The following is a 72,089-nucleotide window of genomic DNA, read 5'->3' on the forward strand; positions in this document are numbered from 1 at the left end:
GTCCCGAGGGATGCATATTCTACATGAACTGACCCACTCGGTCCACTCCGCAACGCATCAAGTACGTAAAAGGCTACCCTAACATAACCTTGGTCACTCTCGACGCGTGCGTGTTCTACATAAACTGATACACTCTGCAACATGTGAAGTACATAGCAGGCTCTCCTGACTTAACCTTGGTCAATCCCGAGGGATGCATATTCTACATGAACTGACCCACTCGGTCCACTCCGCAACGCATCAAGTACGTAAAAGGCTACCCTAACATAACCTTGGTCACTCTCGACGCGTGCGTGTTCTACATAAACTGATACACTCTGCAACATGTGAAGTACATAGCAGGCTCTCCTGACTTAACCTTGGTCAATCCCGAGGGATGCATATTCTACATGAACTGACCCACTCGGTCCACTCCGCAACGCATCAAGTACGTAAAAGGCTACCCTAACATAATCTTGGTCACTCTCGACGCGTGCGTGTTCTACACAAACTGATACACTCTGCAGCATGTGAAATACATAGCAGGCTCTCCTGACTTAACCTTGGTCAATCCCGAGGGATGCATATTCTACATGAACTGACCCACTCGGTCCACTCCGCAACGCATCAAGTACGTAAAAGGCTACCCTAACATAACCTTGGTCACTCTCGACGCGTGCGTGTTCTACATAAACTGATACACTCTGCAGCATGTGAAATACATAGCAGGCTCTCCTGACTTAACCTTGGTCAATCCCGAGGGATGCATATTCTACATGAACTGACCCGCTCCGCAACGCATCAAATACGTAAAAGGCTCCCGTAACATAGCCTTGGTCAATCTCCGGGCGTGCATATTCTGCATGAACTAATCCACTCCCCAACGTGTCAAATATGTAAGAGGCTTTGATTGACCTGTCTTAACTATTTTTATTAGTGGCCAATGTATAAATAAAGCAGCAGGAAAACAAGAAGCAAGTTAAACGGTGACCTTATGTTCGCCTTCAAAGTTACGAGCGTAAGCGTTTTTCCGGTGAGCTTTTGTCTGCGCCCAGGGAGATACACCGTATGAGCGCTGCAGTCCCTTGAGAAAGTTGTCTGATTTCAGGGAAAGAATCTGACCAAAACGCATTGTGTCGCCAAAGTAGTTGTTCTTAGGCCAAACACCACAGCACGTTGTCCTCTCCTCTAGCATTACATGATAACTCATTGCAGCTATGCTCCCACATTTTACCTGAACCTGAAAACCATAAACTCCGAATTTAAAATTATCCCAGCATTTTCTTCCACGTTGATATGTTATCTCTCGTTGCACCACAAAGGAGACCGTTAAGTTGTCTCCCTACACTCTTAGAAAAATGGGTGGAGCAGCTACACCTGTTAGAAGGTAATAGTTTTCACTATATGTTGTGCCTAAAAGGTTGCAAAGTTCTATCTGCTATATGACTCTCAAAACAGAACTTCCACGCGTAGCAGGTTTTCCCGCTTCTGATTCGGTCAGCCACGGAGGCGTACGCCTTCCGGTAGTAATTTGGATAAATGATTATTTCATTTACCACCACTTCTTAAACCTTTGTTAGACGCCATGTTGACGTCGGTGTCAACTATTTTCACACCCTTTTTTCTTTCTTCCCCCTGATTTCAATGGGGAATGCATCGGAAAGTAAAACAACAGGAAACGAGAAACCTCAGTTATGAGGTTATCGCATAGTTTTGCACGGCGTCGCTTCGTATTTTACACTTTGCCATCCTGGTTTCTTTCTACTTTTTCTTCTCCTCCTTGGAATACGTGGTAAGGAACACGCGTTTTCTTTCTTTCTTTTTCTGTCTAATGTAACATGTTGTGTTCACGTGGCTGTGTGTCATCCCTCCTTTTTTTTGTTCGTGTACGTGTTAATTGCGTATTCTGCGAATCCATGCACCACACAACAGTTTCCACGCTCTGTATAATCTGAATCCCTATCTCGGTCATGGCCATAATCTTAATTACGGTTGGCGTCGAATTTTGTTTATATCCCACGTGCACATGTGGCTGCGAACGCGTGCTTGCAAAGGAAATGCCATGTACAAGGTACTTACTGGAAAGTCAATTCTCGTCGAGGACTTTTCAGAAATCTCATTAAAAACCTACTGGAACGGTCCACGTACAGATATTTATGAAGGACAACGGAATCACGTACGCCTGTATGGAGTGTCCTATAAAAGCCAGGCAGTTTCTGTAGTCTACACACATCTGCAGTATCCTCTCTATACAGGTAAGCACTTCTTTGAGAGATAACCGCTCTTTATTACTTCCTGTACTACATAGCATGGTTTGCTGTTTGCACTGCTTTGCGTTGATTATTATGTGGTGTAATGCAATTGAATACATCTAATCACTTCATAACCACGGCTCCTTTGGCACAGTTTTAACCCTACCACGTTTGTGATATGATAAGACGTCGGTCTGTTCCTCCCTCAAAATATCTCGACTCAAAGATGACGCTGAAAAACGAGGGCGTTGGAAAAAAGACTCCTGTAATAGTGTCCATTTATCATCAGAAAAGCACAACAGGCGAAAAGCGTATTTTCAACGTCAACGTCAAAGTTTTAGAACCCTAACTTCAGATGCGAAACTCGCAAGTCATGTTCTGAGGCTGGAACACATATATAGAAGAACAAACACATACGTGTTTAATATTTCTTTAATCATTTTTCACTTTCGTTGAAACTACACATGGCTGTATCGGAGGAAGTGAGGTTTCTACCAAAACTCTTTCTGAGGACTTCAAACAAACAAGTTCTTTTATTCTCTTTCTCCAGGAAAGTTTCAACGATCTCTTCGTGGACACAATGACGCCTCTACGTTTCGCTGTTGTCTTCGTCCTCCTCTTTGGTAACACTAATATGGGATCTAATATAAGATGTTGTGAAAGTTTGATCAAACCCAAAGCTTCATTATGAGAGCTGCGGTTGTTTTCAACTGACAATTATTCTACTATAGCCGGAGGAGATGTCCTAGGATAGCACAAGAACCGGTAATATATCAAGTCCCCCTGCAACCCCCTAACACCCCCCAAATGTTCAGTGACACCCCCTAACTTTTTGACCTGTGTATCCCCTACAGGGGGTGCCTTTACGATTTCTGGTTTAGATACATGTCAGTGATGATATGTTATGATAACGTAACTATGATAATGACCCACCCCCACCCAGTTTTTCCAACACCCATCCACGCTTAGAATTCTGGGTAAACCATTGAAAAGAACACACGGTGTTGGAAACATTGGCGGGTTCCAAACTAGGGTTTTTGTCCCCGTCTTTTACCCATAGCGCATCGCTCCAGGATAATTCAGCTTGAGTTAGGTTGACACTTATTGCGAACCCACTGAAAAACGGTGGTATACACCCCCCCCCCCTATCCTTTCCTTTTTCCTTGAACATGTCCTTCGCCCTAAGACAGCAGAAAGTTTTCGACGCGAAGGCTTTCCTCGTCATTCGGTAACACGTTTAGAGAGATGAGGTAGTCACGTGAACAGGTGCGCAGGACGCGTAACAAGCTGTCGAAAGCGCGTGACGCAACAGCTCACCTGGTGGGATCCAAGTTTGGGGGGGAACTTGAGAGTGCGAGAAACTAAAAATTGCCCTTTCTTTTTAAGGTGCATTTGTCGCCAGTGAAGCTGCACCTGAAGGACACGAGCTTGAACGTAAGGACTTTTGGAATTATTAACGATGTCACCGTATAGGCATCATTGTGAGGACTTTTCCCTTTGCAGGTCGTCAACTTGTAGTCGACCTCTGCGCTTGTCTTCCGATTATTTCCGATTGCCCTAGCGGAAGTTGCACAGTGGGGAGCGGGTGCAAGAAATGCGCCGATGCCTCGCTATGCCTTTGTATTGATGTCGCTTGCCCTGGGAACAGTTGCACATCGGCAAGCAAGTGTAAGACATGCTCATTCAAAGGATGAACAACATGGTTGACCGGCAACCCTTAACAACGAAACGATCAATTGCACGTATATGAAATAAGAGACCCTGGTCTTCTCTTTTACTAACATGGTCATGGGTGGCGGGAACTTTTGAGGGCAATAAATTGTACTAAGCAGCAGACATTGCGTTCGTTTATTTCTCTTTCGATTTTCTGTACAACTGCATTTACACCGTGCGCCTGCACAACTGCACGCCGTGCAGCGATAACCACACGTGCAGTCTGAAAACCCAACTTTACTGCGTAACACTCTCGCCATCAACCATTTTTCCGAACGATACATTTATCGGTTCACAGAAGAGTGGAGCTTTATTCTAGGGATTATCGTATACATCCAGATTGTCACGGAAAAGCGCGCGCAAATCTCGAGAAAGAACAAATCTACTGGAAAGAGGACAATATCATATTCTGAACAACGATGATCCTGAGCGTAGTAAGGGTCAGTTCTCACTTGGCGACGCGGCGCACCCCTCGAGACTGACAATGTTACGTAAGGAGTGCCTATTTCACAAATAGGCACTCGGTGTGCGCCTGTTCATGTTGAATATGCGCCCGTCGAGACTGACCAAGGGGAGGCCAGGAGAACCTGTTAGGTATTTCACACGTTGGGGAGTGTTTGAGTTTATGTGGAATATGCATCCGTATATCTCACGTATATACCCGTATATATATATATATATATATGACGTAAGGAGTGCCTTTTATCTATTTAAAAAGTTGGCGTGTGGGCCGGCTGATGTAGAATATGCACCCGTGAAGGCTGACAAAGGTTAGGTCAAGAGAGCCTTCACCTGACCTAACCTTGGTCAGTCTCGACGGGTGCATATTCTGCATGAAGTCACCCAATCCCCATCGTGTGAAATACATAAAAGGCTCTCCTGACAAAACCTTCGCCACTCTCCACGGGTGCACAGTCTACATGAACTGACCCACTGCCACACGTCCAAATAACGTAAGAGTCTCTCATGACCTAAACCTTGGTCAATCTCGAGGGGTGCATATTCTACATGAACTGACCCACTCCGCAACGTGTCAAATATGTAAAATATTTTTATTTGTGGCCAGTGCAATAAATAAAGCAGGTGGAAAACAAGAAGCGGGTAAAACGGTGACCTTATGTTCGCCTTCAAAGTTACGAGCGTAAACGTTTGTCCGGTGAGCTTTTGTCTGCGCCCAGGGAGATACACCGTACGAGCGCTGCAGACCCTTGAGAAAGTTGTCAGGAAAGGAGCGGGTCCAAAAACGCATTCTGTCGCCAAAATAATTGTTCTTAGGCCAAACACCACAGCGCGTTGTCCTCTGCTCTAGCATTACATGATAACTCATTGTAGTTATGCTCCCACATTTGACCCGAACCTGAAAACCATAAACTCCCAATTTAAAATTATCCCAGCATTTTGTTCCACGTTGATATGTTATCTCTCGTTGCACCACAAGGGAGACCGTCAATTTTTCTCCCTACACTCTTAGAAAAATGGGTGAAGAGAATAGTTGTCACTATATGTTGTGACTAAAAGGTTGCAAAGTTCTATCTGCTACCTCACTCTCAAAACAGAACTTCAACGCATAGCAAGTTTTCCCGCTTCTGGTTCGGTGAGCCACAGGGGTGTACACTTTTCTGTGGCAATCTGGATAAGTGATAATTTCATTTACCACCCCTTTTTACACCCTTTATCAGATGCTATTTTGACCTAGGTTGCAGCCATAGAAGTTACTCCTTTCCATACCCTTCTTTCTTTCTTCCTATTTTGAATGAGGAAGGTATCGGAAAGTACAACAACAGGAAACGAGAAACCGCAGTTATGAGGTTATCGCATAGTTTTGCACGGCGTCGCTTCGTATTTTACACTTTGCCAGCCTTGTTTCTTTCTACTTCTTCTTCTCCTTGGAATACGTAGTAAGGAACGCGCTTTTTTGTTCTTTTTTTCTTCTGTCTAATATAACATGCTGTGTTTCATCCTCCCCGTTTTTTTTTTCATTCTTCTAATAAATATATCTCCCCGTACGTGTTAATCAACTTTAAAAAGAAGCCTCTAGTAGGACATTCACTGCTTGTACACACACACAAAAAAAGAACTAAGGTAAGCTAAATTACGAAGTATTGCATAAATTGAGGAAGCAATAAGAGGACCGATGAGCATCACCACCGCTAGCTTCCAAATGCGGCGCTGGGAAGCTTGACGGAAAGACAAAAGGCGCAGCGGTGGAGATCGCCTTGCGGGGAGTTCAAGAGTCCACGACCCAGGTTGCAGACGTTGCAAAATATAAGGAGGAGTAATGCTGAGCTGGTTAATCCGTACCCGTTTACCGAGCTTCCCACATTTCATGCGAGTAGTCTCCAGACATCACGAGGAAACTGTAGGAAACGGTGAGTGCACTACATCTCGCCGCGTGGGGCTCGAAGGACGTGTTAGGACGAGTGTCGCAGTTTCCCAACTTGTTGCCGGTCAGTTGTTTGTACTGTGACCAGGGCCGCCGGGGATGGGGCCAGTGGCGTCGCCAGGGCACGCGTCACCCGATGCGGGAGCTCTTTACGTCACCCTCCGCCCCACCCATGTCCCATTAACGGATACCTTTCCGTACCAGGCGATCACCATAAATACACGTATTACACCACACTCAGAAAGAAAAGAAAAAAGCCTCGTAGAAGGCTCCTTATTTTGTTTTTGGCGTCATCGTGCCGCAGAGAACGGGAGGAAGCGGCAGGGTAACATCTCATTACGGCCGAAGTCTCATTACGGCCGAAACTCTTATTACGGCCGAAAATCCTTTAATCCCCAAGTGTCTCGTTACGGCCAAAGTCTCAATATGGCCGAAGGTAATCTCATTACGGCCGAAGATGTCTCATAACGGCCAAAAAGAAAAAAGAAGCATCCACCATATTAGCTCTGTATATATTTCATGCTTCCCAAAATGTGTCCGAGGCGGTGTGCCCCCACGGCTTGTGTCACACACAATGGTTCATGCACACAATATTGCGACAGTGTTTCATGCATCCCTCGTGAAAAATGTTTTTATTCTCATATGTGTCACACGATATTTGTATGTGTTACGCCATTTTCTCTCAGTATTCAAGCAACATCCTACTCGTTGGTTCTGTGTGCAATCTCTGTGTGTTTGTGTTCTGAAAAGTACTCCACAAGGGAGCCCACTGGGAGCTCCAGGAGTCACATGACCTATGACCATGATCTTCTCCCCCACTAGCTGCCTTCTACAATTTACGTCCACCTGAAATTTACAAAAAAGTACATAAGCCACTGAACAAAATGACATATGCTCTTGTTTGATGATGACTATAAGACATATGCTGTCAAGCAGACTTTTTTTTTCATATATTCGAAACATATTCAAGAATTATGGACAACAATGGCAATTACATCATAATAATGCAGCTGCATAGCCAGGAAACTATTTCAGGAGGTGTTTTATGAGGCTTGACATGGGGTGGAGGAGTCCCCCTCGTCAGTGCTTTATCCAGACCCCCCCCCCCCCCAACTTTTTTGCCTGTGCACCCCCTACAGGGGGTGCCCTTGCGATTTCAGCTTCAGATACGTCTGTAATGATATGTTAAGCTGTAATGACGTAACTATTCCAACAATTTTTTCCAACACCCTTCTCGTGCTTGGGATTCTGGATAAACCGCTGCCCCTCGTTCATTTTCGTGGTGCACTACATTAAAGCTTATGCCACTGCACTGATGTCACAATGTTATAAGTGTGTGTCACTCTGGGCATTCGGAATTCCTCTAAGCTACAATATGTAAATTCAGAATATCCGAAGGGTAAGCATCAGATGTTACCTGCAGGCTTCATGCTGAAACGCGTGTACGCAAAACACTTCCGCCGTGGTCGGCAAGGTCGTTAGTGTAATCATACACGCAAGACAATTGCTGGCACATGGAGTAGTGGCAGCAACCTGAAAACGATACATTTTCTTGTTATATATGAGTAATCAAAAATATACATTCCCACATGTTTCGTTTTGTCGTTTGTAGGAAGCGCTAGTAAGGGAACAGCACTTGGTCGGTCACACGCAAGCCACAATGCGGGAGGTGCCGATATTTCGATGACGCGATCGAAAATTAAAAGTCTAGAACCATGCACACTTCCCCATGCAACTATTTCCCCAGCAGCGTGAGACATGACACCCATGACATGACACCATGTATTCACGTATAGTGTAATGTGAAATGATATGCAGGAATGAAAAAGATGCCAACATACCTGTAATCCAGTGTCCCATAAGTTTGATTCGATTTTCTGGCAGCTACCATGAAGAGCAAATGCACGATTCACAAGTTTCGTTTCGCCATTTTCATTGCTGTTAATTTCGCAAGCGTCAAGCAATCCCACGTGACCTCCTTTGGATCAGTGAAAAGTGACAATTACTCGCGTCATGAACATATATGTTCATCTCAGCGCAAATCACGTTTTGCATGCTATAGAAGGAGGGGGATCAATACTCTTCCTTTCGTGTTGTTTTGCTACTCTCACTTTGGAGTTCGGTTCGGGTGGTGTCTAGCAACGTTGGGTACCTCGTTTCTTGTGGAATGGAAAAAAATGAGACGAATACGACGAAGAGGAGACTGGAACTTTGGTGGGACAGAAGCCGACAACTCCGTGACTAGTTATTATCTTCGGCTAGGACGCGCTTAACTAAGCGTTGTCCGCCCGATACAAAGGGCAGAGCCAACAACATCATCATCATCATCATGATGTGTGAGCGAGTGGTTGCTGTTTACGACGTGTTCATATATCGATTTGTAGTGCTGTAATGTGCAAATTAGCGGACTTTATAGCGGCTCTCTATTTTCCGTCGTTGTCTTTCGAGCAGCGCGTGTTGTTCCGGTAAAAATCGAGTGAATGAATCGCCACAGCCCCAACGTATATCGCGCAGTGTTGAGCAAGACCAAGTCTAGCAGGAATTCTGGTGAGTAATGCTTTCGTAGATTCTTTGGATTAGTAGTGTGCTGTCCACACATAGTTGGATTCTCATACGAGTAATTTAAATGAATCAAAACAGCAGAAATGCCTGTAATAGATGTAACTCGGTATGTGTTCGTGGGTTTCCGCCGTTTCTAGTTGGTTGCGCGTTTAGGAACAACAAATTTATTCGAAGACGATAAGATACCGACAATGCATCACCGTACAGCAGCATTTACTCGTATCATTGTGAGCCATATTTAATTTGTTAAGATTTGTCGTCGTATTTCTTCAACAATAAAAGCGCAAGTCGGCGTACTTGAATTGATCTCCTTGAACTGCTTACGTCGAACGTCTGCAAATGTTGTACTTATGTGCCTTCGCGCACCATACTAGGCACAAAAGCATATCTGATTAGAATAAATACTTCAAGAGGAAGTCATTCAAATACATTGTTATTTATAGCTGGTTTTCCATTCCAGGCATGGTATGTGGCTGCACGGAGGATTCCGAAAAAGAAAAACAACAACATGGCTAATAGGATGTTGCTGCCCAGGGAGTCCTGGCCGAAGAGGTGAGCGGTTAAGATCATCATAAGGTTCTGTTGTGAAGTGAGAAATTTTGTAGTAGTGCACGAATGTTAATTCGTGCACTACTTTTATAAAAAACAAACCAGAAATGGAAAGTTATGCATGCATCATTTCATGAATTGTAATGTATCACTATTTGATATTCACATGTTTCCATTAAGGGAATGAACTACTGAACCTATATTCATATCATGGTCATGCTCTGTGTTTACCTGGAAGTCGCATTTTTAAGGCTTGTCATTCTTTTGTCTAGATGAACATTTATGTTAACCTTGTATGAAATAACAGACACGTATCAACACATGTGCAGCTTGTGCACATTAAAACCAGCCATGTAGAGACAAATGCTTGTTGTTGTTGTTTTTTATAAATATTCTAGCCTATTCATGGTTGCTCTTCGCTTCTTGCAGGTTTACTCATTCCAGAAGCAAGAAGCAAGAAGCGAATGGAAATAAACTGACATCGACTGAGATAGGTGTTCCGTCTTGGCCAGTGACTGTAGGATGGCTCCAAAAGCGTCACAACAAAGCCAATATTCATCTAGCTCTCTACAAGTAGCTAACTCCACATAGTTGCCTGCTTCACAGCAACATCAACACTACCTTGTGGGAGTACACATTACACAATATGTTGCATTGTGCTGTGGTATGATAACATACCGTTTGTCTCGCAATATGTGTATATAAATATGATAAGGGCCCTAAGGGCACAGTGCATGGCTTATACCCTGCTGAATATATATCCATACCTGGCTGCGACATTGCATATCAATGCAGGTTACAATACACATTTGGCCGTTATGAGACATCTTCGGCCGTATTGAGACTTTGGCCGTAATGAGACACTTGGGGATTAAAGGATTATCGGCCGTATTGAGACTTTCGGCCGTATTGAGACATCGGCCGTATTGAGACATCGGCCGTAATGAGATACAATCCAGACCGAAAAGGGCCCCCGCCGCGCGACCCGACTCATCACAGCACCTTTCTGACAACGGACCTTCGGACCTTCTGTGCAAAACAGCTAAGACTTTGAAATTCTCTGTCACCCTGTTGAAATTGTGTTAAGGCCATTTCCACGTAGATAATGTCTTCTTAATGAGCATTGCACCTTGTATTATTTAGTTATAATTAATATCTGTGTTGAAGCATTCATCGGATGTTTCTTTTTAATTTTGCAAGATTGAGTAAAACGTTGTGTTGGATTGTTATCGTTGTACCCTGAGTCACTCCTTTGACGATTACACCATCGTGCTCTAACGAATGCTGATCGCCCTGGGTCGAACTAAGTATTGTCGAGGGAATCGTGGGTTGGCTAGAGTGTTGATTTGTCCGTCAGTAACCGCCGAGTATAGACCGGCGAGTGCATAAGCCTCTCAGTCTTCGGGACCGAGCGCTTAACGGAGTAACGTGGTGTACAACCACATCGCAATCAGCATCCCTACCGATTTTGGGAATCATCTCAAAACGCGAATTCAAGTTCATTCCCAATCGACAATATATTCTAACAAAAATGGCGTCCGCGACAGGACTTAGGTGGCGATGCATGGTGTAGTCTGTTGGAGGTGTGGTCTCTGGATATTGAATGATTGAGGTTGTTGTCAGAAGTGCTGTTATCAGGTATGGTCGTGGAGATCGGCAAATTAGTTGAGATAGGCGAGAAGCTTGGATTGCAAGGGCGTGAGCTTCAGGAATGGATAAATCAGGAGAGGACTAGAGATCGCGAGGAGTGGGCTCTAGAACGAGAGCGCATGAGGGAGGCCGAAGCCAAGGCTATAGAAGCACACGAAAGAGAAAAAGAGGCGCACGAAAGAGAGAGTGAAATTTTGGAAATGAAGCTGGCGGCTTTCCGAAAAAGGTTCCCCCCAAGTGAATGGGTCGGACGAAGGACAGACGGTTCCGCCATCGTCTCAGTTTCAGGGAATTAGTCCCCATAAGTTGATGTCAGCGTATGACGAAGAGAAAGATGACTTAGATGCATATTTGATGCGTTTTGAACGAATAGCCGATGGTCAGAAGTGGCCCAAGGAGCAATGGGCAGCGGCATTGAGTATGTGCCTTAGCGGAGAAGCTTTGAGCGTGTTTGGGAGGTTTGGAAAGCTTTTTGCTTCCATCAGAAAACAATTCCAAAGCAAGAACCGGCGTCAGGGCAGCTACCTATTTTTTGAGGAAAACGATTTGCTTCATCGGAAGTATAAATCGTTTAGTGGGGAGACAACAATTCAGCTAATGGTACCTCAAAAATTCATGCTTACGGTCTTGGGCTTGGCACACAATGGAATAATGGCCGGACATCAAGGGGCAAAACGCACGGCCGAGAAAATTATGACAGAATTTTACTGGCCAGGACTGCAGTCAGACGTGAAAAGGTTTGTCCGAACGTGCGACATTTGCAAGAGAACCAGTGACAAGGGCAGGACGCGACCTTTGCCACTAGGGAAAATGCCTATCATCGACACTCCATTCAAAAGAGACCGAAAAGACCGATAAAACCACCGTCGGAAGGGGGCAATCGCTACATACTTACTCTCGTCGACTATGCTACCAGATTTCCGGAAGCCGTCGCTTTGCCAAGCATCGAAACAGAAAGAGTAGCTGAAGCTCTACTGAACATATTTTCCCGGGTTGGATTGCCAGATGAAATACTCAGCGACAGGGGGTCTAACTTCACTTCCGACCTGATGAGGGAGATCAGTCGGCTGCTATCAGTTCGCCAGCTCACCACAACACCATACCACCCGATGGCCAACGGACTCGTAGAGAAGTTCAATGGAACATTGAAGAAGATGCTGAAGCGAATGTGCCATGAGCGCCCACGGGACTGGGATCGCTATTTGTCACCCCTTTTATTTGCATATAGGGAGGTGCCACAGGCAAGCCTGGGATTTTCCCCATTTGAGCTTTTGTACGGCCGAAAGATGAAGGGGCCGTTGGCGATTTTGAAACAGCTGTGGGGCGGAGCACAGATTGATGAAAAGGTGAAGACGACGTATCAGCATGTATTGGATCTGCGTAACAAGCTGGAAGAGACTTGTCAAATCGCCCACGAGGAGCTGGAGAACGCGTCGCAGCGATACAAGAAGTATTATGACACGAGAAGCAGAGACCGACAGCTCCAGGTTGGAGACGAAGCCCTACTGTTACTTCCGCCGGAGGGAAATAAATTAATGATGCAATGGAAAGGACCCTTCAAAATAATTGAAAAGAAGGAAGAAGCTGACTATGTTATCGACCTCGGACACAAAGAGGAGCTGTTTCATGCGAACATTCTGAAGAAGTATGAATAAAGAGAACCAGCGACACAAGTAAACGCCATGTTGGCATCAGTGGCTGCGAGGGATGAGTGCGAAGACCACGTGGATGTAGACGTGGAGGTTCCTACTACGTTAGGAGCAACGAGAGAAGATTGCCGAGATATAATCGTCGGTGAGGAGCTAAGCACACAGCAGAGAAGTGACGTGCGAAACCTAACGACGACGTATCAAGAAATATTTTCCGACTTGCCCGGCTCCACTAATTTGGTGGAATGCAACTTACAGACGGCAACAGACTGTCCGGTGCACGTCAAGCAATATCCCCTTCCGTTCGCTGTACGAGGTGAGGTTGAGAGGGAGTTGGAGGGAATGCTTCAGCTGGGAATTATTGAAAAGTCCAACTCTCCCTACCATTCTCCAGTTTTGATCGTAAAGAAATCCGACGGATCAAACAGGGTGTGCATTGATTTCCGAAGACTCAACGACATCCTCGTTGCAGACGAAGAGCCCATTCCCAGGTCGGATTGCCTAATTGCAGAAGTTGGCTCTCGCGTATATTTCACTAAACTCGACCTTGCCAAGGGATATTGGCAGATACCCCTCAATGAGGAGTCAAAACCAAAAACCGCATTTTCGACACCAAGTGGCCTGTATCAGTTCAGGTACATGCCGTTCGGTTTGAAGACAGCACCAGCGGTATTTGCAAAACTCATGCGAGAAGTGCTGCAGGGAATCCCCAATGTGCAACATTACTACGATGACGTACTCATCGCGACTGATACGTGGGAAGAACACGTTCAGACCCTGAACGAAATTTTCAGGAAGATTAGAGAAGCAGGGCTAACGGTACGACCAACAAAGTGCGAAATTGGGTTCACTGAGTTGTCATTCTTGGGCCACAAGATTGGTCACGGGAAACAAAGCCACATCTCAGCTACATTGGAAAAAATCGAGAATGCACCGAGGCCGAAGACGCAGGTCCGGTCGTTTTTAGGACTGACTGGCTATTATCGACAATTCATCCCTAACTATTCGTCGATTGCTGCGCCACTGTCAGACCTGACAAAGAAACGAGAGAAAACCCACGTAAAATGGGGAGCAGGAACGGTCGTTCTGTACGCATCTTGCTGAGGCACCCATTTCGCAGTTGCCCGATTTCACGAAGCAGTTCATTCTTCGAACAGACACAGGCGCGGTTCTACTTCAACGGGGTTCCGACCCAGTAGGGTATGCCAGTAGAAAGTTATTAGACCGAGAGCGGCCGTACTCAACCATTGAGAAAGAGCTATTGTCTGGGCAATCAGACACATATTTCTGTATGGGACCCAGTTCGTTATTCAAACTGATCATCAGCCACTTAGATACCTTGACAGCGCGAAGTACATGAATACTCGAGTGCTCCGTTGGGCACTAGCTGTGCAAGAGTATGATTTCAAAGTCGAGGGCATCAAAGGCAAAGATAATGTCGGTGCCGACTACTTAAGTAGAACCTAATGAGGGCACTATTCATGATGTCGATAGGCAGGAGTTATGCATGCCTTCTTAACTGTAATCTGTTTACGTACCCATGTAACGTTGTTATTATAATTCATGCCAATTGTATGCATGGGCATATGAGTGGAATAAGTAAAGCGTGCGCTGCATACACAGCCGATCGAAATGTTACTCAATTTTGTTGCTCGATTTGTGCTCATATGTTCATCTGTTGAGTTTTTGATGTTCCAAGTTGTTCAGTCGAACGTTTGGGTTATTATACCGTCGGAATCTCGTCTATTGTAAGGTTTGAAATGTTAACCCGTCAACATTCTTGAAAAGGGGGCAGTGTCACAAATCCGTGATTCCGGCGCATTTCGGGAACTTTTTCGAGCATGGACTATGTAGCCAAAAGTACGGTAGCCGAGATCTGCATTTGTTTTTTTACATCATGTACTTTGTCTAGACGTCGAAATGGCCTTTTTCCTGCGAAAAGCAGTTAGTGTTTATGTCTGGGGACCGAACATTGGGAAGGGCAGCGAACCCCTGGCCGTGTGGTCGCAGGTGTCAAGTGACACCACCGAGTGTGTGTGCGTCTGAAAGTCTGGAATTCCCGGGACTTGAGAAAAAGAACATAACAAGCAAAACGAATGGTGAACCAGACCTGGAGCGAGACCAAGAAACGTCAGTCGTGGTCTGGAAACCAGCTTGTGCGGCAGCGTCAGTCCTCGAGGGGAGACGTCGGCGAGTTCCTTTGTTTGGGTGCGTCGTGCAAGAAACCGCAGAGACCACAGACCGAAAAGGACCCCCGCCGCGCGACCCGACTCATCACAGCACCTTTCTGACAAGGGACATTCGGACCTTCTGTGCAAAACAGCTAAGACTTTGAAATTCTCTGTCACCCTGTTGAAATTGTGTTAAGGCCATTTCCACGTAGATAATGTCTTCTTAATGAGCATTGCACCTTGTATTATTTAGTTATAATTAATATCTGTGTTGAAGCATTCATCGGTTGTTTCTTTTTAATTTTGTAAGATTGAGTAAAGCGTTGTGTTGGATTGTTATCGTTGTACCCTGAGTCACTCCTTTGACGATTACACCATCGTGCTCTAACGAGTGCTGATCGCCCTGGGTCGAACTAAGTATTGTCGAGGGAATCGTGGGTTGGCTAGAGTGTTGATTTGTCCGTCAGTAACCGCCGAGTGTAGACCGGCGAGTGCATAAGCCTCTCAGTCTTCGGGACCGAGCGCTTAACGGAGTAACGTGGTGTACAACCACATCGCAATCAGCATCCCTACCGATTTTGGGAATCATCTCAAAACGCGAATTCAAGTTCATTCCTTTTCGACAATATATCCTAACAGTGATGTGGTGCAAGCACAAGATGCCTTCGAAGACTTAATTTGGTAACTGTAAAGATAACTCTGCAAACAGCACACCATAATTGGTCACGTATCGGTCCAAGATTGGCAGCCAATATAAGTCACGTTGGTCCAGTATATAGGCCGTGCAACAAAGGTCTGGTAATACGCCAATGAAACTGCCAATATTGGTCCAATGTTGCAAGCCCGTGGTGAGCCAATGAAGAATACGAATGCCCTGTAGCTATAGTAACTGCCACTCCGGTCTAGTTTTAATTGGTTTGAATGGCAGCACGACAACGGGAAGGCATCACGGCACTGCAATATTGTTTTCTTTCGGCTTTTTTCTTATATTTATCTGTGTAGATACTGAAACACTGCCATGGGTGGCACGCGGTGGTGAGATAGTAGGATCTCGCTCGGTCTGGGATTCGAGTAGTCCTACAGAACTACCCATCACTGAGAACATATCGACCAAAAAAAGTAAGAAATAGTTGTTGCCAGAATACTTCGCAGGAACGCAAGTTAAATTTTAGCAATAGTATTCTGGTTTTTCTGTTTGCATAACGTGTCTTTGGAAAATTAAATTACAACCAGTGGTTGAAAGCTGGCTACATCGACAATTTCTTTTGATTATAGACCAATGTAAGCCAGCGAAGCGTCATTGTTAACTAAGCAATTCCAGAAAGTAATCTTATGGGCGACATTGCTTCAAACCTCAATAACAATGACATGCTGGTCATTTTCTAACATGTCGTGCGTTATTTGTTCATTTGTGTGAATTTGCTGATGAGCCAAAATAACACCACTTATTGGCTCTTATTGGCTCTTCATTGCCTTGATTGGCCCTCCATAGGCCCAATGAAGCCGGGACATTGCCAATATTGGACCAATATTGTGCGCTGCTCGGGTAGTTTCAGTCCGCAAAAGTACCTGTCATAAAAACTAAGCGCACATCCCAACCTTGCAGAAGCTGACCATAACTATAACTTGTGTCCCCTCGAAACACGTGTCCTTGTCTACTACGAGGCCCTAGGACATGTCCTACGGTGTGTGTGAGCCTAATTCTCCATCTCGCTCATGAAGAATAAGAACAGAAGAACTGCCCAGAAGAAGAAGAGTCTCTGTTCGAAATATGGGCGGCTCTCCTTCTGGGACACTTCGCTTCATATTTCTTTACTGGACTTTCTTCCCTTCTGCATCTCTTGATGACATCTAACTAGACACATTACTTCCAAGGACAGCTGCATGTAATCATTTTAATCACACGAACACAAATCCAATTTCTGGTACTTTTGGATCAGTCGGAGTTCCTTTACACAAAGCTTTATTACGTTAAAGTAAAGTAATATGTTCCATAATCTGTAACTAAACTGTAATCTGTAATCATAACTGCCAAAGCAATTTGCAACCCGTACATTTATTGGATCGTAATAAATGTATGACTGTCTCGCACATGTGTTTCGCTCGACAATAGTTACTTTACACAACTCTGCAGTGAAATGAGTGAAAGTTCCAAACTAATTTCAATTAAGACTTCTCCAATGTGCGAAAAACACTTTATTTCATATACATTTGACATTTGGGTATATACATTTGACACCAAGGGCGGTAAACATAGGACCCCATATATCTCCAGGGTTGAAGCGTACCACCCTGCTAGATGGATTAAACTTCACACATCTTTCGAGCAACGATGACAATCCATTACCAACCTAAAAGGCTATAACACTGACCAACATTGTTTTAAGAACCTGGTGCTCAATCGCTGTCTTAGAGTAATATCCACTAACGGTGAGATGCACCATATAAATATAATCACATGCAGCATGTATTCTAATAGTGTGTTATGTATAACGTAGCTAACCATATCACTAGCACATTAGGTATAAACACAATTTTTTCAAATCACCTTATGAACCTACTACTGAACGGCACTTTGTAACATAAGGAACGAGAAGAAGAAAAAACTCGTTAGCCACGGCCATCACAAAAGCGATTTTTCGTTTCATTTTTGACTCTGGCTAATATTTGTGCTTTATCGGATGAAGGTAAGTACTCAGTATACTGCTGTTGAAAGCTCTATGAAAACTGCGTTATCATCTGCAGAGCTCATGCCCACTGAAAGCTCGGTGCCACTCGGTGCAACGGTACCAACAATTGTCAGCATCATGAATGAATGTCACTCATGCGAGCCATTCCTGAAGCACGCTAATCAATCCGGGATCTTGACTAATTTGGAGGACTTTTTGTAACAGTTTCTTGCCTTCATCCTCCTTAGCAGAAATACTTGCGTGCGGAAGCCAAGAGAGAAATATAATTCAGGAATACTGATCTCTCAGTCTCCTTTGGACGCAGGTTTGGATTACTGTACATAAATCCTTTGAATGCGGTTGGGTGTTTTACGGAAACACGCATGCACTGCCGTGACATCTGAGTGGAGTACCATCAGTTTGAGACAAAGCGTACTTTCCATACTGATATCGTCCCCAGCAAATGACCACAAGGGAGGCGTCAATAAATTATCACCGTCATAATCACAAGAATATGGCAATAATGTCACCAGCTCTTCTCTCATATAATGTTCTGCACACATTCGCGTAGGTGAATCGCCTCCTTTATCAGGACAGTTTATAAGAGAGTGAGGGATGAGGCATTTCAGAACATCCACTTTCCTTTCTTTTGCGGAAATAGCGCAGCACGTGGAACCAAACTTGTCGCGCATATTAGAGAATGAGTGTGGAAGAAGGAAGTTCACGATATCAACGGCACCACTTTCACAGGCCAAGTGAAGAGGTGTCATTCCATACTCGTCACGGGAACTCATTCTAGAGCGGAGTAATAATAACTTCAAAACGTCCAGGTGTCCATTTGAGGCGCACTTATGCATGGGCGTTATTCGATACACATTGATCACGTCCACTGATGTATAAAAAGGAATGAGAACCTTTACCACATTTGTGTGTCCCTTCGACGCGCTCCAGTGCAATGCAGTGTTCTCTTTTTCATCTGTAAAGCACACGGATGAATGTGAGAGGTGAAGTTCCACAGCTTCCACATTACCTTCCTCTGCTTCTATTAGCAACATCGTATTGCCATCGTCGTCGATCATTTCCGCGTTGACATCGTCAATGTGGAGATCATCGGTGTTATTCATGTGCGACCATCTCCGATATAAGGTAACAATGTCATTATTTGCTGCCCTATATTTTACATAATCCTGCTCACTGAGATTTAAATGCGGCAGTAACGTCTTCATGCAATTAGTATAATTAACTACTATTTTACATAGCTTCTCCTTGGCCACATCATGTAGCACTTTACGGCTATAACGATCATCAGCGATGTCATCTAAATGGAGGAAGAGAAGTTTCAGACAATAAATTTCTTTTTGGAAATCCCAATGCACGTCCACATCCACCGAGCTTCTGCTGATCCTCCGTGCATGCCTAGGGTCACTGTGTCGCAAATAAGGCCATAGAGTTTGCATCGCTTTCCTTCTACCATCTATCGCCCAGACGTACAACGGTGATGAGCCGAACGTTTCAGGTGAGTTCACGAGCGAGTGTGGGATGAGACACCTCATAACGTTGCAATCCGAACTCGACAGATATTTCGAACTTGTCCAAGCAACGTCTAAGCCCGTTTCTCCTCTGTAGTTAAGCATATGCACATTTGTGTGAGGTAGAAGAAACGTCACAGCTTTAAGGGAAAGAGAGGCAGAAGCCACATGAAGCGTTGTTTCCGACCTCATAGGATATGCGTCATATGTCCGAGTGCGAAGGAGTAACAACTTCATGGCCTCCAAATCATCTCTCTCTGCACATCTATCCATAGGAGTTCGTTGCTGACAATCCAGAATATTCACTGAGGGATAAAGAGGAAGAAGTAGCTTCACAATCTCTGCATCTTCAGCCAAGTGCAAAGGAGTTTTAAAGTGTCCATTTCTATTGTTAATGGATAAATGTGCGAGGTGAAACTGTGTTGTCTCCAGATTTCCTTCATTCGCACTAATGTGCAACATTGTGTTTCCATACTTATCAAGAATTCCCGTATCGCAGTAAGGAAGGAGCATTTTACAAACAGTCTCAGACTTTGCGTAGAAGAGGACAGTTCTTTTGCTACTGTCTATAAAACTATCAAGGTTTCCAATTACCGAAGACTCTGCAGAACATCTCAAGCTTCGTTCGTTGCGTGATCCTAATTGGTCCATGATACCTCTGTCTAGGATTACGGTACTCTCTCTCGGGGACACATAGCTCAGATACACGTCTAAAACGCCTCGTAGGTCGTGTATCACAGCTGTGAATATTGCTCGTTCAAGAAAATGTTTCATTTGCTCCAAGGTTTCACATGTGCGTATATTTTCGGTAGAACGTTTCACTGCTTCCTCACTGCATCGAGTGCATAACACGTTGAGTCTGTCTCCCGCAGCCAAAGTCTCAGTCCGCAAGGATTTCATCCGCTTCCCAGCGTATTTTGCGTCCCATGGAGACCGCAGTTCTGCGTACCCAAACGGTGAGATTTGGAACAAATCCTTCTTGATTAGCTCATCATCCATCGGAAGCTTCTTTAATGTTGCTTGATCAGAATGCAGGGCTCCTAAGTGCAGTGGCGTCCTTTCGAGCTCATCGACTTTCAACATATCCTCTCTTTGTATAACGCGTTGCTCAAAATATGAAGCGTCATTGTTCATCACAGCAGAGTGAAGGGGAAAGGACTCCGATGCCAGTGCGTCGAACAACATCATTACACCGCTGTATTCTTCTTCACGGTACAGATTGACAATGACATCCCTCAGGTCTAAATTTTCTGTTACTTTCGCTTTTTTCAGTAAGTAATCGGCTGCAAAGAATTCAGCGAATGTCTTATGAACGAACTCTGGAATTCCGTTGTTCAGACCATTCAGAAATCCTTCTTTGAGACAATTATTAGCTGCGTCCTTCATTAAACGTCCTTCGGGCTCTAAATTCTCTAATTCGTCTTTGTTCAATAAGTATTTCAAGGTTTCCTGAGGGAATATACACTTCATAGCGAGGAGTTTATGGTTTTCGTAAAACTGAAGCGCTGCGGAGTCATTCTCCTCTTGTACGGCGTGTAGGCGGAGATTTTCTTTTCTTTTTTCAATTCTGAATACAAGGTGCTTGTACCAGACAAACAACTTGTACATGTGTACAATATATAAGTTCTTATTCTTATCGGCTGCTATGTTTGCACGTTTAAGTAACGAAGAGTAATCGTCAGACTCTGCAATTTCGCCATTCTTCATTTCAAAGATCATACGAAGCAGGAGAGGGGTTTCTAGGATTGTCTCGTTTGTCTCCTTCAAGTTCGTGTGCAGTCGCTGGAACAGCTTGGAGACTCCAGTATTTTCATTGGTTGAATGAGCTGTTCCCTCATATTTTCTAATGAACTCCACCTGATTTTCGTCTGAAAAAGGAAGGAGTTCATATGACACCGTGTGCAAAGCATCTTGTGCATGGGACTTAAATACAGTGCGAGTAAACATATATATCTTGCAAGCTTTCTTTTCAGATAGAGACGATGTAAGCTCCAAGACGCACTTGCGGTATTCCTTGTTCAGTTCATCGAAGGCATCCAAGATGAAGACGATCTCGAAAGGGCTTCCGACGTTGAAACTTTCCTCGAACAAAGCGAACTCTAGACCATCTTTTTGTACTTGGCATAGATCCGCTAGATATCTGCAGATATCCGCTTGACTCGGCGACGCTGTTTTAACAGATGCCATTCTCTGAGGAAGGTCGACGTACATCACCCACCGCTTCGTATCTCGATTTTTTACTTCTGTGCACAAGCGCTTTGCTAGAGTACTCTTTCCCATACCTGGTGCACCAGAGACTATGACGACCTTCTCCTCTACGTTCAACAACGCTTCCTCGGTGTAACTCTCACTTCCCGTCATTGGAAGGTGACTGAGACGACCATTTGATTTGGTCCACAAGAGTCTCTCATGAGGTTCGTCGAACTTTAGCAGGTGCACTACTTTGTTTCGGAAATGACCATCTTCCAGGAGAGCTTCGTAGTCACATGGCTCGTGGACGAGTACAAATTTCTCGAAATTCTTTAAATCCTCCTTGGCCTTTGCCTCACAACCGGGAGGTAGAAGTGTTGCGACCTGATTGTGTGGACAGCCCAGAAGTGCGAATGCCTCACTGTCGTCTTTTAGATTGCATTCCTTCAAATTAATTTCCACGGCTCTTCTACACTCTCTTTTCACGTAATAGTTCTGAACACGTTCTTCTAGTTCATGAAGAGGAGGTCCCAGGTCAATGCTCTCTGACTCGCATAGCTTTAGGAAAACAGCGGTGTCTACGCAGTGTAAGAAGGTGTCCATATTTATGACCTCTGGAAGCCGTGAAACATATTGACCTTGAAGTTTTACGACAGAATTTTTGAAAACTTCTTTTTTGCAGCTATTCGTGACATGCTTAAAGCGTGCTTCGTCGATCCTGTGATCTTCGTGCACCCCGGAAAATAATGCACCTTCTTGCACTTTTTTTATCAAGTTTTTTTTCTCACTGTCTTCCACGAGCAAAATGACTTTAGTTCCAGCCACACGGGACACGTCACTCAGGAATGTAAGAGTTTCTATAAAGTGTGTGACATTACGAACTGTCACGAGCACAAATGCACATTTGTTCTTCACTAACACATCACAGTCCAGCGTGGGGCAGCTCTCGTGTGCTTCAAAAAACAAGTATGGTCGACCAGTAGATTCCACAGCGTTGTGAACCATTATTTCGAGAAGCCTCAGTTCTGGACCCGTAACAATGTGAAGCGACCCCTTCTCCCAGAGACTTCTACTTATTGGTTTCTCGAATTGGACATTGAGTTTGCCAATATCGCAAGCTTTGTTGAGTTTCTCGTTTTCCCTTTTTATCTGTTCTGCTTCTACGGATGGAATGCCATTCTGAATGTATTCCCGCATGTCCGGTATGACATGTTCCTCGAAAAACTTTCGTAGTTTCGGTACTTCCCGTTCCAGAACCCTATTTCTATCGTCGCAACCATATTGGGCCAGTATGTGAGGAATCCGTACAATTAGCTCTTCTTCTTCATCATCGCTGAGAGCTAGTTGGATGAGATCATCGAGTCCGTGTTTCCTTCCTTTTATGTCATTCAGAATGGCTCTATATTGCTGTTCTCTCTCTGTATCCCCGCGGAAATAAGGCAGGCAATCATTATTATATACTAGGCGAAGTGCCATATGACATAACTCGTGAATGACAGTTCCACAGGTTTCTGCTTCTGTAGTGCTGGCCCCGATGAAAACTCTTTGTTTGTTGCAGAAAGTGAGACCGACTTCACCTTTATTGCTCCGTCCCGTAGTCCGCTGAACGCTCTCACTGTTGAAGTCGAATAGTACTTGTAGGTGCGGTGCTGTTGCAGCCACTTTCAGAATATTCCTGTTTAATTCGTCACTGGAGAGGTGCTCGAACATCTTCTCCAATCGCTCATTGAAGTCATCACATCTGGTGACGCTCCGTGATTTGCTTTTCAGATAGTCGATGTAAGAGTCCACGCGTTCTGTGGTGTAATGCCACTCCCGCTGAATTTCAGCTCGGTCAAGAGGTGTGAGACGTTCGTAACACGATAATTCTACGTGGTTCTTCACTCTGCAATCACGCGATACTAGCAGAGCATGAATGCGGAAAGCTTTCTCTTCAACAGCTTTGTAGCGAGCAGATACATTTTCATCGGCATCTAACCACATTTTCAGGGCAGGCACAGCATCCAGGCACTTTAGAACACGTGTCTCATCTCTGTCCACTATGGCTCGATGCATTTCCTTCCTGACCTCCTTCCAGTCTTCTGACGTTTCCATCTTCAGATCAACTACAGACGGTGAAGCCATTCTTCTTGAGAAGAGACGACAAACTCCTGCAATTTTGAGGGGAAATTAGAAACACGAGCACATTGATCGAAATAATTCATCGAACACAGGCTGGCAATGTATGATCGTTACGTAACATGTTAGCTTGCTCCTGCTATGAAAATTCAACAGTGTAAAAATGACTTCTTGGTGTGAATTATGTTGTTTTGTGTTGTTTAAAGGGACTATGAAACGATTTTTTTCTTCGTTTCGTTCGAAAGAAGGCATTTTTCTGAGTCTAGAACCGAAATTTTACTTTCGTCGCGCGAGCGGATTTCTCGGGAGCGAATTTAAACGGAGCGGCGAAGGGAGGACAGCTAGCGCCGCGCCGTGGCGAGCTACCGAGCGGAGACACAACGGGCAACTTGACGCGACCACGGCCGGCTCAGCAACACGTCATCGTGACGTGTTGCCGAGCCGAGGAATCCCGCCAGGAGCATGCGCCGTAGGATCCCGCGTATGCGTTCATCGGGAGTGGAAATCTCCATGACAGCAGCTTTCGCGTGATCGGCAGATTTCGGCAGTGGCGGCCACAGCGCGAGATCGCGGCATTACTTGCCATTGTGCAACACCGGTGACGTAACGGGGAACCGAAGTGCGGTCCGTACAGTTACACCATCGGCAGGGAAATATGCGCGGGAGAGGAGGAACGCGGAAGAGACATTTCCAGCGCGCGCTCCTCGCAGAGTGGAGCGATTTCGTCCGGAAAAATTTGTGGCATATTAGTTTCTCTGCGGGAAGAACAGTTTCCATCGAAAAAAAGTATGGGGGTTCGGGAAATTTCATAGTCCCTTTAAACATAAATCAGATTGTTGTGGGGCTTAACAGCGACATAATGGACGAAAGCCGATTCCACGTTAATGGAGATGTGTCAGTAGGACAAGGGCTGAGTAGTAGGTGAGTCATCTCTGAATAGGAAATTAGCAACAGCACCTCTCAAAAGATCCAGTGGCACCCCCGGGCAAGAATTTCATCGTTTGAACCCTCCCACACTGGAACCAAGAAGCGTGGGATACGTAGCCGAAGGTTAAACTATCTGTTCTCGGGGCTATTCGCGCGGTCACGACCCTCCGTAACATCGACGATTGTGTGGACGTTACATAAAACGATATACTGGCCACAGTAGACGACACGTATCAACGACGACTAAGTGCGCGTGGCCCATTTCTAACGCTAGTGTACGTCACCCTACGTCGCACGGTATATGCTTGGGGTAGTTGGTACCTTGGCGAGGTTGACATAATGCAGTGTTATGGACAAGGGTCGAACACGAAGAAGAAAATACAACCACACACACGTTTTCCGTCGATGTTGATGTTTGCGAAAAAAAAAATAATTGGGAGAGACTTAAGTTGTCACGCGACAAATTCGGCTACTCCCATAAACGGACCCCCACCAAACTGAAGAAGGAATAGAAAAGAAACAACAACGCAATTTTCGCGAAAACTGTCGGCCAAAGGCCAAGCCATCGGTTAACGTTACGCACAATGAGTCACGCTTAGTCGACAGACTCCCACGCGCAGCGCTGAATAAATGTCACAAGCTCTGCCAAGGGAGCATCCCTCTTGTCAGGTGGCTAACGATCCAGCACTTTTAAGCCTTAACCGCATGCGGCGGTTTCTCGACGGAAAAACGGCCAACTTTCCCACCGGCATGACAACTCGACGGAAAAACGGCGGGATGAACCGCATGCACAGATTTCCACTGTGGCGGACGGTGGCGCCCTAGCGGCCGTTTCGTTAGTCCGTGTTAAATTTTGGCTTCAAATTAACCGATAAATATTCTCCTACACACAGAAAAGTTAGAGTGACACACAGAACAAGTTCTTGAAGTCAAAGCATATTCGCGAAGCAAGCGTTAAAGGTACTGTAAAGCAGTAGACAAGCATGATATGCCGGTGATGTGACTAGAGACTTTGTTGCTTCTAAATACCACATGCGGAACCATACGACCGACAACGCGCTATAAATATTTTTAATTTGCCATGAAAGATGCGGCGTAGTGGAGCGGTGCGACGCCTGGTGTCAAACAACCCCCTGTACAGCGGGCAACACTGAAAATTGGTATTACACACTATGACATTGGAACTTCGTCATTTTAGTAACCATGTTATTAGTTTTCCTGTTTACCTATGCATTCTGAAACCCCCGTTAACAGTTTAACCTGTTAACCCCTGTTTTTGCGAACTAACACAATGCTGGCCGCTGTTCGATGGGGGCTCTCCCTACTTCTCTGCTGCGCCTGCGCGCTCCTTTTGTTCGCGGCCTCTTTCGGACGAACAAACTCTCTCTGTGAACCTCTGTGAACAGTCCCGACGCTGTCTGGCTTCTTGAACGTCTGACACATTTTTTTCAACAGCTCAGCATTTCATTTCAGTTCGCTTATCCGTTTATCCTCAGATGTGGATCGTTGTGTGGATTGCAGGGGCGGATTTTATGGTGGATTGTGGTGGATTGTTATGTCGGACCCAGTGTTATACGCATGCAATGTGGTTGTCGCCGTATGTGTCAGATGTACGGATTCATTTCGAATACCTAGAACAGTGTTGCCCGTAATCTTTAATTGTAATTTTCTAATTAACTGCACCGTCGATTGGAATGAAACTTGCACAGTTTTTGTCCTGGTGGCTTGGACTATCGAATAGCCACACTAAATGACATTTGATCGGTGCTGCATTACAGTACCTTTAAAAAATGCGCCCTCAGACAGCAGCGGGCGGGCGACACCGTGCCTCCCCACTTCCAAGGTTAGCCATACGAGCATCCGAAATGGCCGCCACTGGTACGGCATGTCCGCTCATGGAACGATAGCGCGTGAAGCAGTGCTATTGGCAGCCGTCGAGCGGCCGCTTCCGCTCCTCGCCGAATTTTTCTGTTACCAGTGGGCGCGTTAGGTTCGTGCTCCGGGAACATTCCCTCTTTCAGGGGATCACTTAACACCTCCGAAGTGACTTCCGGTGCACGTTCCCGGGTGCACCCTGCGCACCCCTTCTTCGGAGCCGGGGAGCCTGGGAACGCTGGGGAAGAGCGAGGCCAGTTCCGGAGCGTGACGCATGTTCCGGTGTACTGCCTTTCGAAATGGCGCAACCGTTGGAACCACTGATCTCGATTGTAAAAGGCTGGATCGCGGATAGGGAGCGCGAGCGTGAAGGAACCGGCCGCCATCTTACGGTGCTCACAACAGTCGCCGCAGCGATCATGGCAACTTCTTGCAATTACGGTCGTACCAACCGTACTGGCAAGGTTACAGGGCCTAAATTTATACAGGTGAGTCACTCTTTATCGAGGAATAAATAGGCGTTCATTCTGTATATTTAGTTGACCATTATGAAGTGTTTTTTTGTCCAAAACGAGCACTGGATGCAGGTTGCTTAATCGCTCTTCCGACGTTCAATCGAGCACACTTGCATTTTACCCGGCGGCAAATACAGTTTGAGTGCATAATATGCTTGAAAGAACACGTTACACTACACAGGTAGTGTTGTCATCAATATATGTGCGAGCACTCGAGCGCTTTTTTGCATGCATTGCTAGCATGGTACACGGTGTTCTCTGCGGAAGCAAGTGCCACATTCATTTCTTTGAATTACCTTCACGCTTAAGTTCGGTATTACGTCATAATGAGACCACGATTGTCACCTTTTTTCATGTATTGGTATTGTTTTGTGCCTTGGTTTGATTTGTGACAAAGAATCCTACGTAACGGTGGTGTGGCGCGACTTGAATAACGCCTTTGTCTGAGCTGTATCGTCAGCTTGTTACGATAGTAATAATTTGTAGCGTGTCGCGCTATTTGAAGCAGTTTTTAAGGCAAAAGTGGTCTCTCAATACAGGTTTCGTCATGAGGGCTACCCAGTGAATAATCTGTGTAGTGTGATACGGCTGGGTGTACAGGTAAGTGTCACGTTCCTCATCCACTGGTTTCTACTTTACAGGAAGGAACAACCTCAGTGCACGCAAGGTGGTTAGCCTCTCTCAGTTTTGCATATTTTCTTACATGTTCACATCAGAAATACACCTTACACTTTAGGCTCCTTCACCCAGCAATATAATAATTAGAGATTATAATTCTTTTTAGAAGAGTTCCCCATATTCTTTCTGAATAGTTTTTCATCTTTTTAATTTTTAGAAGATACACGGATTGTAAACCATGTTTTAAACTGATGTTTTAACATTTGTCCAATGCATTTATTAAACAACATATTCATTTTTAACTGGTTGCACCCAAATCAATGTTCTGATGTATTATTTCCTTTGTTGTCGATGCACCATAAAAATTGGAATAATCATCATCAATGCAGGTTACTTCACAGCTGCCTCGACATACTCAAGAAATGGGTGCAGAACCTGCGTAATGCCCACAAACTTTGACTACCACAGCACCTCCAGAAAGTAAAGGCATATGTGTCACGTGGGATTTTTAAAGGCGTTCACAGTATATAATACCTTGTATTAACTGTTGTAGATGTAAGCCGTCTCTACAGTACACTCTCGGAAATTAAAACCGTGAGAACCGTGATAATTGTTTCAGTTAATAGGGCATGCACATATATGCTATAAGAAAATTATTTCTTGAGAATGCACTTCTCTGGCTACTGGTGTTACATCTACTGTTGATCACATTCATTTATCACGTATTATATTCTTATATATACTATTATGTTAACACATATTTGATCACATTAAATTCAAAATTCATCATATATAAGAAAATACCAGGAGGGAAGTTGCTAATCATTGCTCATTCTAACCTAAAATTGAGTGCTACAAATTTAGAGAGAGTACCTGTCCATTGTCATTCCTAAAATATATATTGTCATTGTAGCAAGGTCATAAAACAATAAATGTAGTCTTTTGTGACCTCCCTGCACGTTCATTGTATCCTGAAACGCATAAGTGCAAGAAATAACTTGAATAAACTTGATGTTGTATATACTTGATATAAAATGTTGAATAATATAATGTATGATATAAAATGTTGAATAAACTTGAACTTGTATATTCTCTTTACTCACCATCAGTGACCTTCTTTACAAAAGCATATCGTGTTAGATTTTTTTTGTTTACGTTTCACAGACTGGGTACACGAGGGCCAAAATGACAAAATCACAACTGTTTCAAGCTCCAAATCGTCCTGCTGCAATTATCCTGTTGCAGACCATACGTGTGTAGTGCAAGAAGGCCCTTGCACATCAAAATCTAAGATGGGAGTTAAACTAAATGCAAAGTGGTTCCTATGAGAGACTTCGATGCTGAACAAAATTGTGCAAACTGCGGAAGGTGCCATAGAAGATATTCAGAAAGCGTGTCTGGTCTCACAACGGTGCTACGACGCTCTCTATTAGATGACGATGATACTCATTGGAGTTTCAGATGTGCAGCTGCATTTTTTCGAACATGCTCGACATAACAAGCATGACAAAGTCAGCACTGGATAGCAGGCCCCCGTTCCTAAGCAGCGTTGCTCACGCTGCAGTTGTATTCAGCAAAAGCATGTGAGTACTCGAGAAGGGCATTCAGTTTGGCACAACCGCGCCTGCAAATAATCAACAAATGAAGGAAGAAACAAACAAACATAGAAGGGCTGTACTTCAAAAAGAGGTAAATCCTGCGTCTCAAGGAGGTGTTACCACTTTTAAGTAACTTAATTGATTAAGCTTACATCACTACCTGATTAACTGTCCTAACGAGCGTGTTCGAATTGCGAGAAGCAATTAGATCACGCTCACAACGTATTTGGGCTGCTTCGGTGTGTCCATATTTGTGAGGCAAAGCACCGCAGTCGTTCACTAAAAGACACTTTCTGCGGCGGTGCTTGATATAAATCATACGAAACCGATACACGGCTAAAACAACGGCTCTGATTCTACAGAACGATCTCTTTCTGCCATGCGAGTATATCCTTTCCCGGACCGTTCTTTATGGAACAATTTTTGTCCAGAACGCAGCACGGGATATTACATACATGGTGGTTGTTAACCTCACATCGTTTCTTGTTGAAATATTGGCTGGGAAACGTACTGTAGTACAATCCCCAGCGCTGCACTGTTGTGACGGTCTAGTTTCGGAATGCAAAACATAACGTAATTAAGAATCGAACGGCAGGACACCTGTGAAACACTGTTAGGATACATCAGTATACTGGCACCTTACAAAAGTGTGTGATGACAAGCAACGATCAACGCCTGCAGCGCTATAAATACTCACAATCTCCGTTGCCTCCCATTGTTTTCTATGGGCGCACACTGCGCTTTAGGGCCTCCCAACATGGCGGCCCGAATGCACGCCTCTCCCCCGCGAGCCCCTCTCCCATGCGCCATCCAGCCTTTATACATAGAGATCTGTGCGCGTGACGTGCATAAGAGCAATGCCGCACGTGACTTGTGCATGCCTGTTTGCGCGATAGTTGATTGTCGCGTGCTAGCATTTGTCCATTATGATGTTTTTGAGTAGCAATCACGCGTTATGTAGACTAAAATGCAGAGTAGCGTCAATGTAAACACAGGTATCACGACGCAGCCTTCTGTTCAGTACACTCATGAACAAAAACACCTCTCTGCATTCCCAGCAACGGCACGGTCCTCCGCTCCACTTTGCCCATTGGGGACGTCATGCTCACGTGACGGCTGACGTACATAGAGGATCCTTGGGGCAAGGAGTATGCGAAGGAGAAAAACGAAACCGGATGTCTTCAGAGGAGTATTTTTTATTCGATATCTCGAAAATCACGCCGTTTTGTGAGCTGACACTTTCCACCCAGCATGTAAGCCTCCGTGGCAGTTGGAAAAAATCAACTTCCGGTTTTCCCGGACTGTCCCTTTAAGGCGGTGTCACACTGGGCCGACAACCGACAGAACCTGTCGACTGACATCCAAAGGCGTCGTGTCCGCGAACCAGTCACACTGCACATACAAAAGACGGTCGACACAGACATTCGTATGTCGGCCGTCGCCGAATGCCGCTATCGACGGACCCTCCTGACAAACAAGCTTGGCACACTGAATGACAGCGACAACCGACAAGTCCCTTCTTTCAACATGGCGTCCCGAATAAGCCTTTTGGGAAAAGTACGGCGAATTCTCGTTGTTTACACTTGGTAGTCATTATCACGAACATACGAGACCAACACAGACGCAGGTGTATCTCATTCCTTGACGCTATGTCTCCCCTGCTTCAGTTCGCCTTGGAAGGCTTTGCAATGCGCTTTCCGTGGCGTATTCGGCCCTTGGTGATTGCGTCAGGTGAAGTGGGATTGTGTGCGCTGACATGTGTGTTGTTTACGTTCATGGACCCCTATTCCGTTTTGGGATTCGTCAACGGTGCTCCGAGTGGTGACCTCATAATTATTCTATGTACGCTTCGATACCCCACCCGACGGGGGACTCCTAGGTTAAACTTCTGGACAATCGGACTCCACAACCGCAAGTTCAATTTCTCCCGTCTTACTGTTCTCCTTCAACCAGCGAGCTTGTCCTCCAAGCTGAGTTTGTTACAATACTTCATGTTCCAGCATAACTAGTAGAGTGTTTGTAATAAATTATGCTACCGATACGAGTGTGTGACTGGATTACTCAATGATCGGGTGACCTGCATGTCCCGTGCTTAGGCTAACGGAAGCTTTTAAAATAGTTGCTGTTGTTAAGTAAATGCAAATACTTCTACCATTTAATACCGTTCGTGAATAGGCCAAGCCACAATCTATGCCTGAAAAAAAAGGAAAAAAAAACCTTTTCGTGCAGTATGTGTCTGTTGTCGGCGGTATACTTTGAGCAACGATCAAACCATTGACATCGTCAGACATTGTCTGTCTTCCGATTTTCTCATCCAAATGTATCATACAGAAGCGACATTTTGTCGAATTGCGTCTGTCGCTGTCGGTCGGCGCAGTGTCACAGCTGTGCTTTGCAATACAAAGTATAGTGACAACGTCTGTCTTCCGTCGGCGCCATGTCAGTGTCAGTGTCGTGTCGGTCCAGTGTGACAGCGCCTTTAGAGTGAGACGGAGCGGAGCGTAACGACACGAATCATCAGCCACCGCCGGTGAGTTCATAGTTCGACGGCACTCGGTGAAACGCGATGCGTCAGCAGCCGTCGGGGGAGCAGAGCAATGCTCTACATCTGGCACCGGCCACCGAGCTGTGCACGGCGTGGGCTCTGGTGGGCTCGCGTTTCTCATGCAGGAAGGAAACACAAGGAGCGGCTCTCCGCGCCAGGCTAGCGTAGCCACCCTCTAGCGGTCGCTCGAGTCAACATCGCCCATTGCTTCCTGTCCACCACGTGATCCCCTCTAAAATTTCGGTTTTGCGATGCTTTGTTTCTCGCGCTGCTCTCCGTATGATTTTGCTTTTTGAAAGTAATTTATTGTGAAAACGTGAGCACCATCGTAGAAACGACCTATGGTAATGTGTTACGGCTACGTGTTGTTCGTAAGTACACGGTCAGTTGTTTTACTTTTAGTCGGCCTTGTGTGTTGGAGTCATCTTGAATTGTTCATTTGGGACCTCAAGCTGTGCCGCAGATTCATTTCATATCTTCTGTTGTTGTACAAATCTGATTAATGGAACGGCATTCTTTTCCACCTAATCAAGGGACGTACATTCGTTAAAAGTAACCGTTACAACACGTGATGTTTCCAGTCCCACGGAATCCTTTTGCGTTCTGCACACTGTGACTGGTCTTCTAATAGAACAGTAAACATTCGAACACACAGAAATAAAGCGCAGGCACGCGTTCAACTTAATACTGCCATATAAGCTGTGACACAACTACAGCTCGCATCGTCTGCTCTGTTGGCGCCATGCTGTCTGGAGGGTCACGTGAGCGGTCACGTGGTAGACAGGAGTATCCCAGAATACAATGCGAAGCCGGATACGCTCGTCCCGTCGGAAGAGCCGCTCCTTGTGTTTCATTCCTCCATGGCATTTTGCATTATGGCGTCGCCCATTCTCATTGTCCTGGACTCTCTGTTAATTTGTTTTGCCCACACCGGCCTTGTGACGTCACCCGCGGAAACTGGTCTATAGAATACACTACCGATGGTCTATAGACGCGCGACTTTCTTCAACTGAATGTGCACATTGGGGGTCCCAACCCTATTACAGCAGTACAAGCAAACACAATGGGAAAACGGATTGTTTTCTGTCGAATTCCAGCACACGTGTACAGTTGCCAGGTATGACCGCTTTCCCTAAGTTACGAAGTGAGAAAACCTTTGATGGCTTTTTCGTTAGACTCTGACCCCGGTAGGATTAAGATGAGGAAGAGTGGCGTAGCGATAGGTTCCTGTAGGCACGGAGTTATGGCTGCGACGGGCGAAGACTACGTCTGACTCTAAACCAGCTTCTAAAGCGCCGGTGCTTCTCAACGCTGGTGCGGGCGCCTAAGAGGTGCGTTCCAAAATGACACACATTTAGCCACCATGAGTTTGTGACATCATGGCATTCTTCCTGACCCACATGAAAATAAAGGGAAGCGAATTCGACCCGCACATTTAGGTATGGGGAAAACAATCACGTAAATGTGCAAAGACTAAATGCCTACGGGAATAATGTAGAGGTATTTTTTTTATTTTTCGCTTTTTCGCGCATTTCTCCACAATCGCGAATTTAAGTTCCCGCGGGTAACTTTGGCCATATCGGGGCAAAAATAGTGCGGCGTTCTATGCTGTACCGTGATTACCTCGACCCTTTCTACTCCATGCAGCATAGAAAGTTGAAGCAAGCCGCAGAAGAATGGTTTCTGCCATCATGCAAGATGTAAAGAAATGAGAATTGGTCACGCTTTCGTTACCCCTACAAACACATTGCACTGTACACGTATATTCCACCATAGGCTTCGTGCGAAGCGTCCACCGCGCCACGGAAAATCGTGGCGGCAGCCATAGGAACTAGTTGTGCGAGTCCGCTCGGTTTTCGATTGCTATTGGTACGCTTTCAATCGTCACCTTGCATCGCTGACGCCGCACCTGAATTGATAACTGCGAAAGGTAATGCCGTAGCGCACAATCTGGTGCGTCCTTGGGTGTACAAAAACGTATGATAATGCCGGGTATGGAAAGAAAAAGGTCCCTGGTTGTGTGGGCAGAAAAATTGTCCCCCAGGCTCCTGCGCGCCCAAAAATACAAGGGTATGGTTGCCGATAACTGATGAAACACGTCACAGCCGACCGAGTTTTACCATTCGCTCTCCCCATTTGTTGAAAAAGGAGGCATAGACCTTTTTGAATATGTTAATAGATAATAATATCTGCACGCGAATGTAATCGCTTTTATTTTCGCCATTGAATGACGTGCTGCTTTTATTCTTCATAAACATCGATGTTAATTAAGAAACCTGTGTCCCCCAATTTTTAAAAATCAGGAGGGTGTATGACAGCATTTGGTCGGCTAGGATCAGTTTCATCGAGTTTCCAGAGTGACTGCTCTATTTTTGTGCACACGGAACCCCGTTGGACCATTATTTCCGCCCACGCAACCAGGGACCATTTTTTTTCGGGACCCGAGAATGCCCCACGGGGTACAAGGTTCTAGAGATTCCCTCCAAATCCACACGAACTGGACTTGAGAAGAAAATTAATGTCAGCCGTCAAACGTACACGTGTCACAAAATAAGCTATTTTTGTGTACACGGAACCCCGTTGGACCATTGTTTCCGCCCACGAAACCAGGGACTATTTTTTTCGGGACCCGAGAACGCCCCACGGGGTACAAGGTTCTACAGTTTCCCGCCAAATCCACACGAAGTGGACATGAGAAGAAAATTAATGTCAGCCGTCAAACGTACACGTGTCACAAAATAAGCTATTTTTGTGTACACGGAACCCCGTTGGACCATTGTTTCCGCCCACGAAACCAGGGACTATTTTTTTCGGGACCCGAGAACGCCCCACGGGGTACAAGGTTCTAAAGTTTCCCGCCAAATCCACACGAAGTGGACATGAGAAGAAAATTAATGTCAGCCGCCAAACGTACACGTGTCACAAAATAAGCTATTTTTGTGTACATGGAACCCCGTTCGACCATTATTTCCGCCCACGAAACCAGGGACTATTTTTTTCGGGATCCGAGAACGCCCCACGGGGTACAAGGTTCTAGAGTTTCCCGCCAAATCCACACGAAGTGGACATGAGAAGAAAATTAATGTCAGCCGTCAAACGTACACGTGTCACAAAATAAGCAATTTTTGTGTACACGGAACCCCGTTGGACCATTGTTTCCGCCACGCAACCAGGGACCATTTTTTACGGGACCCGAGAACGCCCCACGGGGTACAAGGTTCTAGAGATTCCAACCACGTCCACACGAAGTGGACATGAGAAGAAAATTAATGTCAGCCGTCAAACGTACACGTGTCACAAAATAAGCTATTTTTGTGTACACGGAACCCCGTTGGACCATTGTTTCCGCCACGCAACCAGGGACCATTTTTTTCGGGACCCGAGAACGCCCCACGGGGTGCAAGGTTCTAGAGTTTCCCGCCAAATGCACACGAAGTGGACAGGAGACGAAAATTAATGTCAGTCGTCAAATGTACACGTGTCACAAAATAAGCTATTTTTGTGTACATGGAACCCCGTTGGACCATTGTTTCCGCCACGCAACCAGGGACCATTTTTTTCGGGACCCGAGAACGCCCCACGGGGTGCAAGGTTCTAGAGTTTCCCGCCAAATGCACACGAAGTGGACATGAGAAGAAAATTAATGTCAGCCGTCAAATGTACACGTGTCACAAAATAAGCTATTTTTGTGTACATGGAACCCCGTTGGACCATTGTTTCCGCCACGCAACCAGGGACCATTTTTTTCGGGACCCGAGAACGCCCCACGGGGTGCAAGGTTCTAGAGTTTCCCGCCAAATGCACACGAAGTGGACATGAGAAGAAAATTAATCTCAGCCGTCAAACGTACACGTGTCACAAAATAAAGCTATTTTTGTGTACACGGAACCCCGTTGGACCATTGTTTCCGCCCACGAAACCAGCGAATATTTTTTTCGAGACCCGAGAACGCCCCACGGGGTACAAGGTTCTAGAGTTTCCAGCCAAGTCCACACGAAGTGGACATGAGAAGAAAATTAATGTCAGCCGTCAAACGTACACCTGTCACAAAATAAGCTATTTTTGTGTACACGGAACCCCGTTGGACCATTATTTCCGCCCACGAAACCAGGGACTATTTTTTTCGGGACCCGAGAACGCCCCACGGGGTACAAGGTTCTAGAGTTTCCCGCCAAATCCACACGAAGTGTACATGAGAAGAAAATTAATGTCAGCCGTCAAACGCACACGTGTCACAAAATAAGCTATTTTTGTGTACACGGAACCCCGTTGGACCATTGTTTCCGCCCACGAAACCAGGGACTATTTTTTTCGGGACCCGAGAACGCCCCACGGGGTACAAGGTTCTAGAGTTTCCCGCCAAATCCACACGAAGTGGACATGAGAAGAAAATTAATGTCAGCCGTCAAACGTAAACGTGTCACAAAATAAGCTATTTTTGTGTACACGGAACCCCGTTGGACCATTGTTTCCGCCCACGAAACCAGCGAATATTTTTTTCGAGACCCGAGAACGCCCCACGGGGTACAAGGTTCTAGAGTTTCCAGCCAAGTCCACACGAAGTGGACATGAGAAGAAAATTAATGTCAGCCGTCAAACGTACACCTGTCACAAAATAAGCTATTTTTGTGTACACGGAACCCCGTTGGACCATTATTTCCGCCCACGAAACCAGGGACTATTTTTTTCGGGACCCGAGAACGCCCCACGGGGTACAAGGTTCTAGAGTTTCCCGCCAAATCCACACGAAGTGTACATGAGAAGAAAATTAATGTCAGCCGTCAAACGCACACGTGTCACAAAATAAGCTATTTTTGTGTACACGGAACCCCGTTGGACCATTGTTTCCGCCCACGAAACCAGGGACTATTTTTTTCGGGACCCGAGAACGCCCCACGGGGTACAAGGTTCTAGAGTTTCCCACCAAATCCACACGAAGTGGACATGAGAAGAAAATTAATGTCAGCCGTCAAACGTACACGTGTCACAAAATAAGCTATTTTTGTGTACACGGAACCTCGTTGGACCATTGTTTCCGCCACGCAACCAGGGACCATTTTTTTCGGGACCCGAGAACGCCCCACGGGGTACAAGGTTCTAGAGTTTCCCGCCAAATCCACACGAAGTGGACATGAGAAGAAAATTAATGTCAGCCGTCAAATGTACACGTGTCACAAAATAAGCTATTTTTGTGTACACGGAACCCCGTTCGACCATATTTCCGCCCACGAAACCAGGGACTATTTTTTTCGGGACCCGAGAACGCCCCACGGGGTACAAGGTTCTAGAGTTTCCCGCCAAATCCACACGAAGTGGACATGAGAAGAAAATTAATGTCAGCCGTCAAACGTACACGTGTCACAAAATAAGCTATTTTTGTGTACACGGAACCCCGTTCGACCATATTTCCGCCCACGAAACCAGGGACTATTTTTTTCGGGACCCGAGAACGCCCCACGGGGTACAAGGTTCTAGAGTTTCCCGCCAAATCCACACGAAGTGGACATGAGAAGAAAATTAATGTCAGCCGTCAAACGTACACGTGCCACAAAATAAGCTATTTTTGTGTACACGGAACCCCGTTGGACCATTGTTTCCGCCACGCAACCAGGGACCATTTTTTTCGGGACCCGAGAACGCCCCACGGGGTACAAGGTTCTAGAGTTTTCCGCCAAATCCACGCGAAGTGGACATGAGAAGAACATTAATGTCAGCCGTCAAACGTAAACGTGTCACAAAATAAGCTATTTTTGAGTACACGGAACCCCGTTGGACCATTGTTTCCGCCCACGAAACCAGGGACTATTTTTTTCGGGACCCGAGAACGCCCCACGGGGTACAAGGTTCTAAAGTTTCCCGCCAAATCCACATGAAGTGGACATGAGAAGAAAATTAATGTCAGCCGTCAAACGTACACGTGTCACAAAATAAGCTATTTTTGTGTACACGGAACCCCGTTGGACCATTGTTTCCGCCACGCAACCAGGGACCATTTTTTTCGGGACCCGAGAACGCCCCACGGGGTACAAGGTTCTAGAGTTTCCCGCCAAATCCACACGAAGTGGACATGAGAAGAAAATTAATGTCAGCCGTCAAACGTACACGTGCCACAAAATAAGCTATTTTTGTGTACACGGAACCCCGTTGGACCATTGTTTCCGCCACGCAACCAGGGACCATTTTTTTCGGGACCCGAGAACGCCCCACGGGGTACAAGGTTCTAGACTTTCCCGCCAAATCCACGCGAAGTGGACATGAGAAGAAAATTATTGTCAGCCGTCAAACGTACACGTGTCACAAACTAAGCTATTTTTGTGTACACGGAACCCCGTTGGACCATTGTTTCCGCCCACGAAACCAGCGACTATTTTTTTCGGGACCCGAGAACGCCCCACGGGGTACAAGGCTCTAGAGTTTCCCGCCAAATCCACACGAAGTGGACATGAGAAGAAAATTAATGTCAGCCGTCAAGCGTAAACGTGTCACAAAATAAGCTATTTTTGACTACACGGAACCCCGTTGGACCATTGTTTCCGCCCACGAAACCAGGGACTATTTTTTTCGGGACCCGAGAACGCCCCACGGGGTACAAGGCTCTAGAGTTTCCCGCCAAATCCACGCGAAGTGGACATGAGAAGAAAATTAATGTCAGCCGTCAAACGTACACGTGCCACAAAATAAGCTATTTTTGTGTACACTGAACCCCGTTGGACCATTGTTTCCGCCACGCAACCAGGGACCATTTTTTTCGGGACCCGAGAACGCCCCACGGGGTACAAGGTTCTAGAGTTTCCCGCCAAATCCACGCGAAGTGGACATGAGAAGAAAATTAATGTCAGCCGTCAAACGTAAACGTGTCACAAAATAAGCTATTTTTGAGTACACGGAACCCCGTTGGACCATTGTTTCCGCCCACGAAACCAGGGACTATTTTTTTCGGGACCCGAGAACGCCCCACGGGGTACAAGGTTCTAAAGTTTCCCGCCAAATGAGAAGAAAATTAATGTCAGCCGTCAAACGTACACGTGTCACAAAATAAGCTATTTTTGTGTACACGGAACCCCGTTGGACCATTGTTTCCGCCCACGAAACCAGCGACTATTTTTTTCGGGACCCGAGAACGCCCCACGGGGTACAAGGTTCTAGAGTTTCCCGCCAAATACAAGAGTATTAATACCGAAACTACCGCAGTGTGTCGCTAAGAGAGCAGTCGTCCACCCCTCTGAGGCAATGAACTGGCCGCATTTCGCCTGTTCCCGCTTTCCGCTAGGGTGTCGTGCAGAGGTGAAAGTACACAGCTCGCGTGTTCCGTAAACTTTTGTCCTGACCTGTACGTGCCGAAATATGCCCGAGTATTTACCGCGGCACGATATGCAAGGGCAAAACACCCCCGGGAACCTGTGTCGCGAATTTACGTTTCACGAATCACTCCTCAAAGCAGCTTTGTTCAAAACCGCAAAAATATTTTCCACGCGAAAAAAAAAAAAAAGAAAAGAAGTCTATAGTAATAATATATGTACAAGTTCCTCGGCCTGATATTTGCCGGAGCGCGTTTTGCCGTCACGCGCCTAACGTATTGGTGTGCACGAGTTCTACGGTTGTGCATTAGAGTGCCACAGTATTTTTATGAAAGTTCCACGTTATGTTCCTTATTTTGTGATCGAGGTATCGTATATCATATTTTATGACCGAGTCAAAAACGGAACATAAACAAGGTCCCATGACTTGAAGATGACTTTTCGTGTGATGTGGAGCCAGGACACGACAGCGATATCGACACGAGCGAACTATTGCTGGTGGTTTAAAAAAAAATTAACATTGTGACAACCTTGCGCGAACCTAGTAGAGCAATGTGGCCAGACGTGTGGCAGACCGCGCAAACTATGACGGCGCACTTCTCAAAACTTAGAAATCAACTTTATGATACTTCACAAGTAGAAGCAACACTTTGAGAGAACACAGTGTGGATACATGGTTTTCAATGACATAAGTGCATTAGAGTCCCCAATACTACAGGCTGAGAAAACTTGAGTGATGGGCGACAAACAAAAACAAACACGACATGGTTGTGTCGCCCATCGCGGAGGCTTGCTCAAGCTGAGGTTACTCCAACAGCTAGTCTGCATCTGCGTCATATTATGTATAGGTCCTGAAGACACGTGATTTATTCCGTTGTTTGGTCTGGCAACCCAGGAGTGTCCGAAGGGGGATTCAGGAGGAATGAAATCGATACTTTGCAGATGCGGACATATAAAGAAGGAATAAGGAACGATTGATTGATTGATCGAATGGTGAAGGCAAAAATGTAGATGCTAGTCCCAAAGTAGTTGAGATTTGCTAGTCCAGAATTATTCGGGACTCGTTTATCAGTAAATAAATTTGTCTTTTAAACTTTATTTTCTGCGAGTTTATTGGCACGTCGTAGATACAGACCATCGACTTTGGAAAATTTACTTTTAAAGTTCGATTTGTGAGATCCATTTTTCAATTCAGTCTATCTTTACATTGTTTACTTCAGCGTCGTCCCATTGTTCCGATTATGGGTTCTGTATCAAGGGCGACTTCCGTATCGCTTTACGAAGGAACCTGTGACGTCAGCAGACATTGATTTTGTTCTCTATCTTGGCAGGGAGGCGCAAGACTCCCATTTTGAACAGATCAGAAGACGAAATAACATTCTGAATGACAGAAGGACAGAACTTACCTTATTCGATGTTATAGAAGTGTACAAGCGTCGCAGTTCCCTTGGGTGCCCTTGGTTGGATGAGAGAGTGTCGTCGAATGGCTCAACGAATACCTGCTATGCCAAAGTAAATAAATAAATAAATAAATAAATGTCGAGGGAATGTGAGCGTGACCAAGGTCACAGGGACCAACTATGCTATGTGATGTGCTCAATGTAACATCGCCACCATGGAGCCTATAGTAGTATTAGAGTCTTACATACCTTTGTTGGACATCACGTGATGTTTTTCCAAGTACCCCCCGCGGATCACGTGTCAGTCTTTGGACCCTGCACTGATGGTTTCCTGGTTCGTCGTCATGGGTTTTCCAAGGTCAGACCAATGTCCCTCCTGTAACGTGCCACGTGACTTACAAACTGCTCTGATGATCTGCCATCGTTAGAGATGACACGTGACGTCACAAGCGTTGCGGAAAGCGTGTTGTCTTAAATTCCATATAAGGCCATCTCCATGCTTTGTAATTACATACTTCCCTTGACGTTCCAAGGTGTATGTGGTAGAAAGCATGCTACGAAACGATGATTGGTGGACGGTCGAGGTTTCCTTTATTATAAGGGATACTACCAAAACTAACATAGTGGTTAGCATGATGGCTTCGCCACGCCGAGACCGGGAGGTGACACGGGTTCGAATCCTGTCACCGGCTGTGCTTTCCGAGGTCTTCCGTGGGTTTTCCGAAGACTCAGACGAATGTTCCCCACAGTTCCCCCTGAAGTCGGCCCAGGACGCACATTAACCCTCCTGTCCCCAACTCCTCCCCGCTGTCCTCTCTCCATTTGTTCACGTCTGTACGTCACTCACAGCCACAGTTGCTTCGCGGCGCTCACACGGAATTCAAATAACACTATATATGAAAGAGATAATAACAGTTGCGCTAAGTATTCGGGCAATAAAAGACGTTTATAAGGTCATGCCCAAAAACTGTGAAAGATAAACATAAACTGTCCATAATCTTTTAAATGCCCCCTCCCATGTCTAATATTATTGAGCTTTAATTCCTCCTAAAACAACCGCTCATAGCCATCTCGTTGATAGACACACCCTTCATGGAGGACATTACGTTTATATTTTTCACGAATGACCGTTAGAATTGTAATGTCATACACTTGACAAACTGCACAAATATAAAAATGTGTATTATAACACGCATTAATTAAGCTAGAAGGGAAAATGATTATATATTACGATATCTTATCCCGTATGTGAGCAACACTTACACACACTCACTGCACGGTGACTAAGGAAAAGACAAGGTTCGAGAGGGTACTTCACGTGATGCCTTCATGGGTTCGTATCGTCTTATCAGTTGTTTTTGCACCTGCAGACCACCCAAGGTGACCTTTCCTAGCGAGGACATCATTAAACTTACACTTTATATAACGAACTATGACAAACAGACGACAACAATTGTTCAGAAAGACACCACCATACACGAGAAGGGATGGCAAGTGAGATTGTTCCCCACTGCGGATGCAACAGATCGTGTTGAGATGATAAGGGGGATACTGATGAGCGAACTACGCAGATATTTAGGGAGTGTAACATTAATGACGAACATTCGAATTAACCGTAACACACCCGCCAAAAAAGGGGGAAAAGGCAGACGGCACAAATAGGTGCGAATTCTGAGCGACCATCGGTGAGAGTGGCGCTTTATATTAATCCAAGGAGAAACAAGGGCACGCTTCGGTGATCCTCGTGAAATTTAGTTAGCCAGACGCAGGGTACGTACAGTTTACAAACACTGTGAGAACAGGAAAAAAAATCGGGACTGCACAGTGAAACGCTACAACGCAGCATAAATAACAGTAAAAGATATACGCATTGGGGATCTCACCTCACTCTTGAGTTTCAGTGATGTTCACGTGAAGAGATGGAGCTCCATCGATCACCTGGCGGGGTCTGGAGGGACGCTTATGGGAAACCTGCTTATGTGGAAGGCAGATAAGGCGTTATCTTTCACCGCGCCTTTGTTTGTCGTGCGAGTAAGTGTCACCTCCTGGTGTGGGAATGTGGGTCTAGAGTAAGATTGAAGGAATAGAGTTACACCGCTATACTGCAAGCAGTATTTAAATGATAAATCGTGGCTTGAGTAGTAAAATAGTATGGTATAGTAGCATAGCATGGTTTGGTACATGATGCCTTTTAAGGAAATATAGTATAGAATGTGGTGAACTCACATTCATAGTCTATGCTTTGATTGATAGAGCAGAGATGACGTCATCGGGCATGATTGCTTTGGAGCGAGTATCTTAGTAAATGAAAGTGGTATAATGCGGAGGAAATTTAATAGAGGAGAGGATATTGTTGGCACTTTCTCCCAGAGTGAGGGCGAGATTCAACACAATCCCTTTTAAACTCTTTTTTTTTAATCTGTGCATTAAATTACGCTCCACTTCAAACCCCGGGAAGTTCAAACACGCCGTTAGGAACCATTTTCTACATATGACATAAACCGTGTTCTCTTTGACAGTTTGTTTCTCGGCTACAAATGCTTTGTTCCTGTTTGTTTGTTTGTTTTCTCACATGTATGAACTTTCTTTTATCATTTGATTTGTTGCATTTGAGATTTTGTGCATTTCATTCTGTGTCACCTTGTTTATTTTCTTTTTTGGCTACAAACAGCTTATTTTATAGGTATTAACTTTGGTATTTCCACAATAACACGTATTTTCATTTTCGTCTGCTGCTTAACCTCCACCTCCATCCTTTTTTTTTTCTGAAAAATCCTCACAAGACTCATGTAACATTGTTATATGCCCATGTTTCTTCCTGGGCTGTTCGACAGGGCTTGCCCTCTCAGCCCAGTTTTCTATGTACTTGTACCGTACCATTTCTAAGCAATAAAAAAAAAGACAGTACGTAATCTCTTTGGTACAATCCCTGCTATCTTCCCAGACTTTATGCACCTCTGTTCTATCCTTTCTGAACTATAGAAGGCAAATAGCTTTGCAGCTGCTCTGACGTTATAGGGAAGATTGGAGTGAGTCGGTGTGCTCTATTTGGCCGATAAAATCTCGAGACCATGCTCGCATAAGGCATAAGTCCGAAATAGACAGTAATGCGAAGGAGATTATAAATTTTAAAGTTAACGCTTCCCACACGTAGGTTATTCCTCTGTAGAATGCTCCAAAGGAGAACGCCCGAAATGGTGACGCCAGATTTGTCTGGTCTCGGTATAATTTGAGACGGAAATGTTCCTGAAATGAGGATGAAGTGATGGTATTCGACATAAATATGTTTGTAGAGTGGATATTAAAATAGAACTGCGTTAAAACCTCATCCGGGTATTTGCTTCTCCCTGCCGATGTCTACTTTAAGAGTGGAATAATACCAAAACCAGCTCCCGTGGCATAGTGGTTAGGATGATCACTTTGCTACGCCGAGACTGGGACGTGACACGGGTTCGAATCTTGTCACCGGCTCTGCTGTCTGATGTTTTCCCTGTGTTTTACGAAGACTTAACAGAAGAATGTCCCCCACAGTTCTCCCTGAAGTTGGCCCAGGATGCACATTAACCCACCTGTCCCCAACTCCTTCCTGCTGTCCTCTCTCCATTTGTTCACGTCTGTACGTCACTCATAGCCACAGTTGCCTCGCGGCGCTCACACGGAATTCAAATAAACACATATAAAAAAGATTATAACAATCGCGCTAAATCTTCCGGCAACAAAAGACGTTCATAAGGTCATCCCCCTAAACTGTAAAAGATCTCCTAAACTGTCCGTAATCTTTTAAGTGCCCCCCTCCCATGTCTGTAATATTCTTGAGCTTGAATTCCACCGCTCATAACAACCGCTTTAAAAACAACCGCTCGTAGACACAACCTTCACGTGGACATTACGTTTATATTCATGAATGACCGTTACAATTGTAGATGGGTAGAAATCCAGCGAACCGGTAGAGATGTAGGAAGGAAGTTGCCTCACGACAGAAGCCGCCGATATTTCGAACAGAGACTGTTCTTCTTCTGGGCACCGTCCTCATCATTGGCATGGTATTTAAAGGGATAGGTGTGACGTGTTTAAAGGTTCATGCGAATTGTGGGTCAACAGCCCGGAGGGAAGAAAGGATCCCTGCGGGCTTCTACGGCCGGAGTGAATGGCTGCTTTGTTAGGGTGTGGAGGGGATTATGTGAACGTAGTGATCTAGGCTACAGACCAGTTACAGAAAATGGAAGGTTCACGAACACGTGGACGAAACGGGACAACAGGCAAGAATTGGCAAGCATAGCGAAAGATAAGGAGGTTAGTGGTTACGTGGGGAAAATTCCAGAACAAGCAAAGTTTTTTTCTTCTTTTTTTAAAATAATATTTGTAATACAAAGTTGTGGCATGCAATAAAGAATGCAGAAAGCAGTGGCCATCCAGAACATAACAGATGATGGGGGTAAATGGGAAAAGCATATTTTATTTGTGAAGTGTTTCTAGGGTGCCTTGTGATTTGTTGATACCGGACGGGTGAAGAGCGTTGAACTTGTATATGAGATAGGACTCCCTATCACGTCTGTCACGTGTGGATCTAAACCCGGTTTCTAGAATATATAGTTTAATGTTGTCAAAATTGTGACCAGGAACGTTAAAGTGTTCGGCGACTGCTTTGGGGAGTTTGTTGGACGTGTCGGTTCTGTGTCCGGTAAGGCGGTTGTTCATTTGTTGGCCGGTTTCACCAATGTATTGCATAGAGCAGTCGCCGCATTCAATGCAGTATATGACATTGGAGCTTGTGCATGTGAATGCGTGGTTAACGGGGTGGGTGTAATTGCTCGCAGTGCTTTTGATGGAGTTAGCGTGTTGAACGTGCTTGCATGTTTTGCAGCGCGGGAGGTTGCAGGGCCGTGTTCCCGTGTACGGGGCGCTCGTTTTGCTGATTTTGGCATTGACCAAGGAGTCTGCTAGGTTTTTTGCGCGTCGGTATGTCACCTGTATGGGATGGGTGAATATATTGCTAAGTCGGTCACTGCTTTGGAGGAGGGGCTCGTGCTCTGTAGAATGGCTTTGATGTTTGGAAGTGCGTTGGAATATCTTGTTATGAAGCTTATTTGGCACGCGTCAGGATTTTTTCGGTTTTCCAGAACCTCGTTTCGATCTAGTGTGAGTGCCTTGCGACGGAATTCGGTTAGGAGGGAGTCTGGATAGTCCCTTTGGGCAAGTATACTGCAGAGTTCGTCAAGCTTCTCAGCGTAATCTGTGTCGTCTGAACAAATTCTGCGTAGTCTTACACTCTGCCCATTAGGAATTCCAACCTTACAGTGGCGCGGGTGGTGACTCTTGAAGTGAAGGTATTGTTGTTTGTCAGTTGGCTTTTTGTACAGGGTTGTGATGAGGTTGCCGTTGTCTAGTGATATTGTGGTGTCGAGGAAGTTAATTAAGTGAGTTGACTGTTGTGATGTGAACTTTATGGTGCTATGCGCGGTGTTCAGTAGATCTACGAACTTTTGAAATTCATGTTCCTCGTGTTCCCATATTATCAGTATATCATCGATGTATCGAAGGTACACAGTGGGTTTTAATGAGAGGGCGCTGAGAAATTCGTTACAATTGTAATATCTTATACATAAAAAAACTGCACAAATATAAAAATGTGTATCATAATTTGCATTAATTAAGCTAGAAGGGAAAAATATTATATATTACAAAGTCTTATACCCTATGTGAGCAACACTTACACACATTCACTGCACGGTGACTAAGAGAGATAAGGTTCGAGAGGGTACTTCACGTGATGCCTTCATGGGTTCTCATCGTCTTATCAGTTGTTTTTGTACCTGCGGACCACCTAAGGTGACTTTTCCTAGCGAGGACATCATTAAACTTACACTTTATTTAACGAACTATGAGAAAAAGCCGACAGCAATTGTTCAGAAAGACACCACCAGACACGAGAAGGAATGGCAAGTCAGATTGTTCCCCACTGCGGATGCTACACATCGCGTGAGACGATAAGAGGGCGGGCAATGCTGGGCAAACTACGCAGATATTTAGGGATAGTAACATCAATAAGGAACATTTGAATTAACCGTAACACGCCCACCGAAAAAGGAAAAAAAAAGTCAGACGACGCAAATAGGTGGGAATTCTGAGCGACCATCGGTGAGAGTGGCGATTTATATTAATCCGAGGAGAAGCAAGGGCACGCTCCGCGGTGATCCCTGGGGGTTTTAAGTAATCACCTTCCGGACGCAGCATACGTTATTTACTGTGACGATACAGATTAATACATTATGAGTCGCAGAGGAGTTGCAGGATCAGGGAAGATAAACGCAAGAAAATTCCGCTTCTAAAAATACGCTATAGAGTTGATAAAAAATAATTTACGAACCCTGTGAGAACATTAAAAAAATCGCAACTACACAGTGAAACGCTACAACGCAGCATAAATAATAGTGAAAAATATACGCATCGGGGACCTCACCTCACTCTGGATTTCTTTTAAGTATAGTAGTGTAGAAAGTGGTGATCTCACATTCATAGTCTATGCTTTATTTGAGAGAGCGGAGATGACGTCATCACATATAGTTGCTTTGGAGCGAGTATATTAGTAAATGAAGGTGGTATAATGCGGGTGAAATTTAATAGAGGAGAGGATATTGTTACCCTTTCCCCCACAGTGAGGGCGAGATTCCCTTTTAAGCCTTTTTCTTTAAATTTCGGGATTGAAGACATTACGTAATCTCTTTGGTACAATCCCTGTTGTCTTTCCAGACCTTATGCAACTCTGTTCTACCCTTCCTGGACTATAGAAGGCAAACAGCTTTGCAGCTCCTTTGGCGTTATAGGGAAGATTGGAATGAGTCGATGTGCTCGATTTGGCCGATGAAATATCGAGACGAATTTCGCATAAGGCACGAGTCCGAAATAGACGGTAATGCGAAGGAAATTATAAATTGTAAAGTTAACGCTACCCACACGAAAGTTATTCGTTTGTAGAATGCTCCAATGGAGAACGTTTCAAATGGTGACGCCATATTTGCCTTGTCTCTGTATTATTGACGACGGAAATGTTCGTGAAATGATGATGAAGTGATTCCATTCGAAGTAAATATGTTTGTAGAGTGGGTATTATAATGGAACCGCTTTAAAACATTCCGGGTATTTGCTTCTCCCTACAATATGTCTTCTGTAGTCCATCATTCGAGACAACTTCGAGAATATGACTGCAGAACAGATGTCTTCCTTCAACTGCACTATGTCACGGTGGAAGACTTTGTCAAAGAATGTTGTCTGTGAATCCAATAGCGCTTTTTTTTTCTTGATCAGGCATGTTATCGTACAACTAGACTTTGTTTACATGCATCCATTTATATCTGTATGCACGCATGTAATGCGCGTGTAAGATGTGTTTCCTTTTGTTTCGTAAATTCATTCCTCCCTGCTCTAAAGTCTTCGACGATGCAGATATATTAATAAACTAAACAGACATTCTAGCCAGTCCTACTGTCCTCTCTCTAGTTAAAACCGGTAAAACTGTGCAATCCTCCTAGTTGTCGCCGTCTGTTCCCCGTAATGGCAGCTGTTGTCTTAAAGAGTTGTCAGGAAATAATAGAAAAAATAACACGGCGGCTTCCAAAGTCTTTGATGCAATGATGGTGCTTATCTATTCTCAGAACCTGTTGGAAACGGCGTGTTTGATGGCCTCTTCGCTAGATAAGGTCTCCTCTTGGGTCCCGCCGGCACGAAAACAACTGATAAGGCGCTAAGAACGCACGAAGCCATGAAGAGCAATTCCACACGAGAGTGGTCTAATCGATGAATGTTTTATAAAAGACACCAACATTCAAAGTTCGCACAACGACGTGAAACAACGACGACAATAACAACAACAAGTAAACTAGAGTGAATGATAATATTGGGCCAAACTTAAGACTCAAAAAGCAAACTAATGGTGAGAAAGGATAAATAGGTAACTATAAACTATTTAGGACTACGCATTCATATTAGAGATGGGATGAACCAAGATGGTTCCCAATTCGAATCCAAAACCACGGAAAGTTCTCCGAATCATACGAAACTCGAATCTTTCCAATAATTTCTTTAAAAAAAGGTTTAAGAAACCAGGAAAAAACAATATACAGCAAATTGTTTCGAATCAGCATATGATACCTTTGTTTAATGAAAAACAAATTAAATGATTTTTGAATTTCAGGAGAAAATATAGCCATATTGTTATTCTTAAACTTAATTGCCCGTATTCACCATTCCAACTTAGCCACTGGATTAGTGACGTCTGATTTAAGTTGATCACGTGAGAACTTCGTCCGCCAATCACGAACAATCCTCCCCTCCAGTTGTTGCGGCCTGTTCGCCGTACAGGGCAACAGTTGTCTTTGGAGATGTCAGGGAATAATACAAACAAACGGCGGCTTCCGAAGTGTTCAATGCAATGCGGGTGGTTATCTATTCTCAGAACCTGTTGTGAACGCTATATTTCACGGCCTCTTGGCTAGATAAGGTCTCTTGTGCGCCGTCGGCACGAAAACGACTGATAAGGCGATAGGAACGCACGGAGCCTTCACTTGGAATTACACACTATGGATCGATATCGTGTGCCCTCAGTATGTGATTACATATGCATTCCGATATATTTGCCACAAAATTCCACCATTTTCTAATTCGCTATTTCACTATCCTCACCTATTTTTGCTGTCACGCAATTAAGAGTCAGAGGTTGCGAACCTACTCAGAAGTGGAACTGTTAGAATTGAAGTTAATGGAACAGAAATGTAACTAATTCATCGGCGATGTTGAAGCCCGTATAGTTATTTCGGCGTGTCGGTGCATTACACATACTACATATCGATAATGCGTAATAGAGACAGTGAACGTTAAGGTCGAGACAGGCACTCTGTTCCAGTAGGCTGATCTGAATAGATGCAACGAACACTTAAAGTGACTTCGACTACAGTCTTGTCTATAGCCGGACCCGTCAGGGTGTCATACTCCCTAGCAGGACGACGCTTTCATAAGACCACCAGCGCCACGGCTCGGCACCAGCGGGCGTAAGCAACCTGCACGAGAGGCACTTCGCTTGGCTCCATGTCCCCAGGATAGAGAACAAGAGCCGAAGCTGTTGCTAGGAAACCATAGTAACATTGCCACGTATCGTCTTTGGGGCGACACACGCAACAACAACAACAGGCACCGAGGCGTCGAACGACGGGCTGGGGCTCGCGACACGTCGCGTTGCATTGCAAGCGGTCCTCCTGGAAGCATCTGCCGCTTCCAGGAGGACTGGCCGGACGACAAGGCTTCCCAAGCACCACATTGTACAAAAAGTTGAGTGCAATAGGGGTGGACGGTACGTGTCTTATCAATGTTCCTTAGTTTCAAGAGTCTGTTCAAGGCCTTCCACCCCTAGGTGGTTCAAGGCCCACCCCTATTGTACTCAACTTTCAGTACATTGTACTGCCTGGGTTCTGTATTTCCTCCTCTCCACCGACGCGCGCTTTCTACAATGTTCACCGCTGTGCATAAAAGTTTGTGAGCTCCCAGTCGGAGCATTATTCTTTTACCTTAGTTCTGTCTAAAAGCTACCGCTCTCGCGTTAGCCAGCTAAGCAGCTAGAATAAAGCGTTCGCCGATTATTCGCCTTCTCGCTCGTCTGCTTTCATCCGTGACAATATATTACTGCGTGTTGGGCTGAAGTAATGAGGTGCTCGCAACGATGTTCCACTATGAGGACCAGCTATTGTGGCAAAGTAATTAGGGTGGCCGCTTTCAATGCCGAGACTGTGAGGTGAAACCGGTTCCAATCCCCGCACCTTCTCTGCTGTCTGATGTTTTCCCCCAAGGACGCATACCAACCACTCTGCCTCTCACTCCTTCCTGCTGTCCTCTCTCCATCTGTCCATGTCTGTACGCTTCTCATAGCCACAGTCGCTTCGCGGCGCAAACGAGGAATTTTCTTTAAAAAATTCCTCCGCGCGAAACGGATAGAAAGCAGCGCTGGACAGCTGACGATATACAAACTACCCCATAGCTTGGTCCGAATGCACGTGGAAACTGCAATACCGGGCACCAACATATATGAAGTGTGCAGTTTGAGGGATGCTAGCAGACGAGGAGAGAAGAAACCACACAGGACTGGCGTAATATACAGACTTAACAGTACTGAGTACTCGAATACCCGAGGCACTCCTACCATCTACGGACGACATTTTTCGTGTGCGCTGTGTACTAGCGAATCTTCAAAGACTGATACCTCGCCATGAGGAAGGAGGAACGTATGATATATCGTACGCGCCAAATCGACATTATCAATGATGAAAATTGGTCAATCGTAAATAAAAATCATTCACCCTGGTAAATGACAAAGTTACAAATCTCGCAACTTTCGAATCCTCTCTTTAAAAGCGTTTAAAAAGCCAGGAATAAAAAAAACTCTTCTACTGAAACCACGAAGGGAGTTCCCTGCCGGTTCGCTGGATTTCTACTAAACGAGGTTTATATTTTTGTAACCCGAAGAAGCGCAGTCTCGTGCACGAAAGTCATGTTTACCGTGCGTAAATAAATAAGTCATTCCTACCATATAAATATCACTTTCTGATTTTCTCGCCACCGGCACCTTGAAATCGTCTATTTTTTCTGCCTTCGTATCGTCTATGTTCTACTGAAAAGTCATTTGAAAGTATTTTGAAGCATTTTGAAGCATAACTTGATAACTTTGTTTAATAAAAAACAATTTAGGGGCAAGATATAGATATATAATTCTTCCTAAGTGTAACTTATCTAACACGTTGTTGATCGACTATGGGAAATACATAAACTTCGCCTTCTGATCCTGAGACCGCGGGTTCGAACCCGCCAACCGAGGCCGCCAGCAACTTGGTGGCAGAGTACATCTTGCTTAAGCACCCGTCTTCTGCTAGGGACGTTAATTAAATTGCAGTTAAATTGCAGTTGCACATGCATTTAAAGCACCTTGTAAAAGGAAAGAAGGTATTTAATTCCAATAAAATAACAGCTTGTACTGAATCGGTATGTGTGAAGGTGGGCGGCAACAGTGAGTAAACAAATGCATGTGAGAGTAACTTAAGGGGAGCATCGCATTCGTCGCGGTGGATTCCAGAACTGTATTGCCATTCTATTCCTCGTTCATCACAGACAATGGCGCCGAAAATCCGACGGGAATTGATGGAGCTCCTTCTCTACAATTTAATGTAATGAAATGGCAACAACAGATGACGGATACTGAGAGCATTCCTGAATACCCTTTCTGTAGACGTCACTTGGGCAAGGCGAATCGGTGAGCGTCCTTTGGCACGGACAAGGCCAATCAAGGAACGGCACAGAGAGCTTAGTAGTAGACGGAGAGGTCCTACAGCCAAGAGTTCTCTCGAATCCAAGAGAAGCCTATTTTAATTCAATTCTAAGCCAAAATCCAGTTCTAGGCCATCTGATTGGTCACTATTAGCTCCGCCCACTTCACGGATTGATTGCAGTCTGTCAACGAACGCAAGGAGCTTTGGACTCTGAGAGACTTCTCAGTTAATACTGTGCACTAAACGTATGTGATTTGTTCAAAACTTGTCTTAGTTGTTTTGAAATGCGGAATAACGAGCGAATAGACATGAAAACGATGAGAAGTCGATGGTAGTCAGGACCGGCCGAAAGGGGAGCCAAACTGACTCCTGATTTGCCGAATGGTACGCATCACCGTGCTTTTTCATTGGTTGCATGCCCAGCGTTGCCTGAATTATATCAAACTATGGGCTCTATGGGAAGCTGTGGGAGCCTGGTCTGGCTGTCGACGCGAGCGGACGCTCCATGGCTGCAGGGCAAAGGATGAGTCATTTAACGTAGTGGTTAAACCTTTTCCCCGACGTGTCCGGTCTTGGCACATTTTTGCCTAGCTGTGAGTTCGTTTTATGCGAACATGACCAGTGTATGCACTGCCCCATGTTTAGAGTTGATTTGCAGTGTCTTCTTGAATTTTTACCCGCACCTAGTACTTTTTCTGTGTTCCAAGCAAACCAGAATGAGCCCAAACACTGTAGTTAGGCCTGAGCGCCCCGATGGCTAGCTTCGCGCTCGTCCTTTTCCCTCGCAATGAGTAATATTTTGTACATGATCTCATACTTGTTCAACAGTGTCTTTCTTGTTGCCATGTTTATTCCCCTCCAGTATTTTGTTGCTCTGTCTCTCTCTTTCATGCGTATCGACATCGGTGGAGCCATCTGGTGTGATGCCTTGCAACTCTTTTGCCACAGGTCTGTCCCTGCAACCCTCGTGCACCGGGGTGATTTCTTCGAGATGGCGTCGTTGATTTTAAAATAAATTATTCCTCTGTGTCTGCTCTCTATCTTTTTAGTTATTATTTTTCTACAACCCGAGTTTTATAAACAAAATCTACGACAAGTGTTGCATTGAGTAAGATTATGCAATATTTAAAAATAAGCAAGTTTCCAGTAATTGGAAAAGTAAAAAGTGCAATACTTGTGGATTTTCTGTGCGAAACTTTGGTTCGATAATAGACCTCTCCTTGTTTGTAAACAAATGACGTCATAATGTTCGACACTGGCACCAATTTGATAGAGTTGAACTACGTTCAAAGATAGTGGCGAACAAGGTCGCGCACTAAAGCTTCGGTCTTGAGGGGATAACGATGGTCTCTGAAAGGGAAGCTACCTTCGGTCCTACTTTTCTTTCCATAAGAGGCAGGGAACATGTGCCCATTCGTGGAACCCAGCTCTCCCTTTCCGATCTGTTTCGGTTTCAGTCTGTCTACCAACGTCATGATGACGTTTATCGGGTAGAGGTTTATTATTACTGTAACTTCAGGGTTGATTTTGCGTTGCATGCTAACTGGTGCTCGCAGACAACGCTCTGACACAATTTCCAACAATAGTCACGACGCGGCCAACATACTCTACTTATCTCAATATGCGCAGTGCTGAGGCATCCGAGGAAACTGAAACGCGAGCACAAGCATAAGCCAGAAGCATGCAATGCGAACGCGTTCAAGGGAGATGTACGAGTAGTAGATGTAGTAGCGGATGCAGCAAAACACTTGAAGTCATGCACAATTTCGCGAAGTGGAACAAAGACAATGGGGGAAAGAGGTGAATCAACTATAACTAAGGCTGTGGTTCTTGTGATTCATACAGGGCAGGTGGTTTCTTTCATTTCACAGTGATGCTCCACTTCTTTCCACAGTAATGCCTTCGTGTTCGTGTCGTGTCCTGCTCTTTCACTCAGGTGGATGTCAAGTCGAGGAAAAGCGGGCACTACCAAGTGAAAGAGGATGGCCCGAGCCATCAGACGAGTGCTCGGTCGTATTTATTGCATCTTACTCAAGGCCCGTTTTGCCGAACGTCTGGGAGGAGGTGCCCGGGTTTACGCCGTGGCCGTACTAAAATTCCTGGTTTCTGAAGTGCTCCAGTAGGCGGGACACGCGGCTGCCTGAAATGAGACGAGGGTCATCCCCCATCACCGCCTCGGGCTCGATGTCCTCTGCTGGCAGTTTTTCGTTAACCTCTCCAGCGTCAACATATAAAGTCGTGGACAAGGTGGCACTACCAAGCGAAAGAGGACGACCCGGGTCATCAGACGAGCGCTCGGTCGTATTTTTCGCTTCATACCCAAGGCTCGTTTGCCGAACGTCTGGGAGGAGGTGCCCGGGTTTACGCCGTGGCCGTACTAAAATTCCTGGTTTCTGAAGTGCTCCAGTAGGCGGGACACGCGGCTGCCTGAAATGAGACGAGGGTCATCCCCCATCACCGCCTCGGGCTCGATGTCCTCTGCTGGCAGTTTTTCGTTAACCTCTCCAGCGTCAACATATAAAGTCGTGGACAAGGTGGCACTACCAAGCGAAAGAGGACGACCCGGGTCATCAGACGAGCGCTCGGTCGTATTTTTCGCTTCATACCCAAGGCTCGTTTGCCAAACGTCTGGGAGGAGGTGCCCGGGTTTACGCCGTGGCCGTACTAAAATTCCTGGTTTCTGAAGTGCTCCAGTAGGCGGGACACGCGGCTGCCTGAAATGAGACGAGGGTCATCCCCCATCACCGCCTCGGGCTCGATGTCCTCTGCTGGCAGTTTTTCGTTAACCTCTCCAGCGTCAACATATAAAGTCGTGGACAAGGTGGCACTACCAAGCGAAAGAGGACGACCCGGGTCATCAGACGAGCGCTCGGTCGTATTTTTCGCTTCATACCCAAGGCTCGTTTGCCGAACGTCTGGGAGGAGGTGCCCGGGTTTACGCCGTGGCCGTACTAAAATTCCTGGTTTCTGAAGTGCTCCAGTAGGCGGGACACGCGGCTGCCTGAAATGAGACGAGGGTCATCCCCCATCACCGCCTCGGGCTCGATGTCCTCTGCTGGCAGTTTTTCGTTAACCTCTCCAGCGTCAACATATAAAGTCGTGGACAAGGTGGCACTACCAAGCGAAAGAGGACGACCCGGGTCATCAGACGAGCGCTCGGTCGTATTTTTCGCTTCATACCCAAGGCTCGTTTGCCGAACGTCTGGGAGGAGGTGCCCGGGTTTACGCCGTGGCCGTACTAAAATTCCTGGTTTCTGAAGTGCTCCAGTAGGCGGGACACGCGGCTGCCTGAAATGAGACGAGGGTCATCCCCCATCACCGCCTCGGGCTCGATGTCTCTGCTGGCAGTTTTTCGTTAACCTCTCCAGCGTCAACATATAAAGTCGTGGACAAGGTGGCACTACCAAGCGAAAGAGGACGACCCGGGTCATCAGACGAGCGCTCGGTCGTATTTTTCGCTTCATACCCAAGGCTCGTTTGCCGAACGTCTGGGAGGAGGTGCCCGGGTTTACGCCGTGGCCGTACTAAAATTCCTGGTTTCTGAAGTGCTCCAGTAGGCGGGACACGTGGCTGCCTGAAATGAGACGAGGGTCATCCCCCATCACCGCCTCAGGCTCGATGTTCTCTGCTGGCAGTTTTTCGTTAACCTCTCCAGCGTCAACATATAAAGTCGTGGACAAGGTGGCACTACCAAGCGAAAGAGGACGACCCGGGTCATCAGACGAGCGCTCGGTCGTATTTTTCGCTTCATACCCAAGGCTCGTTTGCCGAACGTCTGGGAGGAGGTGCCCGGGTTTACGCCGTGGCCGTACTAAAATTCCTGGTTTCTGAAGTGCTCCAGTAGGCGGGACACGCGGCTGCCTGAAATGAGACGAGGGTCATCCCCCATCACCGCCTCAGGCTCGATGTTCTCTGCTGGCAGTTTTTCGTTAACCTCTCCAGCGTCAACATATAAAGTCGTGGACAAGGTGGCACTACCAAGCGAAAGAGGACGACCCGGGTCATCAGACGAGCGCTCGGTCGTATTTTTCGCTTCATACCCAAGGCTCGTTTGCCGAACGTCTGGGAGGAGGTGCCCGGGTTTACACCGTGGCCGTACTAAAATTCCTGGTTTCTGAAGTGCTCCAGTAGGCGGGACACGCGGCTGCCTGAAATGAGACGAGGGTCATCCCCCATCACCGCCTCGGGCTCGATGTTCTCTGCTGGCAGTTTTTCGTTAACCTCTCCAGCGTCAACATATAAAGTCGTGGACAAGGTGGCACTACCAAGCGAAAGAGGACGACCCGGGTCATCAGACGAGCGCTCGGTCGTATTTTTCGCTTCATACCCAAGGCTCGTTTGCCGAACGTCTGGGAGGAGGTGCCCGGGTTTACACCGTGGCCGTACTAAAATTCCTGGTTTCTGAAGTGCTCCAGTAGGCGGGACACGTGGCTGCCTGAAATGAGACGAGGGTCATCCCCCATCACCGCCTCGGGCTCGATGTTCTCTGCTGGCAGTTTTTCGTTAACCTCTCCAGCGTCAACATATAAAGTCGTGGACAAGGTGGCACTACCACGCGAAAGAGGACGACCCGGGTCATCAGACGAGCGCTCGGTCGTATTTTTCGCTTCATACCCAAGGCTCGTTTGCCGAACGTCTGGGAGGAGGTGCCCGGGTTTACACCGTGGCCGTACTAAAATTCCTGGTTTCTGAAGTGCTCCAGTAGGCGGGACACGTGGCTGCCTGAAATGAGACGAGGGTCATCCCCCATCACCGCCTCGGGCTCGATGTTCTCTGCTGGCAGTTTTTCGTTAACCTCTCCAGCGTCAACATATAAAGTCGTGGACAAGGTGGCACTACCACGCGAAAGAGGACGACCCGGGTCATCAGACGAGCGCTCGGTCGTATTTTTCGCTTCATACCCAAGGCTCGTTTGCCGAACGTCTGGGAGGAGGTGCCCGGGTTTACACCGTGGCCGTACTAAAATTCCTGGTTTCTGAAGTGCTCCAGTAGGCGGGACACGTGGCTGCCTGAAATGAGACGAGGGTCATCCCCCATCACCGCCTCGGGCTCGACGTTCTCTGCTGGCAGTTTTTCGTTAACCTCTCCAGCGTCAACATATAAAGTCGTGGACAAGGTGGCACTACCACGCGAAAGAGGACGACCCGGGTCATCAGACGAGCGCTCGGTCGTATTTTTCGCTTCATACCCAAGGCTCGTTTGCCGAACGTCTGGGAGGAGGTGCCCGGGTTTACACCGTGGCCGTACTAAAATTCCTGGTTTCTGAAGTGCTCCAGTAGGCGGGACACGTGGCTGCCTGAAATGAGACGAGGATCATCCCCCATCACCGCCTCGGGCTCGATGTTCTCTGCTGGCAGTTTTTCGTTAACCTCTCCAGCGTCAACATATAAAGTCGTGGACAAGGTGGCACTACCAAGCGAAAGAGGACGACCCGGGTCATCAGACGAGCGCTCGGTCGTATTTTTCGCTTCATACCCAAGGCTCGTTTGCCGAACGTCTGGGAGGAGGTGCCCGGGTTTACACCGTGGCCGTACTAAAATTCCTGGTTTCTGAAGTGCTCCAGTAGGCGGGACACGTGGCTGCCTGAAATGAGACGAGGGTCATCCCCCATCACCGCCTCGGGCTCGATGTTCTCTGCTGGCAGTTTTTCGTTAACCTCTCCAGCGTCAACATATAAAGTCGAGGACAAGGTGGCACTACCAAGCGAAAGAGGACGACCGGGTCATCAGACGAGCGCCCGGTCGTATTTTTCGCTTCATACCCAAGGCTCGTTTGCCGAACGTCTGGGAGGAGGTGCCAGGGTTTACACCGTGGCCGTACTAAAATTCCTGGTTTCTGAAGTGCTCCAGTAGGCGGGCAACGCGGCTGCCTGAAATGAGACGAGGGTCATCCCCCATCACCGCCTCGGGCTCGATGTTCTCTGCTGGCAGTTTTTCGTTAACCTCTCCAGCGTCAACATATAAAGTCGTGGACAAGGTGGCACTACCAAGCGAAAGAGGACGACCCGGGTCATCAGACGAGCGCTCGGTCGTATTTTTCGCTTCATACCCAAGGCTCGTTTGCCGAACGTCTGGGAGGAGGTGCCCGGGTTTACACCGTGGCCGTACTAAAATTCCTGGTTTCTGAAGTGCTCCAGTAGGCGGGACACGTGGCTGCCTGAAATGAGACGAGGGTCATCCCCCATCACCGCCTCGGGCTCGATGTTCTCTGCTGGCAGTTTTTAGTTAACCTCTCCAGCGTCAACATATAAAGTCGTGGACAAGGTGGCACTACCAAGCGAAAGAGGACGACCCGGGTCATCAGACGAGCGCTCGGTCGTATTTTTCGCTTCATACCCAAGGCTCGTTTGCCGAACGTCTGGGAGGAGGTGCCCGGGTTTACACCGTGGCCGTACTAAAATTCCTGGTTTCTGAAGTGCTCCAGTAGGCGGGACACGTGGCTGCCTGAAATGAGACGAGGGTCATCCCCCATCACCGCCTCGGGCTCGATGTTCTCTGCTGGCAGTTTTTAGTTAACCTCTCCAGCGTCAACATATAAAGTCGTGGACAAGGTGGCACTACCAAGCGAAAGAGGACGACCCGGGTCATCAGACGAGCGCTCGGTCGTATTTTTCGCTTCATACCCAAGGCTCGTTTGCCGAACGTCTGGGAGGAGGTGCCCGGGTTTACACCGTGGCCGTACTAAAATTCCTGGTTTCTGAAGTGCTCCAGTAGGCGGGACACGTGGCTGCCTGAAATGAGACGAGGGTCATCCCCCATCACCGCCTCGGGCTCGATGTTCTCTGCTGGCAGTTTTTAGTTAACCTCTCCAGCGTCAACATATAAAGTCGTGGACAAGGTGGCACTACCAAGCGAAAGAGGACGACCCGGGTCATCAGACGAGCGCTCGGTCGTATTTTTCGCTTCATACCCAAGGCTCGTTTGCCGAACGTCTGGGAGGAGGTGCCCGGGTTTACACCGTGGCCGTACTAAAATTCCTGGTTTCTGAAGTGCTCCAGTAGGCGGGACACGTGGCTGCCTGAAATGAGACGAGGGTCATCCCCCATCACCGCCTCGGGCTCGATGTTCTCTGCTGGCAGTTTTTCGTTAACCTCTCCAGCGTCAACATATAAAGTCGTGGACAAGGTGGCACTACCAAGCGAAAGAGGACGACCCGGGTCATCAGACGAGCGCTCGGTCGTATTTTTCGCTTCATACCCAAGGCTCGTTTGCCGAACGTCTGGGAGGAGGTGCCCGGGTTTACACCGTGGCCGTACTAAAATTCCTGGTTTCTGAAGTGCTCCAGTAGGCGGGACACGTGGCTGCCTGAAATGAGACGAGGGTCATCCCCCATCACCGCCTCGGGCTCGATGTTCTCTGCTGGCAGTTTTTCGTTAACCTCTCCAACGTCAACATATAAAGTCGTGGACAAGGTGGCACTACCAAGCGAAAGAGGACGACCCGGGTCATCAGACGAGCGCCCGGTCGTATTTTTCGCTTCATACCCAAGGCTCGTTTGCCGAACGTCTGGGAGGAGGTGCCAGGGTTTACACCGTGGCCGTACTAAAATTCCTGGTTTCTGAAGTGCTCCAGTAGGCGGGCAACGCGGCTGCCTGAAATGAGACGAGGGTCATCCCCCATCACCGCCTCGGGCTCGATGTTCTCTGCTGGCAGTTTTTCGTTAACCTCTCCAGCGTCAACATATAAAGTCGTGGACAAGGTGGCACTACCAAGCGAAAGAGGACGACCCGGGTCATCAGACGAGCGCTCGGTCGTATTTTTCGCTTCATACCCAAGGCTCGTTTGCCGAACGTCTGGGAGGAGGTGCCCGGGTTTACACCGTGGCCGTACTAAAATTCCTGGTTTCTGAAGTGCTCCAGTAGGCGGGACACGTGGCTGCCTGAAATGAGACGAGGGTCATCCCCCATCACCGCCTCGGGCTCGATGTTCTCTGCTGGCAGTTTTTCGTTAACCTCTCCAGCGTCAACATATAAAGTCGTGGACAAGGTGGCACTACCAAGCGAAAGAGGACGACCCGGGTCATCAGACGAGCGCTCGGTCGTATTTTTCGCTTCATACCCAAGGCTCGTTTGCCGAACGTCTGGGAGGAGGTGCCCGGGTTTACACCGTGGCCGTACTAAAATTCCTGGTTTCTGAAGTGCTCCAGTAGGCGGGACACGTGGCTGCCTGAAATGAGACGAGGGTCATCCCCCATCACCGCCTCGGGCTCGATGTTCTCTGCTGGCAGTTTTTAGTTAACCTCTCCAGCGTCAACATATAAAGTCGTGGACAAGGTGGCACTACCAAGCGAAAGAGGACGACCCGGGTCATCAGACGAGCGCTCGGTCGTATTTTTCGCTTCATACCCAAGGCTCGTTTGCCGAACGTCTGGGAGGAGGTGCCCGGGTTTACACCGTGGCCGTACTAAAATTCCTGGTTTCTGAAGTGCTCCAGTAGGCGGGACACGTGGCTGCCTGAAATGAGACGAGGGTCATCCCCCATCACCGCCTCGGGCTCGATGTTCTCTGCTGGCAGTTTTTCGTTAACCTCTCCAGCGTCAACATATAAAGTCGTGGACAAGGTGGCACTACCAAGCGAAAGAGGACGACCCGGGTCATCAAACGAGCGCTCGGTCGTATTTTTCGCTTCATACCCAAGGCTCGTTTGCTGAACGTCTGGGAGGAGGTGCCCGGGTTTACGCCGTGGCCGTACTAAAATTCCTGGTTTCTGAAGTGCTCCAGTAGGCGGGACACGTGGCTGCCTGAAATGAGACGAGGGTCATCCCCCATCACCGCCTCGGGCTCGATGTTCTCTGCTGGCAGTTTTTCGTTAACCTCTCCAACGTCAACATATAAAGTCGTGGACAAGGTGGCACTACCATGCGAAAGAGGACGACCCGGGTCATCAGACGAGCGCTCGGTCGTATTTTTCGCTTCATACCAAAGGCTCGTTTGCCGAACGTCTGGGAGGAGGTGCCCGGGTTTACACCGTGGCCGTACTAAAATTCCTGGTTTCTGAAGAGCTCCAGTAGGCGGGACACGTGGCTGCCTGAAATGAGACGAGGGTCATCCCCCATCACCGCCTCGGGCTCGATGTTCTCTGCTGGCAGTTTTTCGTTAACCTCTCCAGTGTCAACATATAAAGTCGTGGACAAGGTGGCACTACCAAGCGAAAGAGGACGACCCGGGTCATCAGACGAGCGCTCGGTCGTATTTTTCGCTTCATACCCAAGGCTCGTTTGCCGAACGTCTGGGAGGAGGTGCCCGGGTTTACACCGTGGCCGTACTAAAATTCCTGGTTTCTGAAGTGCTCCAGTAGGCGGGACACGTGGCTGCCTGAAATGAGACGAGGGTCATCCCCCATCACCGCCTCGGGCTCGATGTTCTCTGCTGGCAGTTTTTCGTTAACCTCTCCAGTGTCAACATATAAAGTCGTGGACAAGGTGGCACTACCAAGCGAAAGAGGACGACCCGGGTCATCAGACGAGCGCTCGGTCGTATTTTTCACTTCATACCCAAGGCTCGTTTGCCGAACGTCTGGGAGGAGGTGCCCGGGTTTACACCGTGGCCGTACTAAAATTCCTGGTTTCTGAAGTGCTCCAGTAGGCGGGACACGTGGCTGCCTGAAATGAGACGAGGGTCATCCCCCATCACCGCCTCAGGCTCGATGTTCTCTGCTGGCAGTTTTTCGTTAACCTCTCCAGTGTCAACATATAAAGTCGTGGACAAGGTGGCACTACCAAGCGAAAGAGGACGACCCGGGTCATCAGACGAGCGCTCGGTCGTATTTTTCACTTCATACCCAAGGCTCGTTTGCCGAACGTCTGGGAGGAGGTGCCCGGGTTTACACCGTGGCCGTACTAAATTCCTGGTTTCTGAAGTGCTCCAGTAGGCGGGACACGTGGCTGCCTGAAATGAGACGAGGGTCATCCCCCATCACCGCCTCAGGCTCGATGTTCTCTGCTGGCAGTTTTTCGTTAACCTCTCCAGTGTCAACATATAAAGTCGTGGACAAGGTGGCACTACCAAGCGAAAGAGGACGACCCGGGTCATCAGACGAGCGCTCGGTCGTATTTTTCACTTCATACCCAAGGCTCGTTTGCCGAACGTCTGGGAGGAGGTGCCCGGGTTTACACCGTGGCCGTACTAAATTCCTGGTTTCTGAAGTGCTCCAGTAGGCGGGACACGTGGCTGCCTGAAATGAGACGAGGGTCATCCCCCATCACCGCCTCGGGCTCGATGTTCTCTGCTGGCAGTTTTTCGTTAACCTCTCCAGTGTCAACATCTAAAGTCGTGGACAAGGTGGCACTACCAAGCGAAAGAGGACGACCCGGGTCATCAGACGAGCGCTCGGTCGTATTTTTCGCTTCATACCCAAGGCTCGTTTGCCGAACGTCTGGGAGGAGGTGCCCGGGTTTACACCGTGGCCGTACTAAAATTCCTGGTTTCTGAAGTGCTCCAGTAGGCGGGACACGCGGCTGCCTGAAATGAGACGAGGGTCATCCCCCATCACCGCCTCGGGCTCGATGTTCTCTGCTGGCAGTTTTTCGTTAACCTCTCCAGTGTCAACATATAAAGTCGTGGACAAGGTGGCACTACCAAGCGAAAGAGGACGACCCGGGTCATCAGACGAGCGCTCGGTCGTATTTTTCGCTTCATACCCAAGGCTCGTTTGCCGAACGTCTGGGAGGAGGTGCCCGGGTTTACACCGTGGCCGTACTAAAATTCCTGGTTTCTGAAGTGCTCCAGTAGGCGGGACACGTGGCTGCCTGAAATGAGACGAGGGTCATCCCCCATCACCGCCTCGGGCTCGATGTTCTCTGCTGGCAGTTTTTCGTTAACCTCTCCAGTGTCAACATATAAAGTCGTGGACAAGGTGGCACTACCAAGCGAAAGAGGACGACCCGGGTCATCAGACGAGCGCTCGGTCGTATTTTTCGCTTCATACCCAAGGCTCGTTTGCCGAACGTCTGGGAGGAGGTGCCCGGGTTTACACCGTGGCCGTACTAAAATTCCTGGTTTCTGAAGTGCTCCAGTAGGCGGGACACGTGGCTTCCTGAAATGAGACGAGGGTCATCCCCCATCACCGCCTCGGGCTCGATGTTCTCTGCTGGCAGTTTTTCGTTAACCTCTCCAGCGTCAACATACAAAGTCGTGGACAAGCTTGCAAGTCGAACAAAACGACCGATCCGAGTGTCGCTCATGTGCATTACTTGTACGGCGCGTAATTGCGCAGCTACGACCGATTGGTATCGTGAAGCAATACGGCGGTTCTTTGCAGCAGGTGGGGGTGGACCAGTTGACTGCATGTTATAGTGGAATTGCCAGATACGTTAACGGCTTCGAACAATGCATATCCTTTTCGGGAAAATGTTGCATGTAACGACGTACTGAGTAAGGCATTTCTCACGCTTCAACGCGCGATGTCACACCCGCTCTTCACAACGCACTTTCTTTCGCTTTCTTGTCAGACTGCCAACATATAACTATAAATGCAACGCCTGGCAACCACCAGACACTTTCCATTGGTGACGGCAATACAACGTTGCGGCGAATCGCAAGAGGCCCATTTATCTCGTCAGCAAATACGTCATAGCCACGGAGGAGGGTGCTTGCGTTCTGTGTTGTGGAGGGCCGCCGAGCAGAAGACGATTACATTGGACCACAAAGTACGGCTCACATGTCATATCTGCCAGCGCAAGTGTAGGGAACGATATACACATAGAAAGCTGTTCACCATTGCGGGTTCTCCGTAGGCCTGCAATGAAGAGAAACGTAATGCTTCGGCCTTCAGGCACGACCAGACACCTTGTGGCGTTGTGGGTGCGACTGGCAGGCGCCACTGGCAGCACAGCTGGCGATAGTTATAGTGAGCATTGCCTGGCATTGCACAATACCGCTGACGTAGCGGGGGCCAGCAGCAGAGCCCGCATAGTTGCTCCATCCTCTGGAGAATGGGGAGCGCGTGTATGAACGCGCGTTTCTCATATAGAGTGGAGCGATTTGCCTCGCAAACATACTATTTTGTGTGATTTTCAGTATAGTTTCAGCAGCGGCCAGCCCCTGAGGCTGCATTGAGACAGTAGGAAGTCGCTGATGATGACAGTCCGAACAGTACTCTCGTCATACGGACAGTCTTAAATGATAATTGACAACAACCACTGAACATGTGCCCGTATGCCTGCCAGGGAGCATTGGATCTAATGCACTTTAAGGAGTTGACACATCACGCACTGGGTGTCGCTACGTACATTCTCAATTGTCGTTGGTTCCAGTGATCTTGTGATATAGATATCAGCGGAGCAGAGTAAAATAATGCAGCGCAGAAAAAGTAGGCTTACATTTCAGAATGTATCCCATTCCCTGCTTACCGTACGAAGTTCCGGTGGCGCACAAAGATGTGCCGGACGAAAATCGAAAAAAAAATGAGTTAACGAAACTCCGCAGGATGAAAAGTTACCAACGCAAACTTTATTTTCCGTGCATCCCGAATTGCCTACAGAGAAGGCAACATGGTGGCAGGTCACAGTTCCGTCCAGCTACCGCTAGGTGTGCTAAATTTTGTTTCGGTTCCTGCACAGGTGGCACCCCTAACGGTAAAGCGACACAGCCCACACCGCGTATGTTCCGTTCAAAAGGAGCGGAAAGTAACGCTCGGCGTTGCGGAGCGTTTTGTCCCCTCCAGTTTAAATATAACGATTTTTGGTTGATTATTCGTCGAGTGCGTCTCCGAGCGCCACAGGAACACTAAGCAGGGAACGCGCTATTTGGATAAACGTGAGGCTACATTTTCTGCACACACCACGTGTTATTCGGAGTGCATGAAACGGCTAATCAGATATGAAAGTTAAATGGTGGCGTCCCTCGCCCGACATCCTCAAGTTTTCCCCAGTTGAAAGTTCACCACAAGTTGAGAACTCCTGTTCCAGAAACCTGAAAAAGTGGGTGGAGCTTCAGGTACACGCATGATGAATAGCGAGATTCCCTTTTTAATTATACGGCTTTGGATTGCAGGCAGCGCGAGCGCCACCCGGCGAACTCTGATGACCCCAGAGGAAACTTTCGTCTGAGTTGGAGGACGATAATAATAATAATAGAATGGTGCTCTGATGTTACCTAACAATGGTACATACAGAAGAGTATACGAAGAGGGGAGTCAAGTCCTGCAGATCACATAAACAAACAGACACTGAAGATTTTTGTTTAAGTTTAATTTGTACAAGCTTTCGCGTGGAGGTCCACGCTTCCTCAGGTGGCTTCCTCAGACCTGAGGAAGCTTGTACAAATTAAACTTAAACAAAAATCTTCAGTGTCGGTTTCTGTATTTTGTTTGTTCTGTTTTGTTTGTTCTGTGTTTTTGTTTATTTTGTTTTGTTTGGTATGTAATACTACACACCAAAGGTTTGTCTGCGCACTGTGACTTGTTGACTCCGCTTGACCTGCACGCCGCCCCCCTCATCTTCGTCGCTCTTCTGCTTACGTCACTAGAGTAACGCATCAGAGAGCGCCGCGCGGCGGCCGAAACCCCCTAAATGTGTTGTTTCACCCTATTTGTGTTGTCGGTGTTTATCTAGTTCTGTCTATATTGGTAGTCCTCCACTTGCGAAGAAACTGGCGAAGAAACTGGCGCAATCTGTTGGACGCAGAGTGAACTATAGGGCCTCCTTCGTTCGAGAGGTTAGAACACTCTTGAAATATCGCAGTGGTTTCGCTTGCTTCTTGCCGTCCGTCTGACTGTTTCTTTGGGTGTTTGTCGGCCAGATCGAGAAGAGTGAGAATTTCTGTCCATGATCGAGAAAGACGGCGTCAGTGATGGGCAAAGTACCTCAAAATTATACTTAAAGTAAAGTACCAAGTGCCTGGTGTCATTAGTACTTCAAGAACAGTACAAAGTACCCAATTCCAAATGTACTTCAAGTAAAGTACAAAGTACTAGGCAAAGTACTTCAAGTACTCATCAAGTACATCGCCAATTTCATTTGTATCACTTTGCATTTCACTGTTTAGTATCTGTCTTGGCAAAACTTCAGCGAGCATTCTTGACAAATGCTCTGAAACCATAAAGTCCTAGGTTAAGTGCCAACCCGTGTATATGAACTTAATCAGATGTTCTAATTTGCAGTTACATGTAGAGAGGTAATCAGTCAGCTGTGCTGTGATTATGCAAAATAGTACGTATTATACCCTGACTGATCCAAGATCACCCGCCTAGTGTGGTGTTCCGGTACTAATCTTCGGGTATAAGAGGCTAGATAATTTCAGGGGAAAAAAGTACAAGCCAACAGAGATTATACATTTCTGGGCATTCCTTGCTGCTTTTTGAAATACAACATGTTTAAAAAAAGAATATAAAGAAAATTAAAAAGGACGAAACACGATGTAAGCCTTCATTTTTATACGACTGTGATATGCAACAATGTAATCCATGTGGCCAATTACAAAAACGTAAAATGTAAAAATGAAAGCATGTGTGTCTTTCAGAGTGTTCATCGTGTAATGCAATCACACATTGTGATATAAATTGATTATTAATTGCCAATGAAGGAAACAATACCAAAAAAAAGCATAGAACCTTGCATTGGGAGAACTGAAATGACAATTGACCAAGTCATTGTGCTGCCGGTTGCAGTGTCATAATGTGTGCGTGTCTTTGCATTCCATTCGTGTTACATAATCATAGAAGCGTTGATACTTTTTCAACATTTCAAGCCTCTCAACAATAGATTTGCTTCAACAAATATGCTCTTTAAAAGCCCGAAAATCCCTTTTGGTAAAATGTCATACTGGGAATCTTGAGAAGCGCTAAAATGACGGCAAGAAGACGAAACCTCAGAGATAGCCCTATTTTCGTCTTCTTGTTGTCATTTTAGCGCTTTTAGTGGGGTGCATTTTTGGTACTCTTTTGTGATTTTTTGTCTGGAGTCCAAGTCTGGGTACTTGAGTAATTGATGGAAAAGTACTCGGAAAAAAGTACTTTAAGTACAGTACAAAGTACACAATTTAAAATGTACTTAAAGTAAAGTACAAGTACACAGAAATGTACTTAAAGTACTACTTGAGTACTTGGTACTTGAGTACTTGGTACTTCAAGTACTGCCCATCACTGATACAGGGTGTTCAAAATTAAGCTTTCACGAGCGCTACGCAAACACAGCGATGACAGGAAGCCGGATAATAACTTTACGCTACTTGTGTAAGAAACAGGTGCTGCTAATTATGTAGCACCTGTTTCTTACTCAAGGAACAGAAAAATGGCACCAGTTTTCTTTTGTTCGCCTATTTATAAAGTGCTAGTGAAAGCTTAATTTTGAACACCCTGTATGCTGCCGTGAACGTAGAAAACTTCTCGTCTACCAGAGCATGAAAATGGGCCCGAAGGACTTGAGGGGGAACCTGATCTCTTCTTTCCAGAAGGTTCGGAAGGCTTACGAAAGTCCGCGGTACAGGCAGAGACCAGGGGGCTTCCGGCGGTATAATGTCCTTAGATATGAAGCCAGTTAGAGTCTGGCGTGCCCTCTGCGCTACTCGATAGAAGTCCCTTTCAGGGCGGTATCGAATTTTCCTGAGGAGCCGGTGACGGGGAATGCGAGCCCGCAAACGTAGGAAGTGCCGAGCCGTTTCACGTTCACGTAGAACCTCAACCGGTAGTTCACCAGCTTCAGCCAGGACATGCCGTGTTTCAGCCATTCTTGGAACTCCGAGGCAGCGACGAAGTCTTCGAGTAAACAGGGATCGAAGGGTGTTTAATGATGTTGTTGATATCTTGTGCAGAATAGGAAGGCTGTAAGGCAGAGTTGCCCTCACCAATGCCGAGTGAACTGCGAGCAGAGAACGCTGATCACAGCCCCATCCTGAGCCAGAAAGTTGTTGAATTGCGGGGAGCCATCGCTGCACTTTAGTTTCAAGGTGTTTAATGTGGTGAGCCCAGCGCAAGTCCGAGTCGATTACCACGCCAAGGAAGCGGTGGAAGCGTACCGGCTCAAGCCATTACGAACCATCGTACCAACCATCGTACGAACCATCGTACGAACCAGTATCGTAGTCCAGATAGCCAGAGTCCCGCAGTATCCCATTACAGTGCAGAAACCCGCGTTTTTAATGAAAGCCTTGGGTAAAATGGGTATGCATGGGAATAGTCCTACAGTTCCGTTATCCAGGATGACAGTCCCAAAGAATCCCATTATGGTGCAGAAACGCGCATTTTGAATGAAAAGCACGGGCAACACCCGTAGATATGGAAATAGTTGTAGCGGCATCGCCATTGCCATTCCCGCTAGGCGCGAGGGTAATAAAAACCTTTGCCTCGGCCAGCTCGGGCTCTAGTTCGACTGGCCTGGCTCTCACGGCAACCTGTGTCTAGTCTACCTCTTTCTCCGACATTGGTGACCCGGACGTTCCTTTCTGGAACGACGCTACTTTCCCTTTTCCGTCGGCGATGCATCAAGGCGACCCACCTCCGTCGTCGTCTAGCACAGGTTCCCTACAGCACAACTCTGACGGACAACAGCACCATGTAGGAGCCATCGCCGTTAAACTTCCAGCCTACTGGTATCGCAATCCAGCTATCTGGTTCGCCCAGGCGGACGCCCAGTTCCATCTGGCCGGTGTGACTGCTCAGACCACTCGTTTCTATCATGTCATCTCCGCCCTGTCTCCCGCGGCCGCCGAGGAAGTACAAGATCTGATAATCTCTCCCCCAACGCAGAACGCGTATGACCAACTCAAGTCTGCCCTGCTGAAGCGTACGTCCGCCTCCGACCGTGACCGTCTGAGGCAGCTCTTATCGGCGGAAGAGCTCGGTGACAGGCGGCCTACCCAGCTCTTGCGCCGCATGAAGCAGCTCTTGGGAGATGACGCTCCGCAGGCCGGCGACAAATTCTTGCGTCAGCTGTTCATGCAGCGCTTACCCAATAACGTGCAGATGGTCTTGGCAGCAGCCGCGAATCTTCCCATCGACGAGCTCGCCACCCTCGCGGATGCTGTCATGGAGGTTGCCTCATCTCCTTCTCTTTCCGTTCTCGAGCAACCGGCTACCCAGACTAGAGGGCGAGCGGTTCCCCCAGCCATTCCGCCCATCCCAGAAGCTTGTCCTTCGGTTTCCCAACCCACTTCAGCCACCGGAGCTATACTCCAGCAGGTTAATAGCCTTACGCAATTGGTTGCGACGCTGGTTGCTCGCCCACGATCCCCGATCCCCCGTCGCCCAAGGTTCCGCAGAGGTTCCCCGTCGCCACGGCGATCGCGATCTCGTTCTGCGAATCAGGATGGCCTCTGTTGGTACCACCATCGCTTCGGTGCCGAAGCCCACCACTGCTTGCTCCCCTGTTCTTGGACGGGAAACCCGCCGGCCCCCCACTAATGGCGGCAAGTGGATTCGGCCTCGGCGACAGCCGCCTCTTTCGTATCGTAGACCGTGTATCTGGCTTAAGGCTCCTGGTCGATACGGGCGCCGAGGTCAGCGTCATCCCCGCCGGTGCGCGCTATTCCCGTTCCCGACAACCTTGCTCCACACTCAAGGCCGCCAACGGTTCCATTATCCCGGTTTATGGCCAGCAGTCGCTCACTCTCAACATTGGGCTCAGAAGAGACTTCCGATGGCTTTTCCTGCTTGCAGACGTCACACAAGCCATCCTCGGATCCGACTTTTTAAATCACTTCAAGTTGCTGGTAGACGTTCACGGGAAGCGTCTGATCGACAGGACTACTTCCTTGTCAGTGCACGGACTACGTCTATCGACTCCACCGTTGCGTGTCTTGGCCTGTGCCGTGCCTGAATCACCAGCTGAATCACCCTTCGCCGCCATACTGAAGGAATTCCCGGCACTCACCCAGCCACCTGACTGGACCAGGCCTGTGCAGCACGACGTGGTCCACCACATCACCACCCGTGGCCCACCGGTCCACTTTCGCCCGCGTCGTCTGGCACCCGAGAAGTTCCGGATAGCCAAAGCAGAATTCGACCACATGCTTGAGCTCGGAATCGTCCGGCCGTCATCAAGCACCTGGTCGTCGCCACTGCACATGGTGCCCAAAAAGACCGGAGATTGGAGACCGTGCGGCGACTATCGCGCTTTGAATCAAGCCACTATCCCGGACAGATACCCCATACCGCACATCTTGGATTTTGCTGCACAGCTGGAGGGCGCCACAGTATTCTCCAAAATAGATCTTGTTCGTGCGTACCACCAGATCCCGATGGCCGAAGAGGACATAGCCAAAACCGCGATCACAACACCTTTCGGATTATTCGAGTTTCTGCGGATGCCCTTCGGGTTGCGGAACGCCGCTCAGACGTTCCAGCGGTTTGTGGACAACATCATCCGCGGCCTCCCCTTCGTCTATGCGTATATTGATGATATCCTCGTCGCAAGTCGTTCGCCGGCCGAACACGAGCAACACCCTTCGGGCGCTGTTCTCCCGTCTTCACGACTATGGAAATATCATTAACGCAGCGAAGAGCGAGTTCGGCGTTCCGGAACTCGATTTCCTCGGGCACCGTGTCAACAGCCAGGGAATCCTGCCTTTGCTTTCCAGAGTTGCGGCCATCCAGGACTTCCTGCTTCCCACTTCCTTGACCAAGCTGCGCCAGTTCCTTGGGTTAATCAACTTTTCCCGGCGCTTCATTCCGTCGTGCGCGGCCAAGCTTATTCCACTCGAAGCCATGCTTACTTCTAAACGTACTATGTCCCCACCGCCTCTATCATGGACCGAAGAAGCCACTGCCGCGTTCAAGGCCATTAAGAAAGAACTTGCGAGCGCATCGCTCCTTTTCCACCCCTGCCATGACGCCGAAACGTCCATTATGGTTGACGCCTCCAGCACAGCCGTCGGCGCCGTGCTTCAACAGCGTATCAGAGGAGCGTGGCGCCCCTTGGCGTTCTTCTCTCGCAAGCTCAAACCGCCAGAGACGAGGTACAGCACCTTTGGACGAGAACTTTTAGCCATCTACCTCACGATAAAGCACTTCCGACCTTTCTTGGAAGGCCGTGCATTTACAGTGCTTACTGACCACAAGCCCCTTGTATATGCCTTCTCTGCATCAGGTACCAAATACAGTCCTCGCGAAACCCGTCACCTTGCGTTCGTCGCGGAATTCACCACCGACATTCAACACGTCAGCGGTGCTGACAATGCAGCGGCGGATGCTCTCAGTCGCGTGAACGCTCTCGGATCGCTGCCTGCACTCTCTCTCGACGCCCTGGCCCAAGCACAGTCTTCCGACGCCGAGCTGGCTCAGTACCGTTCTGGCGCGGCTTCTTTGACCATCGAAGATGTCGCCTTACCCGGTTCCTCCACTCTGGTTGCCTGCGACACTTCTCAGGGACGGCCCCGACCTTTCGTCCCCTCTTCCCTGCGACGTCGCATCTTCGAGACGTACCATGCGCTCTCTCACCCCGGCGCCCGCGCTTCTCTGCGCTTGATTTCCCAACGGTATGTCTGGCCGCACATGAACAAGGACGTCAAGAACTGGGTGCGCGTTTGCCTTCCCTGTCAGCGCAGCAAAGTGCAACGGCACGTCCGCAGAGCACCAGAAAGGTTCTTGCCCCCCGACGACCGTTTCGCGCATCTCCACATTGATCTGGTTGGACCGCTTCCGGTATGTGCTGGCCACCGGTATATTCTGACCATCGTCGATCGCTTCACCCGGTGGCCCGAAGCCATTCTCATTCACGACGCTACCGCCGCCACCGTCGCCTCAGCCTTCTCCACCTGGGTATCGCGGTTCGGTGTTCCGTCAATGTGTTCAGTCCAACCTGTTTTCCAACCTCACGCAAGCCCTTGGCACCAAACGTATTCGAACAACCGCCTACCACCCGGCTTCCAACGGCCTCGTTGAGCGCTTTCACCGGCAGCTGAAAGCCGCGCTCCGGACCTCATCTGACCTTCCTTGGACAGAAGTCCTGCCCCTAGCTCTGCTGGGAGTTCGGTCGGCTTATAAGCCAGACTTAGGCTGCACATCGGCGGAATTAGTTTTCGGGACGTCTCTTCGCTTGCCTGGCGATATCATCGACCCACCTCCCGACTTCCCGTCTCCGTCACCAGCCGACTACGTGTCCCGCCTTCGCCAAACAATGGCCGCCCTCCACCCGATCCCCCCGCGTGTGCCACGTTCTGCTGCGACGTACCAGCACCCCGAACTCGAAACGTGCTCACACGTCTTCCTCAGGTGCGACGCAGTCAAGAGGCCCCTTCAGCACCCATACTCCGGCCCCTACGCTGTCGTGCGAAGATCTCCTACGCATTACACCATCCTGGTAAAGAACCGAGAGGAGACTGTCGCCCTGCAGCGATTGAAGCCCGCCTTCCTCGACGTTCCTGCGACGTCCACCAGCGCCGTTAACTCCGACACAGGGCCGACGCCAATTCTTCCTGCCACTTCGTCCACACTTCACTCTCCACCCTCGACTTCATCGCCTCCCCCCCGCCGCCGACACGTCACCTGGGCCCCACAGCTATGTATCGCTCGACATCTTCCGACGCCTCACTAGGGGGGGGGGGGGAGCCCTGTAGCGGCATCGCCATTGCCATTCCCGCGCACCAATAACCTAGGCGCGCGGGTAATAAAAACCTTTGCCTCGGCCAGCTCGGGCTCTAGTTCGACTGGCCTGGCTCTCA

At 47.3% G+C, this 72,089-nt stretch overlaps 2 protein-coding genes and 3 long non-coding RNA genes across 6 annotated transcripts; 3 read left to right on the forward strand and 2 right to left on the reverse strand.

Annotated features, from left to right (window-relative positions):
- Positions 1–2,746: 2,746 nt before the first annotated feature.
- On the forward strand, positions 2,747–4,065 carry LOC135376239 (uncharacterized). The gene is made up of 3 exons (XR_010417593.1): positions 2,747–2,854; positions 3,618–3,665; positions 3,735–4,065. It is a non-coding gene; the product is annotated as an uncharacterized LOC135376239 (long non-coding RNA).
- Positions 4,066–8,848: 4,783 nt separating this feature from the next.
- Positions 8,849–9,888, forward strand: LOC135376236 (uncharacterized). Its single transcript, XR_010417590.1, has 3 exons — positions 8,849–8,874; positions 9,350–9,441; positions 9,868–9,888. It is a non-coding gene; the product is annotated as an uncharacterized LOC135376236 (long non-coding RNA).
- A 7,201-nt stretch (positions 9,889–17,089) lies between these two features.
- Positions 17,090–40,477, reverse strand: LOC135376237 (uncharacterized). 2 transcript variants are annotated; one of them, XM_064608835.1, is made up of 3 exons: positions 40,440–40,477; positions 40,197–40,289; positions 17,090–23,446 (listed from the first exon to the last, which is right to left on the reverse strand). In XM_064608835.1, exon 3 carries the CDS (start codon positions 23,418–23,420, stop codon positions 17,910–17,912), a length of 5,511 nt encoding a protein of 1,836 aa, XP_064464905.1. In that variant the 5' UTR covers positions 23,421–23,446; positions 40,197–40,289; positions 40,440–40,477; the 3' UTR covers positions 17,090–17,909. The 2 variants fall into 2 exon arrangements, with proteins under 2 accessions (XP_064464905.1, XP_064464906.1); XM_064608836.1 differs by having other exon boundaries at positions 40,197–40,292.
- Positions 40,478–40,481: 4 nt separating this feature from the next.
- LOC135376238 (uncharacterized) lies at positions 40,482–42,224 on the reverse strand. The gene is made up of 2 exons (XR_010417592.1): positions 42,074–42,224; positions 40,482–40,566 (listed from the first exon to the last, which is right to left on the reverse strand). It is a non-coding gene; the product is annotated as an uncharacterized LOC135376238 (long non-coding RNA).
- Positions 42,225–67,908: 25,684 nt separating this feature from the next.
- On the forward strand, positions 67,909–68,832 carry LOC135376247 (uncharacterized). The gene has a single exon (XM_064608843.1). The coding sequence runs from the start codon at positions 67,909–67,911 to the stop codon at positions 68,830–68,832; it is 924 nt and encodes a 307-aa protein (XP_064464913.1).
- The last annotated feature ends 3,257 nt before the right edge of the window (positions 68,833–72,089 follow it).

This window comes from Ornithodoros turicata, unplaced genomic scaffold, assembly GCF_037126465.1.
Source record: "Ornithodoros turicata isolate Travis unplaced genomic scaffold, ASM3712646v1 ctg00001066.1, whole genome shotgun sequence".
Taxonomy (NCBI): domain Eukaryota; kingdom Metazoa; phylum Arthropoda; class Arachnida; order Ixodida; family Argasidae; genus Ornithodoros; species Ornithodoros turicata.

Coding starts and splice junctions, on each gene's coding strand:
- LOC135376237 (XM_064608835.1), bottom strand. CDS start 23,420: ATGGCTTCACCGTCTGTAGTTGATCTGAAGATGGAAACGTCAGAAGAC.
- LOC135376247 (XM_064608843.1), top strand. CDS start 67,909: ATGCATCAAGGCGACCCACCTCCGTCGTCGTCTAGCACAGGTTCCCTA.